General features: G+C 47.3%; 2 protein-coding genes and 1 long non-coding RNA gene across 7 annotated transcripts; 1 reads left to right on the forward strand and 2 right to left on the reverse strand.

The window, feature by feature from the left end:
- Positions 1–5,868: 5,868 nt before the first annotated feature.
- Positions 5,869–48,943, reverse strand: NOD1 (nucleotide binding oligomerization domain containing 1). 5 transcript variants are annotated; one of them, XM_072651071.1, is made up of 12 exons: positions 48,807–48,943; positions 28,704–29,008; positions 26,461–26,563; positions 22,770–24,591; positions 20,163–20,246; positions 18,693–18,776; positions 17,584–17,667; positions 16,015–16,098; positions 15,248–15,331; positions 13,301–13,384; positions 10,173–10,256; positions 5,869–7,199 (listed from the first exon to the last, which is right to left on the reverse strand). In XM_072651071.1, exons 2-12 carry the CDS (start codon positions 28,902–28,904, stop codon positions 7,130–7,132), a joined length of 2,784 nt encoding a protein of 927 aa, XP_072507172.1. In that variant the 5' UTR covers positions 28,905–29,008; positions 48,807–48,943; the 3' UTR covers positions 5,869–7,129. The 5 variants fall into 5 exon arrangements, with proteins under 5 accessions (XP_072507172.1, XP_072507171.1, XP_072507169.1 ...); XM_072651070.1 differs by having other exon boundaries at positions 26,461–26,635; XM_072651068.1 differs by lacking the exon at positions 5,869–7,199 and having other exon boundaries at positions 7,206–10,256; positions 26,461–26,635.
- LOC140532521 (uncharacterized) lies at positions 35,846–42,132 on the forward strand. Its single transcript, XR_011976558.1, has 3 exons — positions 35,846–36,241; positions 39,370–39,575; positions 41,457–42,132. It is a non-coding gene; the product is annotated as an uncharacterized lncRNA (long non-coding RNA).
- Positions 48,944–53,123: 4,180 nt separating the features above from the next.
- On the reverse strand, positions 53,124–60,532 carry GGCT (gamma-glutamylcyclotransferase). Its single transcript, XM_072651074.1, has 4 exons — positions 60,376–60,532; positions 58,065–58,210; positions 56,574–56,709; positions 53,124–53,812 (listed from the first exon to the last, which is right to left on the reverse strand). The coding sequence occupies exons 1-4, from the start codon at positions 60,529–60,531 to the stop codon at positions 53,675–53,677; spliced, it is 576 nt and encodes a 191-aa protein (XP_072507175.1). The 5' UTR covers position 60,532; the 3' UTR covers positions 53,124–53,674.
- Positions 60,533–70,644: the final 10,112 nt, after the last annotated feature.

The raw sequence follows: 70,644 nt of genomic DNA on the forward strand, positions 1-70,644 counted from the left end.
CTACGCTACCATCTTGAAATAATGGAAATATATTTCAGCACTCTATAGTCTTATTTCTGCAGAGTTGGAAGAGACCTAGGAAGCTCTCTGGTCTGATTCATACCTGAACAGGGATCCCCTCTGATCCCTGATCAGGGTTAATCCAGCCTCTGCTTGGACTCCTGTGAGGGAAATCTCATTTCAGAACTCTGTTGGTATTGGTGCTTACTATGTGTAAGCTGTACTAAGTACTACTATAGTACTAAGCTCTTCACAAATATTATCTCATTTGATTATCCCAACAACCCTGCAAGGTAGGTGCTGTTTTTATCCCCATTTTGCAATTGAGGAAACGGAGGCAAACAGATAGGAAGTAACTTGCTCAGGGTCTCATAGCCAGTAAGTGTTCTGAGGCTGGATTTGAACTCAGGTCTTCCTGATTCCAGGTGCAGCATTCTATCCACCACACCCCTTCACAGCTTCCATTCAGCCTAAATCTGTCTTTCTTAGACCAAGCAGAAGAAGTCTGTTTCTTTTTGTATGTGTCAGTTCTCTGAGTCTTGATGCCTGCTACTTCAAATACCTGGTTATAACACTTAGGAGAACACAGGCTCATGAGGTCCCCTAGACAAGACCCTTCAGGTTTACAAGGACCCCCACTGCTTTCTACAAAACAGGTGCCCAACTTTAAAAATTGTTGAGATTCTTCTGGAGGGTTGCTACCAGCCCCCATCTTTTCAACACTGAAATGCAACGTGATTTCAAACGGTTCCTGGATATCGGGAGAAACGACATTCCCTCCTCCCTCCTTTATTCCCAATCATCATTAAGAAAGTACTTGTGGTAGTAAAGCTAATCAGCTTAAAAACCACTTAAGTATATGCAGAACACCCTGCTGGGGACTGAACAAAGAAGGCACAGGGTTCTGCCTTAGAGATAAGAGGAGGAAGCTGCGAGACGTACTCAGACTGAAAGCAACAAAATATGTACACAGTCAGGGCACCAAGAGAAAAAAGCCAAATGTTGTTTATTCCCAACTTGGTGGATCAGGAAAGGCTTCATCTAAAAACAAGAATTGGAGCTGAGCTTTCAGGGATGAGTAGGTTCAGAGGCTTAATGTGGGAAGGGACCAAATTCAACCAGTAAGCTTTGGAGGAAGGCATTTTAAACACAGGGAATGAGCTGGCAAAGGCTTGGAGGTGGGAAAGTGCAAGATGTATTTGGAGAATGGGGAGCCCAATTTGAATGACGTTTATTGAGTATTTGGAGGAAGACCCTAGAAGAAAATAACTTAGCCTTGAGTAAACACTCAGACTACAACAGTGTGAATGTTCCCCTCCCTGGGAATCATCAAAGGGCATGAGAATCAAGCTTGGAAGACAAAGTCAGAGCCTGAGAGCAGCTGCAGTCAGATGGGGTTCCCCTAGCTGCCTCCCTTAGTCCCTTATAGAGGCTTGCCTTGGGTTGTGATAGCATCAGCCCACACTTGGTAAGTCTTTCCTGGTAGAAGGGCAATGATGCTCCCTCCCTGCAAATGCTTTATTCCCCAAAAGGCTGAGTGCCAGATCACCTTGGGAATGGGGGCAGGGGTGTCACTCAGACAATTGTCAAAACAAAGCCTACCTGACTTGGGGCTGCATGTCTCTGGATTCCTTACCCTCCCCTGTTTTACAATCTTGTTTTTCACAAAGTTAATTTTCCACTGGGTTGCCTGCTGCCTTGGGGGTACTTCCTTATCCAGTTTCTATGTAAACAACAGGAACTTGGTGGGGGTCCTGGTGGGGCCTGGTCAAAGTGGATAAGTAAAAGTGGCACCAGACTCCGGAGTGCCCAGAGTGCTCTGGCAATGGGATTTGGGCTTGACGTGGAAGCCAGAAGGAAACTGATGATGATTTTTAAGTAAAAGAGAGACACCATCAGAGCTTTGCATGAGGACAATTAGCTTGTCAGTTGTATAGAGGGTAAATAGGAGAAGGGAAAGCAGAATGACTAGACTGGACTTGGTAACTAATTAGATAGCAGAAGTTCAGGAGATGACATAGCCAGGTTCCAAATCTAGGAGACTGAGGCGAATGAGTGGGTGGTGCCATTAACCCAAACAATGAAGTCTGAAGGAAGAGGAGGTTGAGGGAGCAGAGGAAAGATGACCTCACTTTCAGCTATGTTGTATTTCAGGTCTGACTGGGACGTCCCGATGGAGAGAGAGGGCTTCTAGGGGCTGGGAAAGATGGTAGGTCTGGAGACAGAGAAATCATTGGCACAGGGGTGGGAGCTGAATGGGCTGTTGTGAATGAACTTGACCAGAGAGTGAGTGGGGAGAGAGAGAAAGAGAGGGAGAGGGAAAGGGAGAGGGAGAGGGAGAGAGGGAAGAGAAGAGACTGTGGTTATGTAGAAAAACAAAGGGTCTCTGAGGCCAAGGGAAGAGAAAAAAGATGGAGGAGGCACGGTCAGCCTAGGGCCCTCCTAACTCTGGGAGTCCCAGCTTCCTTATCTATTTCATCTCATGAATGAAAAGCAACCCCCAAGAATATATTAACACAACTTGGCACTGATTAAAAAGTGCTGAGCTGTGGCTCCTGGAGCTCATGTCTCACATGTTCCTTAGATCATAGCCCTAGAGTTGGAGGGGACCTTGGACTCCAACCCCTTCATTTTACAAAGGAGAAACTGAGGCACTGAAACAAAGTGACCTAAATTCATCTAGTTCTCAAGAGAATTGAGCTGTGAAGCCCAGTCCTTCAATCCCCAATCCAGCACAGTGCCTCTGGGTAACCTCACCTAAGTCCAACCCCTGTCTACCTAGGTTGTGCTTTGTTTAAACAGGGGAGGGATTGGCAATTTGATCCTTTCCACGCTTCCAGGGTGTGGATTGCCTTTCCACAATGGACACCTTCTGCCCTCTTGTGGCCAATATCATTTACAGCTCTGAATGCCAAGATTTCTGCTCTAGGAAGCAGTTGGTATGTATGGGACAGAAGAAATGGAATCTGTCTAGGATAGAGCCCAGTCAAAGACATGACTGCTAGGCATAACCAATGGGCAACCTGTGTATTCCACTGGTATCCCGGTAACATCCAGAGAAAGCAAAGAAGGCCCCCAGGCCATTGGGTGCCTCATTCCGAAACCCTGATAAATTTATGAGAGGATATGAACAAGAGTTACACAGGATGGGTGGACATGTATGGGCTGTAATCTGCACTATAGAACTGAATGTCTTCACTGGAGAAATGGCAGATCCATTAGAGTATAACTGAAAAATATTCAATCACGGCATGGCCTAGAGAACAGAAAGTCAAGTCTTAGGGAATATGTGATCCAACATTCCAACAGAGTATCAAAGAAAATTAGATTTGCAGTCAAGAAACGTGATTTGTAATAACCAGCCTTCTCCATCAGTTTTCTCATTTGTAAGATGAGAACCTTGTTCTAAATGACATTTTCCCTTCCACTTCTAAGATTCTTTGACTGATCTCTCTGAACATTGCTTTTTGTGTAACCTGTGGTTTAGAACCAAAGTTCTAGGTTTAAGCTGATCACATTGTTTGAATTTTTATCTCTCTGGCTTATGTTCCAACTTCCCTGGAAGCATCAGGATTTGGTTTATCTCTAGGTTTCCACAACAAAAGGAAAGAGGACGTCAATTCCCTTGGAAGCACTTAGGCTAATGTAACAATGTAGGGCAGACTTTATTGAAAAGAGAAAAAAAACCCAGCACATTTTGCCCTTGAGCTCAGAAATGGTCCACAAAACTGCCACCAAGACACCTCACTAGTGGTCCAGACTGCCCTGGTTGGAGGTAAGCTTTGCTCCTCTACATTGGGACCCTGTGCTTTGCAGCAAGTTTGCTCTCCATTCCCACTCGGCCCGGAGGAGTGCCTGGACAAGCTCTGCTCCAGGGAACTCACTTGTTGCTCTGGTGCCTGACTCAGCCCTCTCAGCCCTGGTGTTCTCTCCACCTTCCCTTTACTAGGACAAATGTAAGGGTGCAGCCCAAACAATGAATCATGTTCAACTGGGATATCACCAGTACTCCTGGGACCAGGTCAGGAATTCATACCTAATCAGGGAGGTGACCTTGTCAAGTAATATCATGTTTGGTTTTTCTTCTTAAAAATGAAATTCTCTTTGTAGATTTTGTCTTTGTATCACCTGCATTTCTCAGGGTCCTTTCTCTTCCCCTTCCCCATTTCTTCAAGTTTCTTTTTTTAGCTAAACTTTCCCAGTTCTTTCAACCAATTCTCCTATTTGTTGTTGTCATTTTCCCGTTATATCTGGCTCTTTACGACCCCATTTGGAGGGTCTAAATTTTAGGAGATACTAAGTGCTTTGCCATTTGCTTTTCCAGGTCATTTCACAGATGAGCAAACTGAGGCAAACAGGGTTAAGTGATTTGCCCAAGGTCATACTGCTGATATGCATCTTCCAATGCATTTGCGTTCAGAAAGAGGAGTTTTCCTGATCCTCAGGGCTCTACCCACTGTGCCACTTAGTGGCCCATTCTCATGAGGCATGATCTAAAATCACTGTCCTCAGGTTGTCGATGCCATCCCTAAAATGAGGTCATGCTAATATCCTCTTGGCAGAGCTAAGAATTCATCCAATAGTCCTGGAAAGCAATTTGATTCAGCCCAATACTATAGGCTGTCACTGTCACACACACACACACACACACACACACACACACACACACACACACACACACACACACACACACGCGCGCGCGCGCGCGCGCGCGCGCGCGCACTTTCAGCTCCCTTTCATTAATTAGCATTTCCCATCAGAATATCAGCTGCTTGAGGACAGGAACTGTCTACTTTTTTCCTTCCATTTGTGTCTTTAGAGCTCAGCACAGCACCTGGCTCATGGTCAACACTTAGTTTGTTGCCTGCCTGCCAGCCTTTCAATGAACAAGCCCCAATTAGGTCCTTCGCATTTTTCCTCGTTTGTTCAATTTGTTTTTCAGAACTAAGAACTTGTCATTTTTTGTCATTGACCCAGTCTTATCCTTTTGACCTGCTTAGGGGCAGATTAGCCTCCCATGGAGGGTCAGGAGGCTGTGTGGAAAAGGACCTTTGGACACTGGCTTTCTGGGCTTTCTTCCAAGGGGAACAAGAGTCTGATTTCTTCTGTCTGGCAGCTGAACAGTAAGTGAGTTAAAGGTAAGAACTTCCACAGACCTGTCACTGCGAAGGTGGTGAAAGACCACTGACTGGTTGCCTCAGGGGGATGCTGACCCAGCCACTGATTTCCCCAAACTCCAGGGGACAGCTGTCCTTTGCTGTGCAACAGAGATGAGTTTATGTTGCTGTGGTGGGTGACTGGACTGAGCAGAGAGCAGACTGTCCTGGGGGTGCAGAGGAGGATCTGTTGGCTCAGGTCCAGTCCAATACCCCTGACTCTTCCACAAAACCTTGGATTCACAATGTTGGGTTACAGGCCTAGGAGTGAGACACAGAACTGAAGGTCTTATCCCCATTGCAGGTCAACCCCTTCTCCGCAATTCACCATCTTGGGCACTGAGAGGCTTTTCCAGGCTACACTGGGGCTCAGAAACCATTTCCCCCCCCTTTCCAGTCTCCTGTAGCACAGATCCACTCACATTCTCTCCCTTCACTCTGGTTAGAGCAAGATGGTACATGTGGGCTGAGCTATACTAGAAGAGACCAGAGAGGACAAATGAGGATCTGTCTGGCATCCTTACTCCACTGGGATAAGAGCTGGGTGGCTGGTCTGGATGCACAAGTATGTCAGAGGGGAGGGAAGAGATGACACAGGCTGCCTGCTTTGTCACTCTCTATGGGAGTTGTGAGCATTCTAACAATTTTCAGGGCCCTGACTCACTGTAGGATCAGTCTGTGGAATGCACATATAATAATCCTTATCTGTGTCTCTGAAGAAGGAGCCATTTATTTATTTACTGAGCACATTTTACCCCAAAAGCCTTAGATGTCATTACCCAGGGCTCTATCCTGGAGAGATGCCACCAACATGGAGATCATTAGACTTTGGGTGGTCAGCTGTTTGATGTCTCTGGGCCTCAGTTTCCTCAATGTTTATTAAGGGGACTGGACTAGATGACCTCTAGAGGTAGCTAGAGGGTGCCATAGTGCACAGAGCACTAGTCCAGGAGTCAGGAAGACCTGAGTTCAAATCTAACCTCAGGCCCTTGCCAGCTATGTGACCCTAGGCAAATCACTTCACCTCTGTCTGCCTCAATCTTCTAATCTACAAAATGGGGATAAGAACAGCACCTATCTCACAGGGTTGTGATGAAAATCAAAGGGAATGATATCTGTAAAACGTGTTTAGTACAGGGTGTGGCTCACACATAAATGCTTATTCCTTCCCCCTCTAGGGTCCATCCCAGCTATAAACCTATGATCCAATGCCATTGCGATGCTCAGTGTCTTGATGCCAGCTGAGATTCATTTCAACAACAGTAACAATAAGTTTAAAAAGCATTTACATATGACGCACTTTATATCTAGTACCTCACAACAACCCTGTGAGGTAGGTTCTAGTATCATGCCCATTTTACAGATGAGGAAACTGAAGCCCAGAGGGGTTAAGAGGTTTGCCAAGTTGCATTCAGCTAATATCTGGGACAGGATTTGAATTCAGGTCTCCCTGTTTCCAAGTCCAGTTCCCTATCCACTGCACCACCTGACAGCCTTCAAGGCTCAGGGAAGGCTCAGGCACTGGTGTGAATCAAGCTTGGCCAGCTCTGTATTTTCTCAGAAACTCATCTTCCTTCCGTTGCATAGAAAAATAAATTCTTTCATTCACTCATCACTGACAAAGTGCTGTGTGCACAGCACTGTTAATGGATATGTACAAAAAACATGACTATATACAAGACCCTCTGGTGGCACACAGATAACTCAAAAAATGTCCACAAAATGGATTCTCCTCCCTCAATAACATACTAGTCAGTTTTCCCAGGGAAAAGCAAAATGTGTTGCTTTCAGCAGCACTGTCTGCCCAGTGCCCATGAGCCAACATCTTCTGGAAGTCCTTGACTGCAGGCTCTGCCCTGACAGCTGGCCCAGGGCTATTGTCCCCAGCATGTGAGGCTGTGCTGTTGGTTCCTTTCTGGACGACAGTGGTCACACTGACTGCTGCGGGACAGTGCTGATGGAGACACAACTCCTCAAAAATGGAACCGCTTCTCATTCTGAAACACGTTGGCCTCTTCAGGTTTGATTGGGTTCCCATTCAAGCTGGCAGGGAAGCAGAAAGTGAAGAAAGTATTAATTGGAGCCCATGGAGTTGTGGGAGGGGAGGAATTCAGGTGACTATGTTTTCTAAAGTTTTTGGAGGAAGCCAAGTGAATGCAACAGCACTAAGTGTCTCACCCTGACAATCCAGCATCACTGAAATAAAGGAGTGTGGTTTCCTAACAATGACCCAGGGCATCCTCAGCTCTCATACTCCCAAACATCCTGGCCTATTTTCTGCTCCTGATGCATGGTGTTTCCCATTTCTGTTCTTTGCCTTGGCAGTCCTTCATGCCTAGAATGCTGTTTCTTAACCTCTGCTGTGTTGAATCCTTGGCTTCCTTCACAAATTAGCCTGAGCATCACCTCCTACAGGTCTTTCCCAGTCCCCCCCACCCCAGCCTTACCCTCCAAGGCTTCCTTCCATTTATTCTGCATTTATGTCCCAAGTAATCATGTGTGTCTTCTGTGTCTCCCTCATCAGAACATACACTCCTTGAGGGTAGGGACTGTCTTTGTTGCTAATTGGATCACTAGTATGAGCAGAGCATGCAGGACACACTAAATGCACTGTAATTGCATAGTGATGGATTGGCCCATTGGTCTCGGGCTCTCCCTCATTCTAGCTGCTCTCTTCTGAACATTTTCTGGCTCATCACATGTCCTTCCTAAAGTGTGGTTCCCAGAACTGATCCTGTACTCCACTGTGGCCTGAATGGGGCAGGTCTGACATAGACCCAGGCCTCTAGACTCTACAGTGAGCAAAGTATGGCCTGCCTTCCTGCCTGGCTGTCTGCCCAACAAAAGAGGGAGTAGGGATCTACAATGAAACTAGGGGAAGAGGGTGTGAGGGGTTTTTTTTCCCCTTAAAACAAACAAAAACTGTTAACTTAAAACCACCCACTGTTCAAACAGAAGGGGTAGGTGCTGCTTTGCAGCTGCTAATACCCCAAGGTCCTTGAGCAGCCTCACTGGGGTAGTCCTTGTTTTCAGGAAGCTGCAGCCAGGATTATCCGTGTATTTCCTAACTGGAGTCTGCCTCCCCAGCCACTAACCAAGCAGTGACCAATCTAGCCCTGTGGCCCTCCCAGAGGCAGCCCTCTCTGCATTCCCCCAACCCAGGGCATGAGAATGTGAACTCTGACAGCCAAGCCCAGATTCTGCATTACTGAGAGTTCTCTTCTGCTCTGCCCCATTCTCAGAGGAAGTCCCTTCTATGTACCATGGGGCAGCTTCATGCCCTGGTTGCTGGGGACAGGAAAAAAGCTTGGAACGTTAACAGATATGACAAGAAGCTAAACTGGCCCATCTCCTGCTAAAGCTAACCCTTCCCTATTGCTGAGCAGCCTAGCTCTTTGGGAATCATGTATTCAGTGCATCTATCTTGTTTCTGTTCCAATGTTTCCAATCTATACTGCTTCCCATGTCCTATAGCAGACTGGACCTAGGGTAGGACACCCAGAGCTTTCTCTCAGAGCACTGAAATGTACAGGGTGTACAGTTTCAGGAATGACCAGAAACAAGTGAGCTCAGTGCCTAATTAGCAAGTATCATTATTTAAACTAAGAGGCTAACAGAGAGCCATTTACTTCCTACTTCAAGGCTATACCCTAAAAAAAAGTCCTCCACCCTTTCCTGTTTACCCTTCCTCACTTTCCAAAGAATGCCTCTAAAAGTTGATTTGAGGACAAATTTTATACTGCTTCATCTGAGGATAAAAAATGAAAAGTTTTCTGGTTGACTGAAGAGTTGAAAGGCATAATGATTCAGTAAAGGCTAAGCTAGAACTGAGTGTATAGATCAAGTCTGAGCAGGTTGTCTCTCACTCTCTCATGTAGCAGCTTTCAAAGGAGGAAGATTGCTATGGGCTGCCAGGTAGGGAAGTTCTACTTCTACCTGGCTGTCATGTGTCTGTGAACACATGGTGCCACTGTTTCTTTTCTTTCTTTTTTATTTATTCTTTGCTGATCTTAGCTAAATGAGTATTCTGAGATGGGAATGCCCAAGTGATCAGGGGACACATCAATGGGAATAGCCAGGTGACCACAAGATTGAAACATCCACCAAAGCCACCTCAAATCCCATAGACAAAGAGAATTCTGGGGCTGGTGGCAGCAACTCACCCCTGGGTTGGAGGTGGGGATGTTTTGTACTAATCCCTTTAGATTAGATCTTACTCAGCCCAGAGACTGAGTGTGTACAGAGGGAGGCTGAGTCACCTGTTTTTAGGAATACTTTTATCAACGTGTTATACTTTCTCAGTAAATATTCCTTTAAGTTAATCGATATCAGGTGGCCGATTGGTAGTGGGGGAGCATCCTAGATGGAGGTCATAAATGATAGGAGTAGAGTATCCCAGACCTTCAGTGACCCAATGATATAATCCCCCTAGGAATCTCCTTCTGTGGACCTTCCTGCCAAAATGAATGGAGGTTGGAAGAGTGAGTCCAGAGGTGGTGCTACCAAAGGAAAAGGCTTTAGTGAAACCAATGGATACATCCATGGCATCCGACACCACCATGGTCACCTATCTCCCTACAGAGAGGAGGCAAATGTGCTTCATCATTCAATACAAGATACTGCTTTTTCATTTTGTTTAGACTATTATAGACATGGTGCCCTCTGTGGACATGAGAGGGGATGAGAGGGGACTAAGAGGTCATCTAGGCCAACCCCTTTAGGTAGGGGGGGAGGGGAAGGTCTATTGTCTATTAACACAGAGAGGAGCAAATCATTTGGTGATTCTTCAACCAAGTTAGAAAGTTGAGATGGCACAGTTCAGTCAAAACTATCTGGAAATACATCTGGAATCTGAGGAATTGGGAAAAGTGGAAGAAAAAATTCCAGGACTCATTATCATATCAACTTGAATGTTCCCAGATTTAAGAACTACAAAGGGGATTGATCTTCAGCACCAAATACGTCACCAATGCTTCCACCCCAACCCACAAGGCAGGAAAAGGAGTTGGGCCAGACCAGATATCCAGGATAGTCGAATTCTTCTGGAGAGCATCTGCCAGGCGCGAGATCCCCTTGGCTGTGATCTGGTTCTGAATGAGCCTGAAACAAGAAGAAGCCTTGTATTAAACACTTCTCATCATGGCCGTGGGGCAGGAGGGTAGTAGGCATGGCCAGTTCTGAGACGCAGAGCAAGTTTCATCACCAAGATGTGCTTTTCCCAGAGCTCCTTCCAACCCTGTCTCAGGGCTACCAAGGAATGCTTATACCCTTTGCTTTACAAGGAAGGAAAATGGATTGGTTTCCAGTGTTAAGTGGGTCATGCTGTAACCAGCTGGGACTCACGGTACACTTCCAGGCTGCTTTAGCTGAACTTTCTAACAGACCTTTCCCATATTGAAATGGGCCACCTTGTATGGAGAGTGTTCCCCATCATTGGTCATGTCCTAGCAGAGGCTTCCTAACTACCCTCCAGGGATGTGAGAGAAGGGCTCTAATAGAGGATGGTAGGTTGGACTGAGTGACCTAAATGTACAGATGGTTGGGGCTAGATGGGATGATGAGGAAGGTGAGCCTGATGAAGGTTAGGTGTTTGCTCACAGTCACAGACAGGCACAAAGTCAGGATTTCAGCCTTGATCTCCTCTTTCCACTGTCTCTAAACTCTCCTATTCTACAGTGTTTTCTAGAATGATAAATAGGGACATGAGCAGCTACTGAGACAAAGCCAGGTCCTAACTCTGCTCTTTGTGAACTATGTGTGACATTGAGCAAGTCACTTAACCTCAACAGGCCTCACTTCCCTCATCTGTAAAAGGAGGGGCTGGTCTAGACAGCCTCTAAGTTTGTTCAGCTCTAGGTGTAGGAAATTATCAGTAGTACCGCCTGGCCTCAGTTTCCCCACCTGAAAAATGAAATTGGTCTAGATAGATAGGCTCTGAGGTTTCTTCCATAGATTCAGATCTATGATCCTCTATACATTCTGAGAGGGAGGAAGAGAAAGGGAGGGAGACGGAGCAGGGGAGAGGGAGGGAGGGAGGGAGAGAGGAGGAGAGAGAGAGAGGGAGGGAGGGAGAGAGAGGAGAGAGGGAGGGAGCAGGAAACAGCTTTCATCTGCCATGATCTGAAAATCTTCATGGATCCCAGGAGGGTCACTGACATGGGTTCGTTTTGCTGGGATGCAGCAAAGACCCTCACAGTTGGAACAAGGTCACAATTCTCATGTGCCTGAAGCCAGGCTTGAAGCTAGCACCAGGTGCAGGTGCGTTATTTGCCAGGGATTCTGAGCCTTTCCCAGAACCCATATGACCTGACTTGGCACAGGAGAGATACCATGAAGACTTACTGGCATTAAACATTCATGGCCTGATAAGAATTCTTCTGAACTCATCCCTCATTGGGCTTAGTTACGAATTCGCCCTTGCTCTCCTTTGTCTGCTAGGAAGGAAGGAAGGGGCTAAATGCTCATAGGTCGGGGATGTGGTTGCAGTGAACTATGTGTTTCTGAAAGGTTCCCCAGGGCAAACCCTTGTAGCTCGGTGCACAGGCCAAGCGAGAGGCAAACAGTGAAGTATTTCACAGCCGTGAGGCTGAATATTTTGTTTGGCTTCTCTCACACATTCCCAGAAGGGAAGTGTTTTGGCAACACTGAGATGGAAGATAGGAGGGAGGTTGAGCCTTGGATCGGGGACCATCTAGTCTAGAGATTCTTAATACATTCGTTTTAACCAATAAAAAAGAATTCAATGACCAAGCCTAACTGTTAGAAACCAAGGTCTATTAATTTTTGGTTGGGTACCCTTTCCATCACAAAATGGTAGTTGATAATGATTGGTGAGGCTTAGATTCGTTCACCTTGGCCCAGGAAGGGAGGTCATTGCCAGGACCGGGGTTACCAAGAGCAAACTGGGGCAGGTTTACAAGGCCTTGAGACTGATCCTTGAAAGTAGAGCCCTCACTCCAAATCCAGCTGGACACTTGCCCACCATTAGCCTGACTGCCTTCACTACATCCCCCTTTCCCCACTTCTCTTGCTGCCTCTCTTAAAGACTGAGTCAGGGAAATGGGGAAAAGAAGGCATCCCCAAGTGCTGCTGACCATGTCCAGGAGTAAGAAGGGGAACCCCTTCATCTACCCAAGGCATTGACCTGATTTCTATCACGGTCTTTGCTGGCAAGAGATCGCAAGATGGACCTAGATTGAATCAATCAACAAGCATTTTATAAAGAACCTACTATGTATCAGGTAATATGCTAGAGATACAAAAACAGAAGCAAAGCATTTGCTACCCTCAAGGAGCTTATATGCTAACAGGGGAGACAACCTGCACAAACAGATAGTTAGCGCATACAAGATACACACAGAGCAGATAGAAAGGGTTTACGTCTGGGCCTTAGTGGTCATCTTGTCCTTCTGTTAGATGAAGGCAGTAATGGAGGCTGGGACAGGGTAAGGGACTTGCCCATCGCCAAACAGGTCAGAAGTGGTAGGTCCAGGATCCGAGTCCTGGATGTACAACTCCACTGCCCCTCCACACTCCCCTCAATGGCATGGGCTCTCTCCCAGGCCCTGAGCTATTTTATTGGGCAGGCCTGTCACAGTATTCAGCTCAAGGCTCAGCAATGAGGATGGGCTCACGTACACACACACACACACACATGCACACACGCACACACACACACGCACACGCATGCACACGCACACACGCGCGCACACACACATGCACGCACACACACGCACACACGCGCGCGCGCACGCACGCACACATACACACACGCACATGCACACACACACGTGCGCGCACACACGCGCACACACACGCGCGCACGCACACACGCACGCACACACAGGCACACACACACGCACACACATGCGCGCGCACACACACCCCTCCATCCCATAGATATAAAAGTGGTAGAAAGAGGAGGTGTTACCCACAGCCAAGGCTGCCCAAACCAGACTTAAAACATAACTGGATAATGTTTAACAAAATAAATACAACTACTATAGGACACAGACAATGGTCTTTCTAAGCCAATATGAGGCTGCAGGGGTCCTTATGTACAGTTTAGTGACCACTGTTTCTATATGTTTGACCTCCCTGGTCTAAAGAATCCTATAAGTGGGAGCTGTTGAAGAAAAAATTACCACAAATCTCTCAGCGTTTGATTGACTTCCAGCATCTCTGCCAAGCTCTCTGCTACTTCATCATCAAGATCGTTTTTGGTCAACCTAGACAGAGAGGATGTGGTTAGCTCACCCTGTCTGCACGCCAGCCTGCATGAGCACGTAAATCCCTGAGGTCAAGGTCCTGTTTCGAGTTTGGGAGAGGCTGGTCGAAAAGGCAAGGTCTCCATTCCTCAAAATGTAAACCCAAAGAGAGGACAAGAATAGCTGGGGGCATGCAAGCCTGGGGACAGGCACTCATGCTGAATGAGTGGCAGTTGGGGATCCTTTCCATTGTCCTTCAACCAGAGGTGACTGTCCCAGAACATTGGGCAGATCTGCCCCACCCCTCCCATCTTCTTGATCCAACTTCTTCTCTGGAAGGGGACCTTCGCCACCAAGAACTAAATGGTCAGATCAATGTTTGAAAAAAGTGGTGAGTTGTCCATGAAGCCAGGAAATGAAAATGCTATGAAATGGGAAACTCATTGTTGAAGGGGCAGGGGGACACAGGCCATATAATTCACTCATCCTTGGTGGGCTGTGAATTACATCAACTGATTGGAAAACAAGTTGGAATTATGGAAGGAAAGCTTCCCGGAGATTCATGTGCTTTGACTCCATGATCTCATTACCAGGACTGTTCCAAGATTATTGAGTGTAAGAAATGTAAAATGTAAAAAATGTTTTTAAAAAGACCCAATATGCGTGAATATATCCATAGAACCATCACTGGTCATAAACAAAAAGCTGAGAACCCTAGAATGTGAGGTAATGGACTATTTTGGCAGCAGAAGAAATAATAAATAAAAAGGAATTCATAGAGAACATGGGAAGACTTGTATGAAGAAATGCTGAGTGAAGAAAACAGAGCCAGAGAATAATATGCATGCAATGACTGTGACCACCCAGAGCCAAGTGGGCGAGGGCACAAAATCACAAGAGTCACCGTCAGCACTGTCCTGCCAGAGCTAAAAGGACACATCCTTCCTCTCTGTTAAGCACAGTCAGATGTCTCAGAGAATGTGCTTTGTAAAAGGGTTTGTTGGAAAGTGTCTATTATGTCAGAACAAACTGAATCCATAGATTTATTTAAAGGTTATGACAGCCTGAAGCTCCAGGCTGGTGCCATAAGTAAGAAGTACAAATTCCAGGTTGGTTTTAGTTCATATTGTCAAATGAGATATTAAAACACTTAGTTTCTGGCACATTGTACACACCATATATATATGTTGGCTATTATTGCTATTATTATAAAACCCTCAGGCCCCATCCCACTTCTCTACCCCACCTAATTCCTTCCCTTGTGCACTCTGTATTCTTGCCAACATGGCCCAAGCACTGTTCCCCAATCACGACATTTCATTTCCCACCCCCATACCTCTGCCCAGGTTAGCCCTCGAATATGGAAGGCTCTTTCCTCCTCTTTAGACCTCTAGACTTCAAGACTCAACCTGAGTGAGCCTTTCCTGCTTCCCCCAGTTGTGTTGTACTTATCTGTATGTTCTTTGTATCTCAGCTCCCCCAGGAGAATGTAAGGTCCTGGAGGGTCTTGCTTATGTCTCTGTATTCCCATAGAGTTAGTGCTTAATAAATAATAATAACGATCGTGGACATTTACTGAGCACTTTAAAGTCAGCCAAGAGCTTTACAGATATCTCATTTGATCCTTATAACAACGTTGTAGAGTAAGAACTATTGTTATCCCCATTTCACAGATGATGGAACTGAGGCTGAGAGATGAATGATTGACTGCCCAGGATCACACAGCTGATAAATGCCTGAGGCAGGGTTCAAACTTGGGGTTTCCTGACTCCCAGAGCATTTAGGGTTCTCTATCCACAGCACAACTGAAAACCAACCCAAATGCAGTGACCATTTGAGAAATCTCGAGGCCAGGTCCTCCACACCAAGCTCTGCCTTCCTTACCAAACTATCTTCACTGAGCTGTTTTGCTGTAGCGCTTGAGCGAGGCTTTTACCTCCTTCTGTGGAGATGCCATTGAAGGCAAGGCTGAAAGGGAAAACCACAAGGGACATTTCATTAGAGATCCCAGACACTCCTCCACTGTCACTGGGCAGTGACCAGGGAAGCCACTGTTGAGTATCTGCTTGCCAACCAAAATAAATGAATCTTCTGGCTGAGGGCAGATCTCTGTATTAAAGAGCCGTATCCAGAGCCCAGACCAAAGCCAGGGAAACCTTCAGTAAATGCAAGGAGCAGTGCTAGGAGAGCCAATGGCCACAAAGAGCCCTAGAGTCTTTCAACTTGTCTTGTGGCCATGTGTGAGCTGCAGACCAGGGAAAATTCTTTGGAGGGTTCCCAGGATAAGTCCACTGGCCTCAGGTCCCATCATCTTTGGCCAGTGTAACAGGAAAGCCTAGAGCCTGGAGGCAGGACTAGGAGGAAACTGAAAGTGAGGAGGCCAAATCTAGGAGGAGGAGGACTGACATAAAGGGGAAAGAAGGCAGGCAGCTCTCCCACCCCCAACATTTTGAGAATGAGAAAGGAGAAATACTGTTTAGGTAGGTGGGGAAAGGTAGGGACCCTGGTACAAGCCAATCCCTTGTACCCCCACCCCCATCAGGCAAAGGAAGAGGAAAATGGGATGGTTTGGATTGGGGCTTGCTACCACCACCCCCAAACAAGTGACCCCAGAGGTAATGAGTGGTCTTGGAAGGAGGTGCTTTGGTTACCTCAAATTGGATAAGCTGGTATGATTCCTCAGTGCGTCCGCAAAGGCCTTGGCTCCTTCATCTCCTATCTTATTGCCCCACATCCTGAGGAGAAAAACAGGGAGAGTTCAGTATCCCTAAGCCAGGCCCATTGGAGCTATCACTTATTCCCCCTTGGAGGACCTCAGCCTTAGTAAACTCTTCTAAGCAGTAAGGTGGTCATGGGAGGCAATGTGGCCCAGTGGGAGAGAGCACTAGGTTTGGCATGTGAGGATCTACATTCCAGCCTCCCGGCTCTGCTACAAGCCAAATGACCTTGGGCAAGTCAATTCCTCATGCTTTGAAATTAAGTGACTTGCCTAAGATCACAGAGCAAGTACACGAAAGGGCTAGGCCTTGCAACACCAGGCCAGAGATCGTCCCAGGATGCTATGCTGTCTCACTTTGTATGCATGTTCCTGATATGAAGCATGCATATGACATGAAAACTCAGGGAAGCAGGGAGAGAAACCATTCAGAGCCTCTCCACCCTCCTCTCTGACTGTAGTGTTTCTGAGATAAATTCAGCCATGGAGCCACTCCTCGGTGGGAGGGCTTTGTGGGCTTGGCAGGAGGGATATAGAGAGACTAGACTGCCCAGCCCTGCCCTCAGAGAAGCTACTGCAGGCAGAAAAAGGAACACAAACACCACACAACACAGAAAGCCAAAGGGCCAATGGAAGAGGTGTAGACCATGAACACTAGGGGAGCTGGAGAGGCCTCTTTTGTCTGGGGGAGGTATTCGGAGGTCTTCCTGGAAGAGGTGGAAAGTGAGCAAGGCTTCAGATATCCAAGTGAAGAATTCTAGCAGGCCCTTATAGGGTGCTGGGTAGTACAGTGGTCTAGTGTGCTAGACTTGGAGTGAGAAGGACCAGAGTTCAAATCTCGCCTCAGACACCTATTAGCTGTTTGACCCTAGGCAAGTCACTTGACTTTTCTCAGCCTCAGTTTACTCCTCTCTAAAACAGAGATAACAATAGCACCTACCTCCCAGAGTGGTTGTTGAGGGTCAAATAAGATAACATGGGCAGAGTGCTTTGAACACCTAAAGTACAACGTAAATGCTGGTGATTTATTATCATAAGTCAGAGAAGGCGGCTGGAGCTCATGGGAGAGCACGGGGCTAGAGCCAGAGATTCAAGGGCCCTTAGAACAGAGGGAATATTGGAACTCATGTGACACTGAAGTCACAAAGGCTGACATGGCCTGTTCCCCATCTCCCTTCCTAGGTGGTAGTAAATGGGGCAAACACAATAGGGCAAGAGTGATAGGGTCACTGATGCCAACACCACAAGGATGGCATGAGCATGAAATGGCCAGATGTTAATGGTCTGTGTAAATCTCAGTCAATCAATCCATATTTATCAAGTGCCTGTTATGGGTGCTACACTGTGCTAAGTCCAACCAAAGAGGCAAAAGACAATTTCTACCCTCAGGCAGCTTCTACTCCAATGGAGTGCCCAGGGTGACCTGTAGGGGGCCCAGGACTATACCCTAGATGGCTGCTCACTTCTGCACACAAGGCCCAGGGCTAAGAAGGCTCCTACTCACCCAATGTCCACGATTGACTTGCTGTTCTTAATAGCCAAGGCCAGACACTTCCCTCCTTCGCTTGTTATGTAGTTTGCTCCCAGTCTGTGGAGAAAGTTAGGACATTTCTGTATGTGAAAGAAAGGAGTGACTCAGAAAGACTGTGGTCTGGTCACCAGGGGATCATTCACTGAATACAGTCGTAACCGGCTAACTTAAAATCAGAAAGCTGCACGGACGCTGGGACAAAGAGAGTCCAAAATAAGACCTCCTCCTCGCTAACATTTATAGAGTGCTGACCATGTGCCAGGCACTCTTCTAAGTGCTTTATAATTATAATAACGCTGTTAGATAACATCTAACATTTATACAGAGCTTACTAAGCACCAGGAGCTATGCTAAATACTAAAAATAATACATTACTTGGTCCTCACAACGACAGTACTATTATTATCCTCATTTTATAAATGAGGAAACTGAGGCAGGCAGAGGTTGCCTAAGGTCACACAGCTAGTAAAGGTCTGAGGTTGAATTTGAATTCAAGACTTCCTGGTTCCAGGTCCAGTGCTCTATCCTCTATCCTCCGCACCATCCATGATACACAATGTATCACGGAAGCTCAGAATGGGAAGTATCTGGGAGGCCAGTGTTTCTGACTTGCATTCAAACAACAGTCTTGACAACATCCCTGCCCAGTGATCCTCCAGCCTTCCTTTGAAGAGGTCAGTTAGTGACTTGTATAATGGAAAGTGCACTGAATATATCGAGTCAGAGGACCAGGGTTTGTAACCTGGTTCCCTTATTTGCTAATAATGTGGTATTAGAAAAATCACCACATCTCTTGGGGTTTTAGTTTCTTTAATGGTAAAATGAAACAAAAAGGGGGAGAGGCAGGGAATTGTACCAGATGAGCTCAACAGCCAAGACCCAGGGTCCAAGTCTTCCTAACTCTGAGGCTGACTCTACTACCCTGAGGATCCTCTTCCTTCATTCTGAATTTTAATGATGCTTCACAAGGCTAAGGGAAGGGAGGAAATGTATCCTCCCCACACCAATCAGACAGCCCTCCCATCTTGTCTTCTCTCCCCTATACCCCTCTTCTCCCTCCCCCCAGCCCAAGTTTAACTCACTTCAAGTGTGTGAGATTCGTGCACTCCTCGAGGATCTGAGCAACGTATTTGGCTCCAATGTTGGTAATTTGGTTATTGTATAACCTTGGAGAGAAATCACAGTTTCAGGAAAAACTTTAGGGCATCTTGGCATGGTCTGGGGGCTTTTACAAGTCAAAATTCTGCGATGAAAAAAAGCACTAGGTCTGAAGTCAGATGGCGCAGGTTCAAATTCTGTCTCCGTCATTTGCTACAAGTATAATAATTAATAATAACTAGAATCTTATAGCACTTTAAACACTTGCAAAGCACTTTGCAAATATTTTATCACTTTACCCTCAAAACAATCCCAGAATATTGGCGCTGTTATGATCCTCTTTTACAGATGAGGAATTTAAGTAACTGGCCTGGGGTCACACAGTTGGTAAGTTCTATGGCCAGATTTGAACTCAGGTTTTCCAGTCCAGTGCTCTAACCACTGTGACACCTAGTAGGACCTTGGGGGCAACATACTTCCCCTCTCAACCTCATTTTCCTCAACTGTAAAATGAGAGAGTTGGACTTCATGACTTCTGAGATCTCTTCCACCTTGAAAACTAGGATCATTTAAAAATAGTAAATTTTTATTGATCTCTTTTGTTTTTACTTACTCAATATCCCCCTCCTCACCCCCCCATCCCATAGAACTATCTATTATGATAAAGAATTTAAAAGAGAAAAATCAGGGAAATCAATCAATGCATCAAAAAAATCTGTCAGTATATGCAGTGTTCCACACCTGCGGACCCTCTTCTGCTTCCAAACTCATAGCTCCATGAAGGAGGCAGAGATGTCTTTCATTTTGGGGGGAAAGCTTGTTAGATTCTTTCTTTTTCCCTCCCTCCTTTCCCTCCTTCCCTCCTTCCTTCCCTCCTTTCTTCCCTTTCTTTCCTTCCTTCCTTCCCTCCCTCCCCCCCTCCCTCCTTCCTTCCTTCCTTCCCTCCCTCCCTCCTCAAGTGTAGACCTGAAGTCTATTTGGGGGGAACCTGTCAGAGCCTGTTAGCATGGCCTTCTAGCCCCCTACATGTCATCAAGGGCACCAGAGGAAGATTTGAATAGAGGCATCTCCAAAAGACAACCCCTTGTCCCCTTCCAGAGGCATATCAACATCTCATGTGCCTACACTTGGGCCATTTTGCTCCTGGATGGCAGGTCAGTGCCATAGCTGTAGACATGAACTTGGAGTATCAAATGAGATTGTAGGATTGTCGGAGAATCTTAGACTGCTAGACTTCAAAGTGACCTTGAAGTCACCTGACTATCTCCCCCCATTTCACAGACTGGGAAAACTAAGACCTTGAGGAGAGAATTGACTTGTCCAGTGCCATGCAGCAGAGTCAAAACCAGAACACAAGTCTTCCTTCCCTCAGGACAGTGTCTCTCCATAGGTTGTCCCCCCCTAAAATTGAGGCTCCACACTCACTGTCTCCATCCACACCCCAAAATACATACCCCAAATATGTCAAGATTTTGTATTTCGTCAGCTCCTCATACAGCACCTTGACTCCGGAGTCAGTGATCTGATTCACACTGAGTCTGAAAGGAAATGGGAAATACACACAACGGCAAAACTGGTCTGGCTACCTCGAACCAGCCTGGGTCTGCCATGACCCTGCGCACTGTCACAGACCCTGAAATGCCATGTTACTCACAGGCTCAAGTGGGGGAAGGGAAAAGAATAGTCATTCACAAAGTGCCTACTAGGTGCCAGGTACTGCATTAGGTACTTTTTAGAAATATTTTCTTATTTGATCCTCATCACAACCTTGTGAAGTGCTGTTATTATCCTCATTTTACAGATGAGAAAACTGAGGCAGACAGAGGTTAGTGACTCGCCCAAGGTCACATAGGTAGCGAGGGTCTGAGGCTAGATTTGAACTCAGTCTTCCTGACTTCAGGCCCAGCACTCTGAGCACTATGGCGCCACCTAGCGCCCAAAGAACCCCTTACTGTAATCTAAGTTTGGCCCATTCAACACAGAATGGGTGGAGAAATGGAGAGAAGGCTGGACTTGGAGTCTGGAAGACCTGGGTTCACATCTGACCCACAGACTTTGTGACCTTAGGCAAATCACTTAAGCTCTCTTGACCTCAGTTGCCTCATCTCTAAAAGGAAGGAGCTGGACTCAAGGATGGCTAAGATCCCACCCAGGTCCATAACACAGTCAACATCATTCATCTAGACAGAACTCCAAGTCTCAGAGACAGGAGGGAGCTTGCCTCAGGTCACAGTGAGTCAGTAGCAGGGGTCCAGCCCTCTCTCCAGGCTGCCTCGATAGGGACTGTTGGTGGAAAATTCACAGACACTCACAGGCTCGTCGAGTTCCAGTTTAGGGACCTCAAAGACCAGCTAGTGCAACCTGCTCTTTTCACAGACAAGGAAACTGAGGCCTGAAGAGGGAGGGGCAGCACAAGCTAGGGGCACCTGGACATGAAACCTACTAGATGTGTCACCCTGGGTAGGTCTATCTCCCTCTTCTGGGACCCTAATGGCCTTAACTGTAAAGCTGGGGTAAGGCTATCCATTGCACATATGTAACAGACTGCCCTGGCTGTCTCATTGCCTTTGGTCCTGCCTGCCTCACTCCTCTTGCTGCCTACTGCAGGCAGGAAGTCACTTCAATTGCAGTTGGTGAGTCAGTAAGCATTTATTAAGCACTCTCTGAATACCAGGCATGGTGCTAAGTGTTGGAGATACAAAGAAAGGCAAAAACACAGTCTCTGCTGTCAAGGAGGTCTCCCTAATGGGGGGGGGGGGGGGGTTTGATATGCAAACAACTACATACTAAGGAGATATAAAGGAGCTAAATTAGAGAGAATCAACAGAGGGGCAGCACCTTCCCAGAGGACTTCAGCCAGTCAGCTCTGGAGCTCCCCTTGGGGTCTGTGTTGTCCTGACTTGCGAGTGGTTGCTATTGGCTCCAGCCAATCTTCTGATTCCACTCTAGCCATTACCTTGTTGGCTCCCCTCCTCTCTGCCCAGGTCTATAACCATAAGTGCACTCCCCTGGGAGTACACCTTCCCATCAATTCCCCTCTGGCTCCAGTCACTAACGCTGGGAAGGTCTAAATATCCAGGGCTGGTCCCCCTTCTTCCACATAAGTTGTCTCCTCCTAATGAACTGGAAGCTCTCTGAGGGCAGGGACCAGCTTTCTTTTGTATGTGTATCCCTAGCTTTAGCACAGTGCTTGGCACATAGAAAACACTTTTAAGAAATGTTTTTGTTCATTCATTTGCTCACAGGATTGTTAAATCAAATGGATGGATATATGTAAGATGCTTTGCAAAACTTAAAATACTCTCTCTCAAGGATGATTTTGAACAGGGGACTTGAACTCCAGTCCCCTGACTTTCCACTACATTTCAAAGGCTCCCAGAAATCCTTCATTTGTACACAATAAATGACTTTCCCTAAACCCTCTAAACGACTGTGCCCAAATTTGTTCGTTTAATCTAGATGCTGCAGTTGACAGAGCGCTGGACCTGTCAGGCAGATCCAAGTTCCAATCTGCCCTCAGTTACAGGCTGTGTGACCCTGGGGAAATCATGTCACCGCATCCTGCCTCAGTTTCCTAAATTATAAAATGGGAATAATAGCACCTGCCTCCCAGGATTATTGTGAGCATCAAGTGAGACAACTATAAAGTGCCTAGAACTGCGTCTGGCACATAGTAGGTGCTATGCGAGTATTAACTATTTTCATTATGTGAGGCTCTTCCCCCTTCTCTTCCCTTGGCACCAGCATTCTCCCTCCAGAGATTACATTGTATGCATTTTGCATTTCCTTATTTGTGTATGTTTACCTTTTCCCGATATTATGTAACCTCCCCAAGGGCAGAGATTTTATTCCCTTTGTTAGTGAATCCGCAGTTCCAAATGGGGTAGGCTCTTTTAATAAATGCTCGCTGAATGAGTGGAGGAATGGATGGATGGATGGATGAACGAATGAATGAAAAAAGAAAGCTGGCCCAGGTCAACCAGAGCTAGGAACCTAGCCCAGGTCTTGCCACCACATCAGCGGCACTCACCCAGTTGGGTGAGCCTGGAAGACCACCTCACCTGAGGACCGTCAGGCGGCTGAAGCAGGGGCGCAGCTCCTTCACCCCATAGTCATTGAGGTTGTTGTTGTCCAAGTCGAGGGCCAGCTGCTTGGGAAAGTGGTGCAGGACGAAGGAAAGCGCGCTGCAGTCGGCAGAGCAGGCGTTGCAGTACGTCAGCTTGATGTAGTTAGCGCATATGCCCCTGGCGGCCGACTGGCCCACTTTCTGGCTCTGTGTCTCGTAAATGCAGCGCAGCATCCAGATGAAGGTGGGCATGGCCTGCACTTGGTTGAACTGCCCTGTGTGGGTGCGGGGCAGGCTCTTCAGGTAATAGCTCAGGCTGGCAAACAGGTGCCTCCAGAGGGCCCTCCGTTTCTTACGCAGGGCCACGACTGGCACTAGGTGCCGGAGGAGTCTTTGCTGGGCCTTGGACAGCAGCCCGCACAAGAAGAGGTTGGTGAATTGGAAGTGGTCATTGTTTCGGAAGGGGTCCTCCTTGTCCAGGTTGCTCCTCCCAAGGCAGCTCAGCTTCAGCAAGGGGAGCGTGAGGGAGCCTGCCCGTTGCCCCCTGGGCGTCCACTCCCCAAAGAACTTCAGAAGCTCCTTTGTGCTCACCTTGTCGTCAGCGATGAGGAAGAGGGCGGTGAAGAAGGACTGGAGGGTGATGTGGAAGAATTCATAGGCTGGCTGGTCTCCGATGGGCCCGGGCTCCGGCACCGCACGGACAAAGCCCAATTGAAGGTCCCCATCCTGCACTTCCGAGGCCTCCACCTCTTCCTGGCTGAAGACGAAGAGATTCTTCACCATGCCCCAGTAGGCGAGTCGGCCCAGGGCGCACAGCGTTTCCCTACCCGAGCGGAAGGTCTCCACCTGGCTGCGAGTGTTGCGCTGCAGGAGGCTAGTGGGCAGAGCCCGGTTCAGGTGGGCCTCAGTCATGAGCAGGAAGATGTCCGTGAGAGTCACAGTTTGGTCGGGCAAGTGATGGGAGCCGTCGTGGGTGCCATGGAAATGCTGGAAGCACCTGAAGATGATCCAGCAGAACAAGGGCACGGAACACAGGGTGCACAAGTGGGGGTTGGCGTCCAACTGGTTCAGAACTCGCATCTGCAGGGCCGGATCCGGGAAGAACTTGCAGGTGTAGGCCCGCAGGTGGCTAGGGGAGAAGCCCCTCAGCTGCACCTTCTTCCGGATGAGGGTACTCGGGAGCTCAACGCCCGTGCGGGAGGTCAGCACCTTCCCCGAGCCCTGGAGCAGCTTGCCTCGGAGCAGGCTGGCCAGCAGGGCCAGGGGGTGGGCAGGCTGCAGCGGGGAGGCCACGTCGGGCACCTGGCTCAAGTCGAAGGCCGAGTGTAGTTCGTCAAAGCCGTCGAAGGTAAAGAGGACGGAACGAGGGAAACGCACCAGGAAGGCGAACACCGCGTCCGGCTCCAGCTCCGGGCAGCAGCTGTGCGTGAACAGCAAGTCCTGGAGGGTGAGGGCTGAGCTCGGGGGAAAGCAGCTGAACATGCGGCAGCGGAAAGAGAACAGGAACTTGGGCCCGGCGCCCAGCTCCTCCCTCGCCCACAGACTCTGCAGCTTCTGCAGCAGCACCGACTTGCCCACGCCCGCGTCGCCGAAGATGAAGACCGTCTCTCCCTCCTGGTTGATGACCCCCGTGGAGTCGTCCAGCAGGGAGCCCAGGCTGCTCACGCTGCCCAGGCTCTCATTGCGGAAATTCAGCAGCTCCATGACGTTCTCGGTGTACGTGTCCGACAGCAGCATCTCCTCCTTCTGACTGTAAGAGGTGATGAACTTGGAATCCCGGCCCCACTCCGAGCGCAGCTTCTGGATATACCTGCTCACTGATGGGGGAGCGGAGGGGACAGGCCGGGGCAGGGCGGGGAGCGGAAGGAAAGGAAGGAAGGAGAGAGAGGAGGAGGGGGAGAGAGAGAAAGAAAGAAAGAGAAGAGATGAGAGGAAGAGAAACGGAAGGAAGGAAGAAGAGAGGGAGAAAGAGGGAAGGAAGGAAGGAGAGAGAGGAGGAGGGGGAGAGAGAGAAAGAAAGAAAGAGATGAGATGAGAGGAAGAGAAACGGAGGGAAGGAAGAAGAGAGGGAGAGAGAAAGAGGGAAGGAAGGAAGGAGAGAGAGAAAGCAATAGAGAGATATGAGGGCAGTGTTATTTCCAAGAATGAGAAGCCTGGCTTTCTCTAGCTTGTGCAAGAATGATTCTAGTATCAGGAGCAGCCTATTGTGATTCAGGAAAAAACTACCTTAACTTTTTGCCTATAACATGAATTCTTTTAAAAATATTTTATCAATATCTTTTGTTTTCACATCATCTTCATATCTAAATGTTTCTACCCTCTTGCCTGACCCAGAGAGCCATCCTTTTTAAAGATCAAGTCAAGTCAATAAAATGCTTCTTAAGTATTACTGTGTGCCAGGGATGGTGCTAAGGGCTAAGGATACAAAGCAAGGTCAAAGATGGCTCCTGCTCTCAAGGAGCTTACATACTGATAGACAAGAAAACATGCAAACAGCCCTGTACAAACAAGCTTTATACACAGGATAACTTGGCGGTGATTTTAGAGGGAAGGTATCAGACCTGAGGAGGAGCAAGCAAAGCTTCCTGGGATTTTAGCTGAGACTTGAAGGAGGCCAGAGGACACAGGAGGAGATGAGGAGGGAGAGCACCGCAGGCATGGGGGAAAGACGGGGAAATGTGGAGAGAGGAAATGTCATGTGGTAAGAAAGGGAGGCCAATGTCACTGGAACACAGAGTATGTGGAAGCAACTTTCAGAGCCAAACAGGAGGTTTTGTACTGGATTCTGGTGGTACTAAGGAGCTGCTGGAATTCCTGAAAGTGGGGGTCACATCAGACCTGGAATCTGGGCAGATGACCTGGACAGCTGAATGGAGGATGAATGGAAGTGGGGAGAGCCTGGCAGGCAGACCCACCAGCGGCAATTGCAATGGTCCAGGTGTGAGGTGATGGGATCCCACACCAGGGGGCAGCAGTATGCAAAGAGGGAGTGCAGCTTTGAGAGATGTTAGAAAGGGGGAGTCAGTGAGACTTGAGACCAGATTGTATATGGGGAGGGATAGAAATTCTTTGTAACAAAGACTAAAAAAGCAGCTTGACCACCCTGACCTAAGTGTGCCAGGAGATGTGCTGTTCATCCATCCTTTCTGTCTTGGCACTGGTCGCCCCATGGGGCTGCAATGCCCTTCATGCACAGCTCAAGCACTGTCTTCTCCAGGAAGCCTTTACTGATAGCCCCCCTCTGCTAGTAGCCTCCCTCCCAAGCCACTCTAGATTCGTTTACTTTATACTTATGCAGGTCTGCACACAACTATTTAAGTCCTCACCTCTGCATTAGAATGGAATGTCCTGATGGGTAGAAGTTGTTTCAGTCTCTGTACCTCTAAGCACAATGCCTGGCACAGAGTAGGTGCTTAATAAATGGTTTGCTGATTGACTGACTGATCGATTCCATGAAACTTGCAAGCAGGAATTATTTACTGTATTTGTGTATTCATACCTAACAATGCTTGGTGCATTGTAATTGCTTACTAACTGCTCGCTGATTGATTGATTAAAAAAGAAAACAATGTTTCCTATGAGAGATGACAGGGGAAGGTGCAGAACTGGTATTGCTGTGAGAAGTCTCAAAGCTTCTGGCATTAATAATGCCCCAGTTACTTCTGCCAGCTGGCTTCTTGGCTTACCAGGGTCAGTGTTCACAATTGTTCTGCCCCTCACAAGCTCTGAGGGCGAAAATTGGATCTCCTCCAGCCACGGTTGCAGATCGATGAACGCATCCGGGATTTGCTGCAGCACAGAGATAAGATACTCACACACTTCCTCCCCTTTGCTCTGAACCAGGTCCAGCATCTTACGTACCTAGTGGCAGCGACAAACAGGCAGGGCATCAGCTTGCCTCCATGGCTCTATTTGTCTTGGAGAGGTGCCTGGGCACATGGAGGGCTGAATGGTGTTGCCCCCAGGTTAGGCCCCAACTGAGTTGCTGCCTGCATCAGCTTGTCAGACAGTAGAGCCTGGGATGGGCTGCCTGACTGTACCAGAGAACCCCAGAAGGCTGCCAAGGCTTTTATACCAATCCCAAAGGCCACCCCCTATGGAACTTTTTTTCCCTCCTCATCTCTGCTCTTGCCCAAACATTACATTCTTTCCAGGCACAAATGGGGTACTCCGTGATCTTCTCAGGAAGGTCAGGGAAATATTCAGCAGCTTGGACCACTCTCTAGGGCATGGTGTTGGTAAAGCATCAGGGGAGAAATGGACCTCGCGGATACATGATCAGTTTAGCAATGACACAATGCATCCTTACTCTCCAGGGACAAAACCTACAGCAGCCTAAGGAGGACAGAGGATAAGACTGCCAGGGCCACAGCCAAGTCCCTGCCTTATCTCCAGAGCTCCTTCTTAGGGACTTAGGAAAGAAAGATTTGTTGCTGTTGAAATACTTTTACTTCTTAAAAATGGCATCAAAGAATCTAAGAGCTCAAAAGCCCCTAATTCAGACCCACACATGAATGAGGATGCCCTTTAGCATATCTGAGAAATTCTAGAATGGTCTTTAGAGTCACAGTGGGGAACTCGCTACAGCCCCCAAGTCACAAGAAGCTCTCCACACTTCTCCAAAGATAAGTGAAGGAATCTAAGAAGGGAAATGTGCTTGTTCCCCCACTTTTTTTAAACAAATTTTTACTCTTATCTAAACATCCCACTCTATCCCTCTGCACCCCAGAGAACCGTCTCTTATAATGAAGATTTTGTTGGAAAAAGATGAGGAAAAAAATCAACAACTGATCAATACACTGAAAAAAAAATCTAATACTCTTTGTGATCCTCCATACTTATGGACACCTGCAGAGGGGTGTGCCCCCCCTCTTCCTGCCCCTTTGTGGAGCTTAGGAGGCAGGCATTTCTGTGCTCTACACCTGGTGGGTGGTTCGGGTTCATCCCTTTGCTAGACCAGCAGCTGCCCAAGTTTCACTGGCCAGGACTGAACGTTTCCATCAGTATTTACTCTACTTTGACTCATTTACCAGTTAGAAGCAAGAACCACAAAAGTTCCAGAAGGGAATGAGTTAGCAAGGCAGGAGATTAGTCTTGTGATCTGGGAGCTGTTTGACCCTCCATGCAAACAGAGGCAGGAGGGAACGGAACCAGAAGGACCACAGACAGGGTGACGAGGAGGCACACTGCACTCCTGCTTAGAAGCAGAGCAGGCAGTCTTGGGAAGGCAGAGGTTCCCCATCCTTGGATCTGTTAATGCAGACATGGTATAGTGGGGATGCTTTTTCAGGTTCAAGTTAAATTAGAGGATCCTGAGATCCTTCCCTATGATTCTGTGACTTCAACAATAATGAAAACAATACTTTGTGGCCACAAAACTCAAGGCAAATACAATGGTCTATGTCAGTTTCAAATCAGGAAAGTGAAAACACACATCCTGCCTTTCCTTTAACAAACAGCAAACAATGAGAGCGAAGGACACACGGAATTACAACCAGTCTTTCAGGTCGGTTTGCTTAACTGTTTCAGGGGAATATTGATCACAGAATCATTTATCTGAAGCTGAAAAGGAAGCCACCCAATCCAACCCTCTCATTTTACAGATGAGAAAACTGAGGTCCAGGGAGGGGCAGGGACTTGCCCAAGGTCACACCCATACAGTAAGCATCAGAGCTGGGACTTGAACCCAGGTTCTCTAACTCTACAGCCAAGGTCCCTTCTCCAGGATATTTTCTGGGATTCTTCCACTGAATCAAAAGAAAAAGTTTCTATTAAGAAAAAAGATCAAACACACACAAGTCTGAGGAATAAGTGGGTAACTCAGCCCTCTGTGTTGATGTTATCCCATTCCCAACTTTGGGACCACAGGAGGGACTCCCTGGGCCACCCACTGGTCACTGAGAGGCAACAGACCCATCAAAGACTGTACCTTGTCTGGCAGAGTGGGGCAGGCACCCACAATCTCCGCATCTTCCACCGAGAAGTACTCGTTGACAAGTAGGTTGTCGACCAGACACTGGACATTGCGGATGTGGGTGACCAGCCGTTCTCGGTCCACCTTGAGCAGCCTGATGCAAGAGTGGGCATCCTTCGGCCCTGCTGTCCCCTCAGAGAGGGCTTGGATTTCCATGACTATGGGACTTTCCCCAGATTCATCTTAGGTGGCATCTGTCTCTGGGGTCTTTGGGCAATCAGACCCTTCATGCCTGTTGCTTCTCCTTCCTCACTGAAGAGCTAGAAAGACAAAAGCAATAAGCTGTTATTGAAACTAAGAAACCCCTGCCTTTATTTTCCTCTGTGGAACCGAAATTAAGAAAGGAAAGGGAACCCACCTTTATTAAGCCCCTACTATGCACTGGGCATTGTGCTAATACCTTTACAGATATTAGATAATATCTTGATACTCATAACAACCCTGGAAGGTGGGTGCTATTCTTAGCACTGTTTTACAATTGAGGAAACAAGTAGAAAGAGGTTAAGTAACTTGCCCAGGGTCACACAGCTAATTAGTGTGTATAGGGAAGGATTTGAACTCAGGTCTCCTTGCCTCCAAGGCTAGCACTCTTCTCATGTTCTGCTTCCTGTGGACCTCTCTGAGATAAAAAGGAGAGGCAGTGACTTGGTGCAAGGAAAGATTTTGCCTGAGAGACAGAGTTACCTATACATTACTTTCAAAACATTCAGTCCTACCAAGTTATTCACACTCATTTAACAATTTGCCTGCCCGCACTCCAGATAATAACTTTTCTCTTTAAAATCGAGCAACTGAATTTTGTAAGTAGGAGTGGGAATTGCTTAATGAAGAATGAAAAGAGGAAACCAAGCAAAAAAACCAATCCCACTGGCATCCCTTCTTTTTTTGGGTCCTGATGGTTTTATTCATTTCTGGTTTATTAAGAACTTCTGAACTTCAGGATTTGATCTTGGAGAACACATTTCAGGGATCCCAGGACCCATGATTGTGTCCTGTTCACTGATGCAGAGCTGTCCTCGCCTTCCTTCGATGCTCTCACAGACTCTTGTCATGGGGGCCAGTTGAAAATCCCGTCCTCTGGTACCCAGGCTGAAGTTAACTAGGCTGGTCCTTGGATGGATAATCAATCAGTCAATCTTTGTTCAGTACCTACTATGTTCTAGGGACCATGATAGGCTCAGGGGATATAGCCTTCAAGGACCTTACAATCTAGGCAAACACACACACACACACACACACACACACACACACATGCCAACACTAGTGCATAGTCTTGGAGAACCTAGGCTCATTTTCCTGCTGGAATGAGACATCAGAATGAGAGCCTCATGGAGGGGTTCTAATTTTTTTAATTAGTATTTTATTTTTCCCCAGTTACATGTAAAAACAATTTTTAACTGGTTTTTAAAACCTTGAGTTCAAAATTCTCTCCCTCCTTCCCTTCCCACCCCAGCTCTCATTTGAGAAGGCAAGCAATTCCATAGAAGTTATACATGTGTAGTCATGCAAAACATTTCCACAACAGTCATGTTGTGAAAGAAAACATAGGCAAAAAAAAAAAACTCCAAGAAGTTAAAAAAGTCTGCTTCAATCTGCATTCAGACATCATCAGTTCTTTTTCTGGAGACAGATAACATTTTTCACCCTAAGTCCTTCAGAGTTGTCTTGGAATGGTATATTGAGATAATCTACATTTAGGATTTTTGTAAACCTTAAAGAATTATATAAATATGAAAAATCATCACCATCACCCCCATTATGGTAAAGAACAAATCAGAGAACTGGAAAGAAAGTTGGAAAAGTCAATAGATGGAAAGGTTGCATGGAGATAAAATTTATGAAGAAAACTAGGCACAAGTCCTTGACACTCTGCTCAGGGAACAGTCACTAATGCGTGGTCTGGTGTTTTACAGGTCAAGGAGGCCTTAGAATCACCAGCACCATAGGGCTGTGGAGCATTGAATGTTAGTACTAGAAGGGGCCTTAGAAGTCATTTAGGTCAAGGCCCTCATTTTATGAATTAGGAAACTTTGGGCCAGAGAGCTAGCATGCCTAAGGTCACCATTAGAACTAAGATGAGAATCCAGGTTTCCAGACTCTGGGGTGAGACTGGCCATAACCAGGAAGAGGCAGATTGGGTTTAGCTTGGCCTGGCAGAGCTCCAGGCTCCACTTGAGTGACAGGAAGGAGCCTGCTAATGACTGGTCAGTCACGTGATCTCTGAACAGCCAATAGCACCAAGCCATCAGACAGTCAATCAACAAGCTTTGAGTTGGACCAGGTAGCTCATCTTGACTGATGAAGGCAAGGCCACAAGTTCCATCCTGCCTCCCACGGTCAGGGACTGACCCCCTCCTGCAGACCCTGGGCAGCTATTTCTGGAGGGAGTGAGTGTGACCTCAGAGTCCATGACCTGGTCCAGGTTCAAGTTCTGACTCTTTGAACTCCATGACTACTGAACAAGTAGTTTAGCCTCCTTAAGACTCAGTTTCTTTGCTGGTTAAATGGGGATAATAATCTCAGTAGGTCCTTCACTGTATTGTGGTTATAGCTGCTCTTTGCAAAGCTTAAAATCAGCTAAAGTTCAAGATTCATGTCATTTCCCTGGCTTCTCAGAGGATCTGGGTTTGAACCTCAGCTTGATACTTCCTGCCAGTGTGATAGCTGGACAAGTCACTAAACACCTCCTCCTCCCCTCCCCTCCTCCTCAGTTTCCTCATCTGTAAAATGAAGGGCTTTCAGCTCCCTCCCACCCCCTGGGGCAAGTCACAGTTCCTGGAGCTTTGGTTTTTTTCCATCTCTAAAGTGAGATGAGTGGACAAGCTGACCTCCAAGGTCCATCTAATCATCCTCTGAAAACTGCCACAGGAACACAGGGGAAAGTCAGGAAACACAAGCCGGCAACTGGAAGCAGCCACTTTATGCTAAAATAGAAAGCTGTGGGTCTGGGCCTTTCACTTTGGAATCTGTTCCCCTTTAGGGAAAGTACCTCAAGAGAGGAATGGGGTCTGGTATTAGCAATGCGGGCGTGGCCTCCCAAGTTCTGGCCTCTCTTACTGAAGCTTTGGATTAGTCCCAGACATCTCAGTAGGGCTCACTTATAGCCTGAAAGGAGGAACTGCACCCCTCTTTTTCCCCTCCCCTTTGTCCTAATTTCTCAGGGCCCTTGGAAGATGCTTCTGCTTGGTAAGTTACCTGGCGATCCCCTGACAAAGGTCTCAAGAGTCAAAGACTTTCTCCAGTTTTCCCTCTGTCTTCCCTCCCCACCTTCCCTCTTTCTTGAAGGACAAGGCGTTTTCTCTCCTTACCCATCCCAGTCTCTCCAGAGTTGATGTATCTGGTCTCTGACTCACATGAAAGCCTTTTTCATTCAAGCTTTGCCTCATAATGATGAATAAGAATTTAAAAGAAAAATAGAAAACCATCTGGTTTGTTACTGTAACTGGAGAGAGACAATGTGGTACAATGGATAGTGCACTGGATTTTGGGAGGGGTCATGAAGACCTGGCTTTGGATCCTGCCTCAGACGCTGTGTGGATGCTGGCTAGCTGTGCGGACCTAGGCAGGACACAAGCTCTCTGGGCCCAGTGTCTTCCCAGCAGTTTGGGCTCAGCGATCTCTAAAGAACATTCCAATTCTAAATTATGACCATTAGTCCTATTATTGCATCTGTCAATGCTGGATATAAGGTTGAAGGTAGCCTTGGCTGACCTGATGCTGGCTCTGGGAGCTTTAATGGACTGCTCTCCAGAAATACCAACACTCAACCCCTAAATTAATCAATCTACAATTATTTCTTAAGGGAGGCAGGCCATTGTGTTACTGCCCAAATGTTTACAAAACTTAGGAAGATGTGTACCCCAATCTGTACCCAGGTTCTCCCAAGAATCAAGTAGCCTCAAGACACAATCATCCAGGATGAAGCCAGGCTTGGGGTGGGACCCCAATCCCCATGAGTGTCCCAGCTACTGCCTCCCTTACCAAAGGTTTCTAGAGGACAGGCAGTATGAGACAATGGAAAGCAAGGGAGATTTGCACTCAGAGGTCCTGGGTTCAAATTTCTGCCTCCATGATGTGGGTGAGATGATAAACCTCTCAGGGTTCTTGTTTCTTCATCTGATGTAGAGTTTGAAGGCCTGACTTTGAATTCCAGCTTGTCCCGGACTATGGTCAAGCCAAGGCACTGAACCACAGAGCATGTGGCAGCAGGGAAGGGGCCAGGATGAGCCAGCCACAAACCCAAGATGAACTAGGATGGCTTTCTATGGTTTGGGATTTTAATCCTGCTCAGAAGAGCTTCACGTGGACTGTCCAGACTTACTGTCTTTGTAAGTATGTAATCTGTGGAAATACAGGTGCTGATGAGTGGGAAACCAGAGCTAGGGGACAGCAGGAGGGGGGCGGGAGCAGAGAGCTCAGGAAGCTTGTTGCCCAGAAGCCCATGGGTGTACCAAAAATCCAGGGGCAGGTCAATATGACCCAGTGGCAGCCTTGCCCAGAAGGCCACCACTCTGGTGCTCCCAAAGCTTGGTTGGGGCTTTGGAGACCTGTGCCAAAGAATATCAATTCAACTAGACTGAGGGGAGGGGCAGCTAGGTGGCACAGTGGGTAATGTGGCTAGAGCTCTGGCCCTGGAGTCAGGAGGACTTGAGTTCAAATCTGGCCTCTGACAATGAACACTTACCAGCTGTGTGACACTGGGCAAGTCACTCAACCCGACTGTCTCACCAAAAATGAGATGCAAAGGATAAAGGATGTAAAGGATGAGAGGGTAAAGGATACCAGAAATGGGACCTGTCCTGGACCTGCTCCAGGTGCATCTGGCCTCTGGCCTGGGTGAAGGGACATACCAGGAAGAATCAAGGGGATCTGGGAGGGAAGGAATCTCGTCTCTCCAGGAAAGGGGAGGCGTGGAATTTTAGCCATGCTCTACGCTACAAGCCTGCTCCCCAGAGTTGCTGGTTGGCAGGTGTTGTTCAGTGGTTTTTCGTCATGTCTAACTCTCCATGACCCCATTTGGGGTTTTCTTGGCAGGGATTCTGGAGTGGTTTGCATTTCCTTCTCCAGCTCATTTTACAGATGAGGAAACTGAGGCAGGCAGGGTGAAGTGACTTGCCTAAGGTCATACAGCTTCTAAGTGTCTGAGGCCACATTTGAGCTTAGAAAGATGGGTAGGTCTTCCTGATTCCAGGCCTGGCACTCTGTGCACCATTGTGCCACCTAGCTGCCTGAGCAGAGCTGACGCCAATGTATCTGCATTTCCATTTCTAGGTAATGTCTATGCAGCAGGAAAAAACAAAGCCCAAATACCACTAGTGATCTGAGCCATCACTTGAAGGCCTCCAGACTAGAATGATCTGCCAGAGCTCGATCCCTCTCAACAGAAATGCCAACAAAGAGGCTGCACACAGACCCTCACTGAGAACTTAGCACAGGGAGGCAAGCTCTTCACTCTTGTAGGAAGGTACTGAGCTCATCAGAGAAGAAGCAGGATTTTGCACAATGTCTGAGGGAGGGCAGGAAGCCAAGGGAGCTTTGGCAAATCAGGAGACTTCCCGAAATCCCTCAGTGATGGAGGGCTCCATTTCCTGGTAAGGAAACTCAGTGGCCCCTTGGGGAGAAGTAGAGTTAGCCGCAAGGATTTCTGCTGCCCTGGAAAGGACTTTTAGAAACCATGGCCTCTGAAATCTGGCTTCCAGTCAAGTCAAACCAATCTCTCCAGAGTTACCAGAGATCTTGTGATTGCCCAATCTAATTCTCAGGCCCTGTTCTTGGGGGTCTCTTGGCAACATGTAGCACTGCTGACCACCTTTCCCTCTCTCAGGTTCTCCTTCCTCAGTCTGCTTTCCTGGATCTTTTCATCCTCTTCACACACACACACACACACACACACACACACACACACACACACACACATCACCCTCACTACTACAGTAGCCTCCTCACCTCATGCCTTCTCCTCACTCCAGCCCATCCTCCGTACAGCTGCAAAAGTGGCTTTCCCAAAGTGTGGGTCTGACATCGTCACCCTGTAGGACCAATTAAACTCCTGTGCTTAATATTTAAAGCTTTTCATAAGCTGGGGCCTTCCTACCTGCCCAGTCTTTTTTACACGTTACGCTCCTCTGTGACTACAACCTGACCACAGTGCCTGTCTGCCACTCTCCATTTATAATACTTCATCTGCCTTCTCTACATCTTTGCACTGGCCATTCCCATGCCTGGAATGCTCTTCCTCCTCAATCCTCCCTCTCTGAATAATCCCTGGCTTCCTTTCTCAGCTCACACACCACATTTCACAAGGGGCCTTTGCTGGTTATGCTCATCTGGTAATGCTTTGTCCTTTAAAGATACCCTCCATCTGCCCTGTCTCTATCTATGTATCTATCTATACACATGACATCTCCCCACACACGTGGGGCATCCCACACACATATCACACAATCACATAAGGACTTCTACTTACTTTTCCTAGATGACATCATAAGCTTATTTTGGGACCCATTAATTTCTACTACCTTCCTAAGACTTTTCTTTATTATAATTTTTAAAAAGAGAGGTCTCTTGAAAAGAGACCTGTAATTGATAAGCGCCTACATGCACTGAGACCCACTGCAGTTCCCTGGGAACTTTCCCTGTTCTGACCTCCTACAGTGCCCATTAACTGAACCACTTTTTAGCAGTTAGTGACAACAGTACCACAAGGCCTGAAAGGGACCTCATTAGAGCCTCATGGCATAGAACCTCCCCCATTTTTTTAACCAAAAAAGTCAAGATGGTTTATTACATAAGTGCCATGCTTAGCCACAAAGACATCATAGTCCAGAATGTCAAGAGCATCCCTGGCAGGTAACTTAGTGAAATGATTTCAGGCAGGCAGATGTTCCATTAAAAGATGCAATGCATGTGCTTTGTCAGGGAGGAATCGAATGATAGTGAGAGTTCCTTGTCAGATGGCAGAGGGGAGAGCTGGAACAATCCAGAGTAGAGTGATGTCACCTAGAGGTGACCAGCCTTCTGCCATTCCACACTTCTGCTCCTGTGGCGTCCACAGCCAGCACCATGGGACTTCTGGGACCCCTGCCTCATCTTCTTCCTCCTGTGGTTCAGTCTGTGCATTTGCTTTTTCCTCCCCCTGGCTATCATGGGGGTGAAAATTCAGAACCAGGCATCATTTTACAGATGAGAAAGCTGAGGCCGGGAGAGGGGGAATGACTTATCCAAGGTCATGCACAATTACTTAGAAGTAGAGCCAGGTTCCCTGACTCCTAATCCCAAACTCTTTCCACTAGGCCACCCTGGATCTGAACAGCTACAGAATGAAACATTCATTGGCTGATATTGTCCCACTGTGGAGAGTCAGGCGGGAACAAGCATTCTGACAGCCTACTAGGTGCCAGGCATTTTACAATCATTATCTCACTTGGTCCTCACAATAACTCTGAAAAGGAAGTGCTGTTATTATACCCACTTTTTAGTGGAGCAAACAGAAGGTGAGTTACTTGGGCAGGGTCACACTGCTAGCAAGTGTCTGGGGCTGGATTTCAATCCAAGTCTTCCTGACTCCAGGAGACCTGGCACCCAGGAAGCCATCCACATCTGAAAGAGTTTGGAAGTCTATTTATGGGGACAGTAAATTAGAAGGTCTTCTGGAGGAAAAGGCAATGAGACACAGTCTAAATAAGATGCCTGCAGGAAATCGAATAAGAGGAAGTCCTCAAAGGGGTTTTACTCTGTGGGCAGAAGCAGTCAATTAATAACAGTGGGGATTGTCAGGTTTGTTCTCCCCACACAGTAGGGTCCTCATATTCACACAGCCACCACCCCGCTCAGGTCTCCATCACCTGCCATCAGGACTCATAGCCTCCTAACTGGGCTCCCTGCCTCCAGCCTCCTCCCCCTCCAAAGGGACTTCCTAAAGCATAGGTCTGACGAGGTCATTCCCCTGCTCAATCAACTTCAGTGACCCTCTAGGATCCAATGTAGACTTCTCCCTGAGAGGAGCTAGGTGGCATTCAGAGTGCACACAGCTCCAGGCCGGCAGTCAGGAGTTCAAATCTGGCCTCAGTCACTTACTAGCTGGGTGATCCTAGGCAAGTCACTTAACCTTGTCTGCCTCAATTTCCTCATCTGTCAAATGAGCTGGAGAAAGAAATGGTGAACCACTCCAGTATCTTTGCCAGGAAAATCCCAAATGGGGTCACAGAGAGCTGGACGTGACTGAACAATAACTGTAGTGTTCTATTTAAAGCCCTTCATACCCCCATTACTTCTGCCCCATTCCCCATGACTTCCCTCCACGCTCTCCTGGGGGAGCCAAAGTGACTTGCTTGCTGTTACTTACACACAACTCTCTGCTTCCTGTCTCTGTCTTTGCATGGGCTGGCCCCACACCAGGAGTGCACCCTCTCCTCCCTGCATCCACACTTGGATCCCTTCTGCTCAGCTCTGGAGCCATCTTCTGCATGAGGCCTTCTCTGACTCTCCCCACTGCCTGGCCTTTCTCTGTCTGCGTAGATTTGAATACACACACCAGTATCTTTGCACGATGTCCCCTCATCACTAAACTATAAGCCCTCGAGGGCAGGAAGCCCTTTGTTTTTAGTTTGTATCCTGGTGCCTAGCAAGGTGCCTGACATGCAGCATGTGTTTAATAAATGCTTGCTGACTCTTGCTGTAAAACATAAATATAAAAGGGCATTTGGGGTATCTCAGCAATAGCAGCTGACATTTAAATTATTCTTTCAAACAGACCAAGCACTTTTTAAACATTCCTTCATTGCATCCTTACAAACACCCTATTAAGGTAGATACTGCCATCCCATTTTATGTATAAAAAAACTGAGCCTGAAACAGGTAAAGTGACAGCCCCCCTCCCCTCCCTCTATCACACAGCTAGTGTCAGAGGCCAGATTCAGTGAGATGGCATTTATTAATAGCCTCTTAGGTACAAATCACCGTGCCAGATCGAAAGGGTTTTAGGATTGAATCTCAGTGGTCACATACCAAAGATCCAAACAGGCCATATACGCCCACACACAAGGAATCTCTATTACAATCCAGCCCAGGGGCCACCCAGGGAGGGGAGCCCACTGCCTCCCCAGGCAGTCCAGGCCGCTTTGAGGCAGCTCTAATGTTAGAAGTCTTTCCTGAGGCCAACCCAAAACATGACTCTGCATTTCTGCCCCCTGAAGCCAAATAGATCAAGCATTCCTTCCTCCATATGATAGTCCTTCAAAAAACTGGACAGGAATATCCCTAACAATTAGAGTTATTTAAAAGTGGAATAGGAAGAGATGGTTTCCCCTCTATGGGAAGTCTTCAAGGAGAGGCAAGAATATCCTTTGCTGGGGATCAGAGAAGATGAGAGTTGGAAGGACTCTTGGTGGCCAAAGAGTCCAACCCAAGGGACTGAACAGTAAGGTTTCAGATGGGATTCTTGAGCAGGTATGTAGGTTGGAACTCGGATTCTTTTCCCCAGCTGCCTGCTCTCAACAAGGTCAAGGCTCAGATAAAATCTATCACAGGATCCTGAAAGAAACTGACTGTGATTTCTGAGACACTGTCAGAGTTCTTTCAAAAACCATGGAGAACAAGAGGGTTCTTATAGGACTGGATACAGAAAAAAAAATTACAGTTTTTGAAAGGGGAAAGAAAGAGGAACCTTTAAACTATAGGCCAATAGATTTTTACTTCCCTTCCTGGAAAAAGTCTAGAATGTATTTTTAAAGAGATGCCCAATGAGTACTTAAAAAGGGAGGTAAAAATGACAGGAACAGTCCAACTGAAGGGATTAAGGAAGGATAGGCACACTAATGCATTGTTGGTGGAGCTGTGAATTGCTACTACCCCTTTGGGAAAACCATTCGGAATTACGCAAACAAAATGTCTAACGTGTTCATAATCTTTGATCCTAGTGATTCCTCTGCTAGATTGTGCCTTAAGAAGATTAGTGATGAAAAGAAATGCTCTATAGACACCAAAATATTTATAGTAGCATTTCTAGTACTAACAAAGAAATGGAAACAAAGTGGATGCCCATAAACTGGGGAATGATTAAACAAATTATGATATATTAATGGAATGTAACTGTTATAAGAAACAATGAAAATGAGGAATACAAAAGAAGCAGGGGAAAATTCATATAAACTGATATAAGTAAAGGCAGTAGAACCAGGAAAACAATGTATACAATGTATACAATACATAAATGGAAAGAAAAACAGTTACAAAGTAACCAAAGATGAATGCTGGGAAATTATAAAGAACAAGCCTGATGCTGAAGAAGAGACAGAAGACGATACAGGTGGGGAAAAGGAGTCCTGGGCGTGGAACACTATATATTGTCAAGACTCCCCACCCCCACCCCTACCTCCGTGTATTGATTGGTTGTACTCATTTTTTTCTCTTCCTGTTTTTCTTTTTAAATTTCTTACAAAGGATGGCTCTCTGGGAGGAAGCAGGGGAAGAGATACAGGAAAAAATTTGGTGACATAAAAATAAAAGCTATCAATAAGGAAATATTTTTTTTAAAAAAGGAAGTAATGATTATTAGGAACTGGGAAGGGTGTATCAAAATCAGGTTATGTTAACCCTACTTTCTTTTTTTCTTTCTTAACAGGGTTACTCAACTGGTATATCAGGGAAATGTCACAGGCACAGCAGTTCTAGATTTTTAGAAAGGCAAAATTCTCATGATATCTTTGTGGACAAAAGGGAGAGAATGAAAGTGTAGACTGTATAACAGTACAATTCGAGAGATCTAGAAGAGGGATCTAGAATGACCAGCCCCAAAGAGTCATGACTAGAATGACAGCAACATTAGAGGTAGGTCTTCACTCTAGAGCCATAGAGATCTGTCGTTCATCCAAGGCTATTCAACATTTTTATAAATGTCTTAGATGACTGCATCAATGGCAAATGTGACAAATTTATAAATCAAAAGAAAGCAAAGTCAGGATCCAAAGACATTGGGGAGGCTAGAACACTAGGTAGAGCCTAATGAGATAAAAATTCAGAAAAGATGAGTATACAATCCTGCACTTAGATTAAAAAACCAAACCATATCAGTGTAGGGTGAGGGACATGATGCTAGAGGAGCAGCGTCTCAAGGTTGTGGTGAAGATCAAATGAAATAATTTGTGAAGCACCTTGCAAATCCTAAAGGGCAAACCTTAAATGCTAGCTATTGTTGCTGTTAGATGGCAGGGCATCTCGAAAGGACTTGAGAGTTTTCATGGGCTACATGCTCAATGAATCAGCCTAGGACAAGGCAGCCAAGACATCCAACATAGAATCAGAGTGTGTTAAGAGAAATGTTGTGTCCAAGAGGAGAACTGGTCTGGTCACTTAGGGAGCACTCCACTCAGTCTGAGGACCATACTTTGGAAGGACCATGAGAAGCCATGATGAGTTCAGAAGAGTGAGCAGGATGGTGATAGGGCTCAGTTCTTCTCTTGGAGCAAAGGAGATTGAGCTCTCACCTCATCAGCACAACAGCCTGGACAGCTCCGAACATCATGTCCTCCCCATCAAGTCCCTTCTCAGGCCAGCTTCTCTAGTTCCTTAAAATTATCAGCAGCCTTGTCATCATACCTTACTGACACTATAACTGTAGATTTGCAGCAAGGAACATGGAGGGTTGTTTGATGCCTAAAGAAGATTTAAGAACTAACAGATAACTCTGGAACCATCCTTGACACTTGGTTGGTTGGCATTCCAGCAGAGTACTTCACACACCATAGGAGAGCCACAAAACCAATTAACACCCCATTGATAGAGTTGGCTGTGTTGTGTTTACTTGTTTTTCATAAAGCATCCACAGATCCCTCCTTAGAGAATGAGCTATTCCTCCAATACGATCTTGTATACGAGAACTTAACTGACATGTGCCTCCCTGAAAGCCAATGATGGGAAGTAATGGAAAGAATAAATGAAATAGGAAAGAGGAGGAGGAAGAGAGAGAGCGAGAGAGAGCGAGAGAGAGAGAGAGAGAGAGAGAGAGAGAGAGAGAGAGAGAGAGAGAGACAAGGGATAGAGAATACATGGCAAAGGGCTATGAATTACACACCCCACTATAAATCAAATGTCATTTTAAAGAATGCAGCTGTGTATATGATTACCAATTCCAAGAAATGAGGTACCTGCTCCTTGAGGGTAGGGCCTGTCTTTTGTCCTTTTTTGTATCACCAACCCTTAGCACAGTTCCTGAATCGTAGTAACAACTTAATAAATGCTTATTGACTGAATGATCAGTCAATCCCCAGCTGTTAAGGCTTGTTAAGATCTTCCTGAATTCAGGCCTAGCACCTAGCCGGCCAGAATGTAGCATGAGAGCTTATCTCATATTCTTTTCCAATATTTATTCCAATATCTATGTCAGTCTAGACAAATGGGGCTGATCTCTAAGAACACACATACCTGAAATGCATGGCACTCTCTTACCTCCTTTTACAGATGAGGAAATTGAGGCCTGAAGTGGTTAAAAGTGAATTGCCAAGGTCCCACAAGTAGACATTTGAACCTAGTAGGATTCAAACCTAGGTCTTCTGACAACAAGGCCAATGCTCTCTCCACTGCACCCTGCTGACCTGTCCTTTAAAGTAAATGCCATATCCTCCAGGAAGTCCTCATAGGTTCCCACCATTGGTAGAGACACTCCCCCTGTGATCTCACAGAGATCTCTTTCATCTTGTACCTTCTCCCCAGGGGCTACCTTCACAGTGGATAGAGTCAGGAGATCTGGCTTCAAGACCCACCTCTGAAATGTGTTGGCTGTGCGACCCTTGGCAAGTCTCTTTAACCTCTCTGTGAAGGAGTTGCCATATCAGAAGTCCCTAATCTCAATGAATCATCCCCCAAGAACAGAAGCTCAATGAGGGTGGGTATTTCATTTTAACTAAACTCTTCTTCTACCTCAGTGAACCTAGAACCATCCTCCAAAAACAGTAGATACATACCTCTAAGTGAAGGAATGCTTAAATACCAGTCACTGCCTGTCTTTCTTATGTCCTAGCTAGCAACCTTGGTATGTTGAAAACCACACTTATGTCAAAACAAATATTGTAAATCCACCTTAATCACTTCAGTCAACAGTCTCATGTTTTGTTTTGCTTTCTTTTGAAATGATATGAAATTTTCTAGACAACTAGTGAGGGTTAAATGAGAAAGTCTGAAAAATTGCAGGTTGGGGGAAGTCATGGGCACAGAGTCTACTGGGAAACTGGGACTCTTTTCTCTGATGATGTGGTTTCTGTGCACTTTCTTTCAGCGCTGCAGAGATAGGACATCCTTAATGGTATGTGTGTGCATGTGTGTGTGTGCATGTGCATGTGTATGTGTGTGTGTGTGTGTGTGTGTGTGTGTGTGTGTGTGTGTGTGTGTGTGTGTAAAACTGTCAGAGGCAAGATGTGAACCCTGGTCTTCCTGACTCCAAGGCCTACCCTGTGCTCTAGACACCATGGCAGGCTACCTTCGTATATATCATGAAATATACCAAACAATGGCTCCCTTCAAAAGGAGGCCATGGAAGAACTGCCCTCTCTATGAAAAGATTCATTTTCCTCAACCCCAGAAAAAAGGAGGAGGAGGAAGGGATAGCAAAGGCAGGGACAAAGAACAGGCTTGTTTTCCACATAGTTTCTTTTGCTGAATTTCTAGCTTTGCTTCACAGACAGTGCTTTTTAAATATGTTTAAATGAAGTAAAGGAAATCCTTAAATCAATTGAGACTCACATCATGGATTTGAAGATTCAGAGCTGGAAGGAATTTCAGAAGTCATTTAGTCCACCCCTCCCCCATTTTGTAGATAAGGAAACTGAGGCCTGAGAAGTTACGGCATTTGCCCAAGGTCTCACACACCCTCCAATTCCAGATCTGAGACTCTTTCCATCCCACCATGATGACTCACACTGGCAAAGCAATCATGTGGATTGCTTACTTTTTAACCATATGTAAGTGACATGAGAAAATCATGGTGTCAGAGAACTTGGGCTTGTCATTTGCCAGCTTGATGACCCTGGGCAATGTAACTTCTCAGAGCCTCAGTTCCTTCATCTGTACAATGGCCATAATACTGTGGAAAGCACCCTATAAATCACTGTGCATCCTCAGGAGAATCATGACCTCTCTGGGCCTCAGTCTCCCTACCTAAAAAATGAGGGGCCTGGGATATGTGCCATCCTCTTGCTCTAGACCTATGATCTCATAAACTCTAAGGGCTATATAGCCAAGTTACCTAAGGATTTTCTTTCCTGAGCAAACCATGGACACATTACAAAACTCTGCACTTTTGGGGGTCCAGACCTGCGATTTCCACTCATCCAGGGAAATTCCAGCGTGGAACTTCATTCCATCTGCTGCAGGTGGCAACTCATTTTTAATGGACAGTCAGTCACAGGGAATGGGAGTGGGGGAAGAGGAGAGCTGTTAGGTTCATGGTCACAGAGTCCAAAGTAGGGAATCAGGGGCAGGATGCAGACCCTAGGGTTTCCAGGCTCTAAAGCAAGTCAAGATATTGCATCATTCTGCTTCCAGTTTGACATAGAGTAGGAAAAAAGAACTACCCCAAAAATATAAACTGTGGACCAAGGGGTGTGTGTATGTGTGTGTGTGTGTGTGTGTGTGTGTATGTGTGTGTGTGTGTGTGTGTGTGTGTGTGTGTGTGTGTGTGTGTGTGTGACAGTGCTGGGCCTGGAGTCTGGAAGATCTGAGTTCAAATTTGGCACCAGATATTTCCTCAGTACTGAATGTTGGTCAAATCACTTAATATCTCTCAGTCTCAGTTTCTTTACCTGTCAAAATGGAGATAGTAGCCTACTTCATAGGGTTGCTGAGGATCAAAGAGAGAATATTTGTAGAGCACTTAGCACAATGCCTGATATACAGTGGGCACTTAATAATATTTGTTTCCTTCCTTCCTATACAGATACACTTACTCAGTAACAGTAAATAGGTCTAGTCTGAAGAGAAACCCCAAACCAATCACCACCACCACCATATAATTTGGGCTGTCCCTCCCCCAACCTCATTTCTTTCAGACTAATTTGAGTTTCCTGGATCCTGCTCCCATTCTCATTTACTTGTGGTCACGTGCCCTCCTGTTGTCCACTCTGCCCAGCTTGCCATTCCCCTAGGTACAGAAGCCTGTCCACCCCACCTCCTTTTTCCACCTCTGGCTTTGGGCTCAGAAATCAAATCAAGATGACTATCCTATCATCGTTCCTGGAAAGAAAGTGTCAGTCAGTTGCTCAGTAGCTTTAGTCACCATCCCTACTGACTTCCCAGATCACTATTCCCAGACATTTTCCCCCATATTAGAATATAAGCTCCTTGACGGCAGAGACTGTCTCAATTCTGTGTATGTATCTCCATCGTAGTAAGTACTTTATAGCTATTCATTTAGTCATTTATCCATCCATCATTCATCCCATTCATTCATTCATTCATTCACAGCAGAATGGTGGGAATTCTGGACTCAGAATCCCAGGACCCAGGTTTGAATCCTAGCTCTGTAACTTCCTGGTTCTGTGACCCTCCATGGGTCATCTCCCCTCTCTGAGGCTCAGTTTCCTTTTCTGTAAAACTAGGATACTCACATTTGCACTGTCCACTCCACAGAGTGGCTGCAAGTAATGAACGTGGTTTGTTTGTGGTTGTTTTTTTTTTTAATTGAAAGTGCTTTGGAAATGAGCATTATTAAGAAGACCTCCAAGGGCAGTAGGAAATGTTGGATGACTCAGGACCCAGAGATAACTGGGCAGCCATGACTGGGAGGCAAGTAGGCTTGTTTCTCCGAGATCCAAAGACTTGGAGAAAGAAGTGACCTGTGGGATCCTCACCTTCAGAGCAGGCTTCCCCACCTTCTTCTGTGTCCTGGATCCCTTTGGCAATTGTCTGGAGCCTCTCGACCCCTTCTCTGAACCCCATTTTGTTGCCTGTACTTAGGATTGAAGCCCTGCCAAGTTCCCAGACTCCCTGAAATCCACCCACAAACCGGAGTTCCATGGACTCCAAGCTAAGAACTCCTGATTCAGTGCAATCCCCTTATTTTACACAGGAGAAGTTGAGTCATGGAAAGGGGAAGGGACCTGCCCACTTCATGTCACTATCATTCTACCCACTGTGCTGAGCCCAAATCCAATGCACTTCCTAACTAATGACACAAACAGGACAGTGTGAGTGGTTTCCCTAAGCCAGCCCTCTCTGCAGCCCCTGGTCTGGGGGCATGTAAGGGCAAGAAAGTTCTTCTACGCAACAGAGTCCTTGCAAATTCTGACTGTCAGTGCCAGGAGAACAGCAGTCTGTTTGGCCATAGATACAACTATTCGTTAACTGCAACGCCAACTTATCAAACTCCTTTCCTCTCCAAATGTGAGTCAAGGCAGGAAGGCACAACTGCCATCGAATCAGCATCTAAGGAGCCCAAGAGGCATTTTGCAGGAGACAAGTCTAGACCATTATGGAAGGCAGTGAAATAAAAGCTACTGCTTAGTACAAACAACTGAATTTGCCCAGAAGAGAAAATGATGCTCCTGCAGACTATGAGGACACCTTGAGCCCAGCCTTCACAAGATAAGATTCTGCACATGTGGCATTTTTAACCCTCCCAATTCTATAGCTTGACTAAACTCCCCAGAAAGGAAAAAAATACAAAAGAAATGTGAAACATAAAGACTTTTGGAGATCACAGATTGAGAATTGGGAGGGACCTAAGAGGTTGTTAAAGAGAAGAAGGTTGGAGAAGCAGCGGGTCGTGGCTTTCCTTGGACACAGATTAGCCACATAATCCTCTCATTGCCCTCAGCAGGTAACCCACTAAGACTATAAACTGAAGAAAAGATCAGGAACAGTGGAGAGAGGTTCCTCCTAGAGAGTTCCTTACACCAGTAAAATCACAAACCCCCAAAACAAACAAACAAACAAACAAATGACATAGCTCCTGCCCTCAGTTCGCTTATCCTCCAACCTCAGGAAGGATTGAGTAGCTTGGTTAAAGGAAAAGAGCATGAGCTCTGGAGCCAGAGGAGCTGTGTTCAAATCCTACCTCTGAGACTTACTATGGGTATAACTTAAGGCCCTTCCTGGTCCTAAGCATCTTTATCTGTAAAACAAAGAGGTGACCATCTCTGGAGTCCCTTCCAACTCCAGATCTACAGTCCTATGAACTGGTCCGACACAGACTTGCCTAAGATCCTACAGACAGGAGGGGGATTTGAATACTGATGCTCTGAAGGAGTACACTTCCCACTGGACCACCCTGCTCATTCCTTCCTGAGGCTGGATTATAAACGAATTGAGGCAGATACAATATAGTTTTTCATTTCTGTATCCCCACTATCTGGCAGAGTACATGGTAGGTGTTTAATAGGTAGGGTTTATGAACGTGATTCAAGAGGATCCTTTGGTCTTAAAGGCAGAAGAGGAGACTTGGTTTCACTTGCTTGACTCAAGCAAATACAACGATCAAACAGGAAAGCTATGCCTTTGTTGCCAAATTACTTAGGTTTCTAACATAAACAGAGCCACTAAAGAAACACTTAAGCACAATTATCAATCACAAATGTCATGGAGCAGGAGTGTGCAGGTGAAAGGTTCAGCCTTGGACATAAACAACCAAAGAACTCCTACACCCTACATCTGCCATGCCCAGTTCTTTGAAGGTGACTGGCTCAGCTCTGGCTCCCAGGGCCTGACTGGGGGGTGGGGGTGGAGGGACAGCATTCAAGCAGGGGGCTCGGGGGTTCAAATCCATTTCAAATAGATCAAAGGTCCTTCCAAACAGCCCTTGCCTTCCCCCAAAGCCCATCTTCAAGATGTGAATGCTAATGGGGTGTGCTCAAGAGCTAAAAGAACTCTATAAGTTCTATCTCTGAAACACAGGGAAAAATCACTTCACCTCTACCTCAATTTTCTCATCTGTAAAATGGAATAATAGCACCTGGGGGTTGTTCTGAGGATCAAATGAAGTAATATTTAGAAATATTTAGAAATCACTCAGCACAGGACCTGGCCCATAGCAGGTGCTTAATAAATGCCTGTTCCCTCCACCTCCCCTCACCAAAGGAGGGGAATGATCTGTTGCAGGGGAGCTAGCAACCAAGCAATCAACAAGCAATTATTAAGCACCTACTATATACCAGGTCCTAGGGATATAAAGGCAAAAGTAAGATGTTCAACTGAAGAAGCCAACATGCACACATATAAATATGTGTAAATTATTGGTGGATAGGGACTGAACATTGACACAGGAAACTCCCTCTATCGATGCACTTTGACATCCCATTTATAAAGCCCTTATTGTCATACCTGGCACCTAATATGCTCTTAATAAAAGCTTGTTCCCTCCCATTCTCTGTATAGTCTTAGAGAACTGCCCAAAGGACTTCAAGGTGAGGTGATTTGCCCAAGGTTATTATATAACTGGGATGTCTGAGGGTCAGGACTTTCCTGTTCCAAGGCCAGCTCTACCACTAAGATAGGATGTCCATCTCTCATACCAAATAAATAGAAGGCAAATACACTGTTATCTTCATGGGGGCGGGTGAGTTGGGAACATCAAGGGGATCTGATGAAGAGTTTGAAGCAGGGAGAGGTAGCAGGCCACTTGGGTCCTACTTTCTAAAGCCCCACAGAGGGTAAGGGGTATGGAGTTAACAAAGAACTGCCTCCTCCCCCACCAGGCTTAAGAGAACCAGAAAAACTTAAGAAAGAAAAAGAAATGATGGAGAGGGCCCTTAGTCAAGGGGGGGGGGGGGTGAGGAAATGTAGAAGGAAGAAAGGTTTCTAGGGAAAGAATAAAAGGACTGGGGCAAGTCCCCTAAATAAACCTTTGTCCAAAACTCTGGCTAGCTGCTTCAATCCAAATTCCAAAACGAAAGTAAGAGCTGGTCCTGATTAGAACCACTGGAAACCCTCTTCTTTCTTGGTGTCTCGTTTTGTTCTGTTTTGTTTTTTGCTTCCCTGCCCTTACTCATCCTTTGGTTCTCTCTAAGGGGTGGTCAGAGGAGATCAAGGACAGAGGTGACTGAAGAGCCAAAATTGGATCCTCTGATTCCCAACCCAGCCCAGGAAACTGTTCTGCCCAGCACCGTCACATAGGCAGCAAGCATCAGAGGACAGATAAAAATCCAGAGGCCTCCCTCGAAGTAACGATGGCCGTCCTCTCCTCTACCAAATGCCCATCTGCCTGGGTTTAGGATCCCACCGTTAACATCAGTAACAACAGGGCGGGAACAGGGAAGCCTCAGCCTGAGAAATAATTATTCGAAAAATTCCCTACTCTGCCTTAGGATTTAAAACCTTCGAAACACTAGAATCACATTCCAAAGGGAAGCCACTGGCAACTTCACACATTCCCTTCCTCGGCAAGCCCGTCATCATCAAGCTTCATCCTTAAGTTGGTCCGCCTAATGAAAAAGGGACCTTTCCGACTTTCCTTTCCTATGGTCAAGGCAATTGGCCCATTGGAGCTTTATCTGGAATTCCTTCTGCTTCCCATGCTGTCCCGCAAAGCCGGCACATTCTCTGCGCTTTGGATCCCAAGGTCCAGGGATCTCTGCCAGGCATTGTCTCCTTCCCCCCGCCCCCAGACCCCGGCGGTGAAGCCACGGGAGGTGTTCAGACCTCTTCGAGGCAACAGGGCGGCTCTGTCCCACAGCCAAGAGAGAGTCGAAGGGACTGTACAGGCAGAGGGGGCTAGCCTGCAGACCTCTTAGACTATCCGACCCCGGCAAAGACGCAAGGAGCAGGACCCCGGGGTAGTCGGTCTATCCACTTAAAGGGCTCCCATTTCTCCCCTACCCCGTGCCCCGTTTTTTCAGCTTCCAAAGTTAAACCAGCTGGGAGCGGGTGTACAGAGAAGCCTCCACCCAGTAGGGCAAGGAGCAAGAGAGCTCCGACGCCTTCCGGTCCGGTCCGGTCCCGTCCCGTCCAGTCCCAGGGCAGTTCCGCCCCCTCTTCTCCTTCCCCTCCCCCCAGCCCCTTTCGAAGTCCGAGGAACCCCTAGGCACGCCGCCGGCGCAGGCTCTCAGGGCACAGTCTCCAGGCCGGGGTACTCACGTCCAACGAAGCTGGGAGGGAGAATCGGGGAGGGCCCGGCCGAGCAGCCGCGAGCGGAGGGCGGAGAGACCCAAGGGAACGTGGGCTCCGCGGCTGGGACAGGCCAAGTGCTCAGGGAGGACCCCAGCCCGGCCCCGCCCCGCTGCTGCCCTCTCTGCCCCAGTCTCCGCACCGCCCCGAAGGCCGCAGGAGCCCGCCGCGGCCGCCCGGGCCAGCGGCGATGAGGTTGGACGCGGGCCAAGTTCAGCCGCGGTAGCCGGGAACGCTTCACAAGTGGCTACAATGTTGCAGCTCCAGTCCCTAGAGTTTCTGGAGGCGGCGGCGGCTGAGAGCCGGAAGTGAGGAGGGGGAGGAGAGGGGACGAGGGGCGGGTCAAGGGTTGGGAGCCTGACCCGCTGCACCGCGCTGGGGTCCTCCGTGCACCCCGTGCCCCCCACTCGGGAACATGTGGGAGTGGGGAAATGCGAGCCCGGGCCAAACCGCGAGACCACAAGGGTGTCCACGGCAGCCCAAAGGATCGGCTCCCTTCGCGGCCGTCGCTCTGGCTTTCGTTTGCTACGAGCCATGAGGGCCCTGGGAAGTCAGCCAGATGGAACTGGGGCGCGGCCCCCGAAAGCTGCCTGACCCCGAGGAAAGGACGGACCAACTGCGTCGTGAAGGACGGAGAAGAGGAGACGGGCCTACGGGTGCGGAATGCGGCATATGCTGCTCGATGATCTATGCTGCAGGGCTGGGCCAAACGTCAGAGGCCAAGCCAAGCCAAGCTGCCCGCCCCCCCAATATTACAGGTGAGGAAACTGAGACCCAGGAAGTCGACCAGCCCGCATTAAGTCTCAGGCACTGCTCTAAGTGTTGAAGGCAAAAACACTTTCCCTGTCCTCCAGCTTACGCTCTAATGGAGAAGACACGTAAAATAACTGTGTGGGGGCGGATTTCTCATGCCCTCAGATCTCTAACTTCCCCGTTACTGCTGGGACAGCGCGCTTCGCCCAGTCACCCAGACTCAAAGCCCGGGCTCCTCCTCCCCTGTGAGCCCCCGAACCCAACCTCCTCTCCTCCGACGCTGCCCCACCAGGGACTGCTGGGGAGGAGAGGGGTCTGCCTGCCCTCAGCCTCTGCCCGCTCTTTATTCACGCTTTCCATCGTTGTCCCATCCTCCATTCAGCTGACAGTGAGCTTCCCAAAGCCAAAGTCTTACCAGGTCATGCCTCTCCCCTTCCCTCCCCCAGCTCCCCACTCAGTAAACTCCCGAGGCTCCCAGTTGCCTTCTGCAGACACAAATTCCTCTGCTTCGCTTGGCATTCAAAGCCCTCACAACCTGCTCACACCTCACACCGACCCAACATTCTCTGGGCCACCGTCCTCCTCCGTGTTTGTCCCTCTACGAAGACAGCTCATCTCCCGACTCTGGGCTCTTTGCCCTGGCTATAGCCCACGCCTGGGATGTTCTCTCCTCATCCCCTCTTCCTGGCTTCCCCAGAGGCCTTCAGGCCCCATAAAAATCCCCTCTTCTTGAGAAAACCTTTCCCATCCCCCTTAATTCTAGTGCCTTCCCTCTGGTGATTATCCCTCAGGAGACTGGGAGCCCCTTGGGAGCAGAGGCTGCTGGCCTTTTGTTTGGTATCCCCAACACTTGGCACAGTCCTAGCACATAGTAGGCACTTCATGTTTATTGACTGACTGCTAGATACAGAATCAGTAGAAGGAACTCTCAGAGGGAAGACAGTAGCTGTAAAGGGAAGGCTGCCAGGGGATCTAAGAGACCCCGGGGTGGGTGGAAAGGGAGTGCCCAGACGGGTGGGAGGAGGGGTCAGAGTTTGTAAATGCTCCCTTACTGTTAGAGGAATAAATGTACCTCCTGGTTCCACATGGGTCAGAGGAAATGAAAGCTGTGAAACATTACAAAGATAAAAGCATTTAAGAGAGGCCACTTTGGCCTAGCGGCTGCACAGTCTGACTTGCAGTTTGACTGATTCAAGCCCCACCTCTGACATGTTCTAGCTGGCTGATCATGGCCATGGCCTCTAAGTAGCCAACTATGTTAGAATGCTGGAGCTGGAGTGAGCAAGACGTGAGTTCAAGTCCAGACTCTGACAGTCACTAGCTGTGTGGCCCCGGGGCTAGTCCCTTAGCCTCAGACTGCCTTAGTTTCCTCCTCTGTTAAGTGGGGATCATAATAGCTCCTACCTCCTGGGGTTGTTGTGAGCAAAAAGAGATTTTTGTAAAAACTCCTGGCAAACCTTAAAGTTCAAACCCTCTGCCTCCTACAACCTGCAGGATCTTAGGCAAGGTATCTAAAACGAGATCAGACTGCACAATGTCTAACTCTGATCCACGATGTTAATTGTGTATGATGCGACGGGATGCTGAGAGCACCAGATAAATGTGAGCATTATTAGGAGGCTGGACAGGCTGTTCCTTAGTCACGCCTCTGCGTCCAAGGCTGTCCCAATGGCATTGACTTTAATCGGTCACAAATATGTGGAACATTTTTTAGATTTCAGAAGTTAATTAAAATCCACATTTATGCTCAGTTCCTATGACAATGCAAGCATGTTTCACTAATGCAAAGGGAAGCTTTGGTTTATTGACAGAGCCCCATTTAGAGGCTGCTGCCCTCAGTCAGAGGCAGAGCTACTGGGTTCTGACTCCTGTTTTAATTTGAATTATTAACTGTATGACCTTGGACATGTGGCTTCACCAGTCTGGGTCTGTTTCCTTAACTAAAATGAAGGGGACCAACTAGATTTCCAGTCTCATCCAGGTCTAACCCCTATGATTTCATGAAGACAGATACATGACAAAACAAATTTTGAACTTCTTAGCATGAAAAGGGAGGGAAACCTAATATAGTGATTCCCTCAGTTTACCCTTATCTGAAGCTCTCAACAAAGCAAGATCAGGGTTCTACTTTCTACAGAATTAGGACTCAAACCCACTGGCATGCCCTAAAATAAGAGGCCCCAGCACATTAAACAATGCACTAAAATTGCCTTTTAGGGAACAGTGGAGCTGAGAAGCTACATGGTAGTTTTTTTAAAGTGTTTTTAAATTGTTCCTTAAATCTGTAAGTGGCAAAGCTATCGAAAGATTTCCAAGTCCTTTGTTTATGGTGCCCTAAAGTAATAACCATAAGTTTTTTTCTGCTCTGAAAATGTCAGTTAGTTGGTAGCAGCGAGGATTATGGGAAAGGGCTCCTGCCAAGGCAGAGTCCAGGAGCTATACCAATGAGCATCAGTGGAGCCCCTGGAACTTTTGGGGTAAAACCAGTCCTGGGTTGTGGAATTAATTTATGGGACTGACATTCTAGTATTCACAGGATCATCCCAGCCAGGTCCTGGAGCCCTGACCATACAGCCAGGGTGAGGAAGGTTTGACTCCTTTGGTCAATATATATATATTGGTCAATATATATATATATAAAATAGGGTCTGTCCAGTTAACGGTGGCTCATCTTCCTGCCAGAAATTCATGACTGAACCTCAAAAGCCCTTGACTTCCACAGCCCTGGATTTCTTCAGCAGTAGAGTGTGGCTGGGCTATTGGACTCCTTGAGGGTGCAGCCAGCTCTAGCACCAGGAGCCAGATGGAGCCTTTCTCCTTATCTGCCAAAAAAAAAGGGCACTGGACTAGACCTCAGGGAACCCTTCCAGTTCTAGAATGATGATCCCACAATTCCTTTCTGTCAGAGACCTGTTTTAAATATGGATGACTGTTCTCACAACTGAGATGATTTATTCACCTAAACCCAAAGGACTCATCTCCAACTATGGGTTGAAATGACTAATGAAATGAGCCATCCTTCCTGAAGAAAAGGCAGCGTTTCATAGGGACAGACCTGTGGTTATAGGGAGCTCTCAGAGGAGGAAGCCCTTCTCTTCACCCTCTAGTCTCAGAGGTTGTGGCTGGCCCCAGTAGGGCACAAAGCCACCAGCTCACAGGCCTTGAACCTGGGGTTCCAACTGAAGAGTGCCTAACACCCCCTCTGATTCTCACAATAACCCTGGAAGGTGGGAGTTATTATCATCCCCATTTTGCAGATGAGAAACAGAAGCTGAAGAAGGTCTAGTGATCTGCCGGAGAGCAGATGAGGGCTTACCGGGGGGCCAACTCTCTATCAAGCCCTTAGATTGCCACAAACTCAGCTTCATGTTCCATGGAGAGAAACATTTTATTCCTCCCCCTTCAGGACCTTGTTGACTGGGCTTTAAAAAGTCTTGTTTCATTTATGGGGTCATACACACTATAAAGAAGAATGTGATGGTGATGATGAAAAATGAGGAACCAGGAACCTTCTCACACAAAGCCACAAGCATAGCCAGTTTGATAAAAACGTTTACTTCTTCCTCTCCCAGTGTAAGAGCAGACTCCATGTGGAACCATGAGGTATGGTTATTCCTCTAACAATAACAAAGCATTCACATTCATTTTATGATCAAAATTACCATCTAGCACAAGCAATCTCCAATTTTCCCACCCTTGATAAACAAAAGAAAGCAGCCCCCCAGGTGTACTTTGGTGTGTCTCCTTCTCACCAGACCCCACCTAAAATCATGGCCTTTGTCCAAAGGATTTCACCAGGTACAATTCTTAACGCTGTTGTACAAACTACTATGGCCCAGCCTTGATCCCAATCCCCGTAGAAGTCTGGAAACAAGAGAAACCACCAATGGGTAGCAGCATTTCAGAAAATGGTTATGAATATATTAATGCGGTGATGTCACCTGAATAAGTTATTGTGGACAATTTGGGATTCATTTTATCAAATATTTAAAAAATGCAAAAGTGGCAAGGAGAGACAGTACTGAAAATAAGCTGAAGCCAAAAGTCGGGCTGGATACATGGTCTAAAATTATAATGGACATCTGCTACAACGGCTCATTGGTGACGGCTTCGATTTCTTCAAGGACCTTCACGGGTCCTTCGTAGTGATTCGTTTCGATTTCTTCTAACTTCCTCTGATACTCAGAGGGCAGGCCGTTCTGTTTGGCACCCTTGCAGATAACCTGCAAATGGATGGAAAACAAAACCAGGCTTTCAGAAAGTTCTGTGGGCTGTGACGGTGTTCACAGGTCAACATTTCAGTACGGGCAGCTTCGCGGCCTACTCGGCAAGTGCCTCCATGCAATTTATAAAATGCCTTGCTTTATACAATGAGAATTCAAAGCGAAATAAGGATAAGTATAAAAAAATAAGGATATCACTGCTGGGGGAGGGGACTCTGGGTGTCAAACACGGCATTTATTCCCATTAAAATGTTCGCTGAGTCGATTTTTCCCTCTTTCTTTTTCTATTTTTTGTTTTGGGGGATTGCTCTGGGGTGGGTGAATGGATGCAGTGAAAAGTGATGAATGTGACATAAAGGCAAAAAAGTGTCAACAAAGCATTTCAAAAAAGTCAATTCAAACCCAGTCACTTCTCAAAGCACTGATTCTGTGCAAGGTGCTGTGAAGGCCACACACAAAACCCAAGACTGTCCCTGCTCTTAGGGGGCTCACACTCCACGAAGAGGGTACAAATGCAGGAAAGATGTTTCCTAGTTGGGTCAGAAACAGAGAAGAACATTCCCAAAATGTCTCTGCTAATTCAATGGCATTTTCCCACTGAGTTTGAAGATACCCAGCATCTAGGCCCCGGTGACAAGGAGCAGGCCCTGAGTCCCTGCCATCCCTGTCCAGCTCTGTGAAATTACGCTTGGAGTTTCTTTGAGAAGGTTTAAGCAGAAACTGGCTTCTTCACTTCCTGCTGTACAGTACTAGGTAATGTTGTTTGTCCTTCATTCCTGAGGAGGTCCATGACATCAAGGAGGTGCTGCCATGACATGCAAGTGAACTGGATTTAAGTGAGGCAGGGCCGTGCAAAGTCATCAGCCTCACTCTCTCCTCCAGAGCCATTTGGATCCAGTGGCCAGATATACATACCTCAAGACAACAGGAGATAGTCCCCTTCAGTGCTGGTATGTGCTTGTTAAATGGTATAACATTTAACTCCCTGACAGGTGAAATGATTTCACTAGTTTTGGTGCCAGTATATGAAGACCCACCTTGAAAGATGGGACTTTGTCACAAATGTAGGATGTATCTAGAATGTGTCTTATGCTTACAGACTCCCCAGCTTATTAATCCACTAACATCTTTTGTCCAATATCTTCTACTTAAGATAGAAAGCCCACGACAAAAAGCAGTATAAAATTAACTACAGGCAGGCCTTGAATGCCAAGCTAAGGGCTTCTTTTCATCTGGTAGGTAAGAGGGAGCCACGGAAAGTTGCTGGGCAGAGGTAGGGAGGGTACACTGGTAACGAAAAGTTAACCTTGGGGAGGATCTATGCACAAGATTTAGCATAGGCAGAAACAGCAGGGTTTAGCACCAGCCTGGATGTGGGAGTGGGGAGGAAAGGAGAGGGAAGAAGCAGAGGCAAGCCCGGGTTCTGAGGCTGTGCTTAGCCTGCCTTCGCTCGTGGAGACCAACTCAGCAGGACTAATATGTTCTGTTTACAGCAAATGATTTTTCCTTGAAAATGTCTTTCCATATATATGTATGTATGTATGTATGTATATAGTATGTGTATATATATAGTATGTATATATGCGTAAATATACAAATACATATGTACGCATACACACACATATACGTATACATATATATCAATTAAATTTTCCTTAACCTTTTAAAATAAAAAAAATTACTGACTTCATCTTTATTGATGACCCTCACCTTCCAATTTGTCCCTCCCCTCCTTCCTCACCCAAAAAGCCATCTCTTATAACAATAAAAAAGAAAGAGGAAAGACAATTCTATAAAACTAACACACAGCAACTTAGCCCTGCAGGACACAATGTCCTACACCCAAAGTCACACCTAGGCAAAGATATTTCCCATTATAAAAATCACTTTGTGTTTTCAGAACACGTAAGAATTTGTCTTCTTTTATTTCCACAAAAAAGTTTTGCAGTTATATTGCTAGTTTAAATTAAATTAATTTTTTTAAATTAAGAGATATTGACTTTTTTAGAATATGTGTCTTTCTTTAAATAAGATCCGTCTCAGCACGTTTTGTAAGCTTTCACTCCAGGCATAAAACCAAAAGATGTGGAGGGCTGAAAAGCATTCGAGTTAAAATAAAGTATCTGTTGTGGGGAAGATTAGGGCATAAGCATTTAGAAAGCACCTACTGTGAGCCAGGCTGACTGTGCTAAGTGCTTCAGAACTACAAGAATGCTGTTAGATAATGGCTGACGTTTATATGGAGCCCACTGTGCGCTTGCTAATAGCACTGTGCTAATATTTACCAATATTGTCCCATTTGATCCCCACAACAACCCTGGGAGGGAAGGGCTGTCGTTGTCCCCACTTACAGATGAGGAAACTGAGGCAAAGAGAGGTGAAGTGATCTGCCCCTTCCCCTTCCAGAACAAAACAAAACATAATTTAAAAACCAAAACAACACTGAAAATTCTTTTCTCCATTTCTCTAATGGCAAATGGAAGCTTATAGATAATAAATTTAGAGCTGCTGAGGACTTCGGATATCATCTATTCCAACCACTACATGTTACAGATTAGGAAACTGAGACCCAGTTGAGAGGTAGGTGATTTTGTAATGACACACCAGTGGCCGCATCAGAGCTGTTTGCTCTGGACCCCAAACCCTCCCTAGTCTCCACTGTACTGTGCTGACTCTCTAGAGACAAATCTCCCCATAAAATCAATTGGAATTTCTCTCAAAACAGACATTTCCCTAAGGTCTGAGTTCTACCACTCCTTACCTTTTTATACTGTGGTGAGGGGGGTGCTGGGACGTAATTTTTCATCTGGTAACTTCGGCAGGTTAATACTTTCCCTTCTTGATTGTGAACATCAATTTCTATTGGAATATACGTTCCACTCCCAACTCCTTCTTGTCTGAAACCCAAAACCAGATGTTCCTCATAAGTGGATTTTCCTAATTTCATGGATTTTGCAAGATTCTTTGTTCAAGGTGGAGCACACACACAGAAATGAAAGTCCAACTGTCTAAAAAATATTGATTCTTCTAGCCTGGGGTTCTTTACCTTCTGTGCATTCTGGACCCCTCAGCAATCTGGGAAAGCCTACAGATCCCTTCTCAGAGACATATTGTTAAATACATCAGACAAAATACAGAAGATTAAAAAGAAAATCCATTACAGCTACGTAGAGATCAGAACGTTTTTTAAAAAGCTCCAGACATTTTTGGTACATTTATGTTCTAAAGAAGTAATTTGGAATAATGGGATAGTGGCCTTCACCTTACAAGTAAATCATTTAGACCAAGCCTGCAAATGATTAAGACGTCACTTGTAACTCTCCGCTTCTCTTATTAGGGAAATAATAAATCAGCGCTATGCTGCTAAGTAGTTATCTCAGCCTATGCACAGCTGCAATATTACTCCTGTCTGTGCTATAAAATAAATGCATGCCACTTGACAAAAAGAGAGAAAAAAAGGGACGTCTTCAATTCCCACTCATGTATTTGACAGTTTATCAATGACAGTGAGTCCATTCCTCTTCCCTTCCCAGGCCCCTCTCCCACTTTAGCTTGTTCCATGACTCTACCATATGTAGTACAACTGAGTGCACAAAGGACTAACTACACAAAGGAGGAAAGCTCCCTTAATGTTTAGGTCACTATATTGTTCTAGACCACTTCCATCAGAAGTAAATGGCACTTTATAAGACCAGTCCCAATAAAGTTAGGCCATCTTCCGGAATCTCTAAGAAACAGGCAACAAATTATTTTTTAAAATATTTGTTTTTCAGAATCAAAAGTAAAAAATTTCTAAGTATCTATTTATTTTCTAAAAGTTAAATAACTACCAAAAGAAAAAAAAGAAAAAGAGAAAGAGAGGTATTATCCTCAGATGAGCCAGAAACTGCAAAGGGTTCCCCCTCCAAGGGCTCTGAAAAAGAAAATGCATTCTGCTGGGACAAGCCAGATGAATTTCAAAATACATTGTAGTCATTTGAAAACAAAACCATTTTAAAATAATTTTAAATGGAGCAGGCCCAACATCCCTGTAATTAAAAAAAAATACTGAGATGATATATAGTATTTTCTTTTCTTTTTTCCTCTTTCTTTTTCTTCTTTTTTTTTAATGCTACAGAGCATCAAGAAGTCAACAAGCATATATTAAGTGCCTGATGTATGCCAGGCATTGGGCTAAGCACCATTAAGAACCCAACATCCACATACCCTTTCTAAATTAGTCTTATTTAAAGTGTAATTAGGAGTCACCTACTCATCCAGAGAACTTATATTTCTCACGTGCATTTTCCACACGACTCCCCAAACTTCATCTCCAGGGCTCTGAATAATGGTAGCGATACCTCCATGCCAAGAGGTACTTGTTACACCCTGATAATTTCCAAAGTCAACTTTGAAATCCTGCAAAGGAAAACCAGTGCAATCATGAGGAGTCTTTGGTTCAGTTCTGAGATCCCCAGTATCAGGATGTCATTTTAAGACTGTCCTATCCACAATACGCACTCGTCAACGACAAACATTATAGGCTTGTCCACTATCGGGGTCATTTAATATCTGTGGCATTTCTGTTGGTCTGCTTTGTCCTTTCCCTATAGGGGCTGTCTCTGTTATAGACGCACGCATTCATCAAACCCTGAACTAAACATACAAATACCTTTATTCGTGTCTCTAAAGATTTAGCTTTCCTAGGGGATTTTTGTGCCTACACTCTGAATAAACCCCAGTGAAATGGACAATCCGTCTGCAAAGACTTTGTCACAGTCGGCTGCCAATTGTCCTCAGCTGGCCAGCTATCTGCCAGACCTTTCTGGAAAGGTGGACACAGATCTAGTCATCACAGAGGATTTCTGCTGGATCTTACAAACAAGGTTCAGCTGGTTTACTGGATGTATGAAAAGTTGACTGCATTAGGGGTGCTGGCCCAGTCATACAGTTTTCTCTCCCTCCTCTCTCCCTCCTCCTCTCTCTTCTCTCTCTCTCTCTCTCTCTCTCTCTCTCTCTCTCACACACACACACACACACACACACACACACACACACACACACACACACATTCATAGATGTGTAGGTACTTCCCAGATCACCACCTCTCCCCACTTTAATAGGCAACGTCAGGAGTGACTGTTTTTTGTTGTTTTTTTTTTTAAGTTCAACACCTGGTGGCCAACCTTCTGGGGAGGTGCCTCGGTTGGTCCTCCAGTGACAGTGCCTGGCAGGCCTCGGCCAAAGCCTTTTTGAGATGAATAGCACTGGCCAGTAGGGTGACTTCAAAAACCCTGGGTCATCATCTCAGAAGGACAATACATCATTCCAGCACCTAGGCAGAGCAGGGCCTGGAGTCAGGAAGACCAGAGATCAAATCCAGGCACAAACATTTCCTAGCTGTGTGACCCTGGGCAAGTCCCTTCACCCCTGTCTTCCTTAGTTTCCTCAGCCTCTGGGGTTGTTGTGAGGACAAAATGAGATGATATCTGTGAAGCCCTTAGCACAGTGCCTGGCACCTGGTAGGCAGTTAACAATGCTTATCCCCCTCCCCCTTCCAACAGAACAACAACCCACCCCCCAGAGTACCCAACCCTCAGGTGATACCCGCCCCCCAGCACCCAGCCCTCAGGTGATACCCCCCCCAGAGCACTCAGCCCTCAGGTGACACCCCCCCCAGAGCACCCAGCCCTCAGGTGACACCCCCCCAGCACCCAGCCCCCAGGTGACACCCCCCCACAGCACCCAGCCCTCAGGTGACACCCCCTCAGAGCACCCAGCCCTCAGGTGATACCCCCCAGGTGACACCCCCCAGAGCACCCAGCCCTCAGGTGACACCCCCCCAGCACCCAGCCCCCAGGTGACACCCCCCCAGAGCACCCAGCCCTCAAGTGACACCCTCCCAGGTGACACCCCCCCAGGTGACACCCCCCCCAGCCCTCAGGTGACACCCTCCCAGGTGACACCCCCCCCAGGTGACACCCCCCTCAGGTGACACCCCCCCCAGCACCCAGCCCTCAGGTGACACCCCCCTCAGGTGACACCCTCCCAGGTGACACCCCCCTCAGGTGACACCCCCCCAGCACCCAGCCCTCAGGTGACACCCCCCCAGGTGACACCCCCCCAGGTGACACCCCCCAGAGCACCCAGCCCTCAGGTGACACCCCCCAGGTGACACCCCCCAGAGCACCCAGCCCTCAGGTGACACCCCCCCAGCACCCAGCCCTCAGGTGACACCCCCCTCAGGTGACACCCTCCCAGGTGACACCCCCCTCAGGTGACACCCTCCCAGGTGACGCACTCCCCAGGCCCCCCCAGCACCAGCTCCCCGGGGCCCTTGGGTCCCTTTGCCCTGGGGGGGGCGCGGAGCCCGGGGCGATTCCAGAGCAGCCAGGGCCGCCTGGGGGGCAGCTCTCCCGGTCCCCGGGTGCCCTCGGGCGCGCCACGTGGTAGCCACGGCCCCGGACGGGCCCCGGTCAGACGCGGACCAGCTGGGCCGCCCCGCGCCGTGCCCCGGTCTCCCCTCCCCAGCGGCCCGCCCCGCGCCCCGCGCCTCGGTTTCCCCGCGCCCCGGTCTCCCTGACCTGCAGCCGGGCCACGCAGACGAACTCGGCCGAGGGGTTGTGCAGCCGCAGCCGCTCCTTCAGCAGGTTGCTGCCGTAGGCGAAGTAGAGGAAGTGCTCCCCGGGCTCCCCGGGCTCCCCGCGCTCGGGCTCCGCAGCCAGACTCCCGGGCTCCATGGAGCGCGGGGCGCATGCGCGGCCGCCTGCGGGGGGAGGGGCCGCGGTCCGGGCCGGGCCTCCGTGCGGGGCCCGCGCCTCTGCTCCCTTCCCCGGCGGGATCGACTCCGAGGCCTCCGGCCGCCCTCGCGTCTCGTCCGCGATGCTCCGCCGCCCGGCCCGAGGACCAGCTGCACGACGGCCCGAGCAGCGCCTCCCCTGATTGGCCGCTGGCCCGCGGCTCGTTTGCGCAGCGCCCCCTGATTGGCCGCACCGGCGCCGGCTCCTCCTCTTGCCGCTCCGAACTCCCGGCCCGCTCTTTTAAGAGCTCCCAAACACAGCTGTCCTCGAACTGGTTTCTGATTGGACATCGGAATCTCAGGCCCCGCCTCTTATCTCCTTCCATTGGTGGGCGGGTGGAGTGGTGTGGTCGCCTAGGGAAACGCCGGCAAATGGGAGAAAGGGGGAGGAGAGCAGGACGGGAGGGCCTGGGAACTGGTCCAAGAGGTCCGGCCGGCGCCGGAGGTGAGCTGAGTCAAGTGGGGCGCAGGAACGGCCTCGCGTAGGAGGCGGCTCTCGGGCTGAACCGAGAAAGCCGGGCGAGGTTCCACGGGGCGGAAGGAAAACCTTGCGGGCCCGTGCGGGTGGCTTGTGCAAAGGCGCGGAGGCGGGAAATGGCGCGTCACGTATGAAAAACCACGATAACATCAGTTTGGCTGGACTGAGGAATGTGAGAGGCGAGTAAGGGGGAGCCAGGCCAGATGCCAAGCGGTCCTTCTGTAGTTTAACCCAGAGGTATGAGGGAGGAGAGAACCAGGGCAAGGACAGGGTCGGACGCCTCCCCGGGGCGGGGGGGGGGGGGGGGGGGGGGAGAGGAGGCAGCTGTCACACGGCTCTGCATCGAGCACCTCCAAGATCACAGATGAGGAAAGTGAGGGCGGTGCCTGTCACCGAGGATGCCGCCAGATGCACCGGCCCGGCCCGGCCCTTCATCGGCTGCGTGTGAAGCCGGGAAGGCCGCTTTGCTCCCACGGCCCAGGGCTCCAGGGCTGCAGTCCGGCCCCACGGAGATGGGAAGCCCCAGCCTGGTCCGAGGGGGTGCTGCCTGCACCTGTGGATGTCCCACATCCCAGACCCTTCCAGCAGTCAGCAGTGCCCCGCATGATTTCCTCCATGGGGTTATGGAAACATCCAGACTTTAAAAGGCAGCAGGCATTTCGATGCAAAGACAAAAGTGAAACAGCGCCTGGGATTTACAGATGGGGAAACTGAGGCAGGCAGGGGTGAAGGGACTTGCCCAGGGTCTCAGAGTTAATGTGTCGGATTGGAACTTGAGTCTTCCCAAGGGCTGGCCCTTTCATCCTTCTGTCCACCGCACCCCCAGCTGCCTCACTTTACCCTCTCCAAGGCCCCTGCCCGGCCCCTGGGCTTGAGCTAGGGGCCCTTCTCCCCTTCTTTTACCAGGCCTGTAACCAGGCCTGCTCTGACAGCCAGCAAGCCAGCGTGTGCCTGGCACGGAGAGGCAGGCGTAGCCAGCTTGGCTCACTCCCTTTGAATTCGCCTGGCAGGATTCAGAGCCAGTAGAGACGCATTCGAGAGGCAACTGAGGGCCCTGCGGGTGAGAGAGAAGGGATGGGCCCAGACTTAGGAATGGGCGCCCAGTCCTCTGCCCCTCTCTTCGGGCTGCAGTGCCTGTGTGCCATCAGGACCCCTCTGCGGCTCGTTTTCCACATCTACAAACTAAGGAGGGTGGGAGATTTGGCCTAGAAAGGCCCTTCTGTGCCAGATCCACAAACGAATGAGAGTCAGGCAAATCCAGCCTCAGACACTTTTAGCTAGGTGACCCTGGGCAAGTCACTTCAGCCTGTTTGACTCAGTTTCCTCCTCTGTAAAAGGAGCTGGAGAAAGACTTGGCAAACACTCCATTACCTCTGCCAAGAAAACCCCAAATGGGGTCACAAAGAGTTGGACAAAATTGAAACAGCTGAGGTACAGCAACAAATGCTTCCTGACCTCCCCAGCTTCCTTTAAGTCCCAACTGAAATCTCTTCTTTATTGGAAGCCTTCCTCATCCCCTCTTAATTTTAGCGTTTCCCCTCCGTTGGGTAGTTCCTGTTTATCCTTCCTAGAGCTTTCTTGGCATGGACACGCCCCCATTAGATTGTGAGCTCCTTGAGGGCAAGGGCTGGCACATAGTAGGCACCTGATAAATATTGATTGATTGATTATTGTGTGCAAATCCTTGTACTGAGAGCAGGAAGAGCACCCGCACACTCAGGGAGCCAGTGGGGGAGGCCACTCCTGGGCCCAGTTTCAGCTGCAGCCGGAAGAAAGACTCCCATGGTCCTTAGGGGCAGCAGCAGCAGCACAAATGGTCCTATGTCATCTTTGGTGTCATCTCTACTATAAAATCCTCTCCATGCCTGGCGCTGGACCCTCCGACTTTGGGGCAAGGACCCTCTGGGCCTTCAGTGACTGGCCCCTGCAGGAGCAGGTCAAGCTGCCTCTGTGAGGGCTGCTTCCCAGGAGGACAGCGGAGGGCTCTGGGCTGGAAGAACTCCTGTGTTCAAGTCTTAAGTTCAGAGTCCTGGCCTTGATTCCACTCTCATAGAAAAGGAAACATGGTGGGAGCCTTTCTCGATGACTTCCCTCTGGATGGTCTCTCACTGGAATGTGAAACCCTCGGGAACTCGGACCGGCTGACTTTTCTGTGTCTCTAGCACTTAGCAGTGTACACAGTCAGTGCTTACTAAATGTCTTATTTGTTCATTGATTACCAAGCTTCTGATCTTCCCAAACGCCCTCACATCATGCTGGCATCTTAAAGTCACTTGACTCCAATTTCCACGCCAACCATTCGGCATTTGGAAACCATACTGCAGTTTAAACATACAGGCTGAAAAATTAGAAAGCTTGTTTCAAGAGTTTAATAGATCAGGAGATTGCCATCCACATGGAGGACAGTGTGATTTCAGTAAGGCTTTGGGCCCAGGCTCATCATATCCTCGTGGACAAGGTACAAAAAGGTCCAGTGCCCAGTTGTGTGAGGTGAACTGTGTGGCTGGTTTAACCAGTGTGCCCAGAATATCCATTAATAAGGTCCAGTGTCATCTTGGGCTAAGACCTTGAAGGCCACTTCACTGAAATGCCCTGAGGGGAGGGAGCAGAGAACCTCCTCCTCCGCTTCTTTCTCCCAGGATCTCAGTAAATTCTCCATACACATACATATAGCCTTCTACTATGTGTCAAGCGCTGTGCTCAGTCCTTCATAATTGTCATCTCATTTGATCCTCAGAACAGCCCTGGCAGGGAGGGGTTGTCATATTATCCCCATTTTTACAGATGAGGAAACTGGGGCAAACAGAGGCTAAATGACTTGCCAGGGTCACACAGTAAGTGTCTAAGGCTGGATTTGAACTCAGGATTTCCTCTCTCCAAACCTGGCACTCTGCTAGCACCACGTAGCAGGTAGGGGGCTAAAGTTCAGGGCACAGTGCTTGGCCCATAGTAAGCGTTATCTAAATGTTAACTATTATTAACTTTATACCATGCACATTTGCTAAAGGGGTTTAGGAATATTCACCTTCCCTTAGGATCTGGCAAGAGCGTTGCTCCAGATTTTCTCCTGGAATAACGCTCTTGAATTTAACCTTTCAGCTTTGTTTAACCCAACTGAATCAATCTTTAACTTTCCCAAGAGTTGGGAATTAAAAGAAGCCTGCTATGAATACCAATCACCTGTGTCCTTCTCAGACTCCCGGGTGTAGAATACTGCACCATCCACTCATTCCGTGTGTTTCCCAAACCTCGGGATAACTCACCTAAATCACCACCTCTACTTAGCGTCCTTGGTGGGACCTTCTCAGCTGACTGCTCAGCTCTGGCGATCCAGAAAAGCCACCCAAACGTACCAAATAATAAAGAAGACTTGCTCATGAGAGAACTAAGTGCACCTCTCTCTTGGTTACCCTGTGTGGTACAGTTTCCCAGGACCCAGGTCTTCCCCTTTCAGTGGCATTAGGAGCCCACGGTTCCAAGCTAAGGAATCTGGCTAAGCATTGGCTTTAAAACAAACGGAGAAGTTCTTTGGCAAAGCTTTCTCTCTGAGTCTCCCCTCCAAAGGACAGAAGGGATGTTGGATGTAGTCATTGCCGGTGATCTTGCTCAATAGAGGGCAAACCCTTTCATAATTGTTTTTGCCTCCCTGTATCCCCAGTGCTTAGCACGGTGTGTACCAAGTACGTAGTAGGTGCATAATATATACATGGCTGGGGGGTTGTATTCCTGGGTATCCAGGGGCTCATTGCAGCTACAGATTCATTCCTCCCATGATGCCTTACCCTTGAAAAACTTAGCTATAAAACTTAGCTTTCATCGTTATCATGGTAGCTAACATTTGTGATACTGAGTCTGACCTTGAAATGCTTCGGAGTACTGCATCACTGGCCTGTCCGTCATCTAGCTGGATTGCAGAAGAGTATGGCAGAGAATCACATGGTTCTGATCATTCTGGGGTTCCCCAGGACCCTCAGCCCTGTTACATGATGAGTCAAGCTCATCAGCCCTCATCTTTGTCCTGACAAGGCAGCGGACAAAGTAGTATCAGAGCTGCTGTGAATATGGAAAAGAAATCTTCAAAACGTCTGGAGAATGACTTCACCCTCTGTCCATCAGTCCTGTCTGATGGGAGCTCAAAACAGCGGCGTGCTGAGGTTTGAGTGGAGACAGGAACATCTCAGTTGGTGTCCCTCCACATGGGCAGTACAAGGGCTTCAAGAATGTATTTCATGTCACAAGGAAAAAAGTGGGGTGTTGCAGATGGAGAGGGTTTCTACAGATCTGGCAAGTAAATAAAACTGTCTCCAATCCACACTTTGTCTCAAGTGGGCCGTGCCACGGGAAACCAAGAGGCAGTAGTTACCACTTTAGATCTGTCCTATAGGGTCCATCCAGTGACAGCAGAAATGTGTGCCTCTGGGGGCCTCCCTGTCCCCTAGAAACAGTCTCATTCATGGACCTTCTAGCTGTTTCTGGACCATGCTGCCTCCACATCCTCCATGTTCCTCAACTAGATAGTAGAAACCATCTCTACCAGAACCACCCATTCTTGGTCTCTGGGCTCTAAGTGAACTTTTCTCTTATATTGTCTAGAACCAGGTTTCCACACCACGTTCCAACCATTTCCAGATTATACAGCATAAACTTCCTTTCCACTCCAAGTGTTTCTCACAATGACAAAATCACAGATGTCCATTATACTCCACCCCCAACTCAAAGTACCTTTAAAGTAGTTTACAGGTTTAATGATTAGGCAACCAAATGGAAACCTTCCCTGTTAGTCTTTAGCAATACTGGTAGATCTCGTGAGGCCAGTAAGCTTTTAATATTTGAATGCTAATGTTTACTTATTAAAATATTTTAGTGCCTGTAAGGACTAATGAATAATTCTTTTGCAAAAAGAATTTTTTTCCTTCCAGACTTCCAATTTGGAGTGTCTGTTCATTGAACAATTTCTTTTCCTTCACTGTAACTTGATTTTTAGTACTTTTAAAAATGTAAATTAGCTTTTAAGATTCGATTTATTCACTAATGAGTTGACAGAACAGAGTAAAAGATGGTATCTGGTTCTTACAAACCCTTGTGGTCTTTGGACTTAGTGTGTACTGTGTTTGATTGTTTTCTGTTCTGCTGAAAATCTTGGGAGCAACAGTGAACGTCTTAGAATTAGAGAGTAATGACATCGAGGAGCCAGGACTGCCTGGTTTGGTAGATAGGATCCCTGGCTTGGAAAATAACCAACTTTTATTGGAAATCCTGAAAAATTATCCTTGACCTCAATATGAGGAAAAATAAAGAAGAAATAAAGGAACATGCAAAAAATCCTGATTGGGATTTAGAGTGACCGAAGTAGTTTCATGATTATTGATTCTATGCATGAAATGGATTTATATAAATGTAAATAGATACTAATTGTGTTTAGTCATTTACAATGATATTCATTATTAAGTTTCCAACAAAACATTTTTTAATTCTACCTTAAAGAAGTTTAGGATTTAGTTCCAATTTATTTCTTTAAAAAATTTTCCCTTTTATTATTATAAATTTAGTAAACATGAATATTTCCCTTTATGAAGAAGAAGAAAAGTTGACGATATGTGAAACTGGACCCTCACTATGTACCACTTGTTTCTGTAGAGATGACGCCAGGGCCTCTCTTCTCAGTGGGCTGAGAGCTCTCTCCCAATGGGACAGCTCTGTCACTGTTTATTTTCTGGTGTGTTCCAGTGTGCATACATTTCCCTATTTACTTGAATAAAGGACTTTGCTTACTGTTCACTATTTGGGATGGTCTTTTGTGTAAACAGGTTTTGTATAACTGAAGGAGTCAAGTAAGTGTAAGCTTGGAGTCTCCCTGACTCTGGGCCCAGCACGTCTATCCTCTGTACCACCTCCAGCAAGACACCAACCTTCTTCTGGATTAACCAAGCAAGAAGGATCCTTCTAGAAAAACAGTTGAGAGAATTCCCCTCCAGCAAAGAGCGTGGTCAGATTCCCTAACTGAGCTTCTCTGGGCCTCCTCCTGTAGCTGCGCTGACTAGAAAGAAGGGAAGGCAAGTTTCCAGGTCATCTCTGGTTCTTAGAGCTGCTTATAATGCATCCTTAACTGGGGCAGAGGTTTTGACCAATACTAGGCCTCAAGATCCTCAGGTAATTTAATTATTCCTATCCAAGATCTAATGAGAATAAATTGAACTGTGACCAGGGCCCACCCCAAGCCTTGAACAAGTGGGGAAGAGAAGTCCAGATTAAAAAGACACAGGTTAGGCAAACATCTCAGACATCCTCCTCAGCACGGGACAAAGCAGAAGGGCCTGAAGCCTCTCTGAGAGGACAGACAATGATTTCTATAATTTAGAGTTTCTCCTGCCAGCCTCTACCCCATCATTCTATAGGGGAAAAGGGTAATGCCCTCAAGGATAGAGGATGTCTTCTCTGGTATCTCATTCCCACAAAAGGGTATTTTATTAAAAAAAAAAATACCTATCTTCCCTTAAGGGAAGCTATTGGACCAGAAAAACTGAGTTTAGGATCTTGTGATTTTCTTGTTAGGGCAGCTGTATAGCCTAGTGGATAGAATACTTGGATAAAAGACCTGAGTTCAAATTTGACCTCAGACATTCACTCTGCCTCAGTTTCCTCATCTGTAAAATAAGCTGGAGAAGAAAATGGCAACGCACTCCAGGATTCTTGCCAAGAAAACCCCAGATGGGGTTACAAAGAGTAAGACATGACTGAACGACAATTTTCTTGTAGCTGATTATTTTAGACAACGCTGATTTTTTCTATAGTAAGATTTCTTTTGAATAGGTTGCGGTTGTCTAAGCCAGTCTACCAGGCTGTCCAGTGCAAAGGTTTTCTCAGAATTTGGGGTGCAGTCTCCAGCCAGGTAATATGAGATTCTGATACAGATTAGTTATATAATATAGTCATAAATGGGCTGGTTTTTAAAAGCCTTTCTATTGAAAATACCAATCTTCATAGAAACTTGACTCCTGGGAGTGTTGGCTATGCTCTGCTGCTTCTGAGGTTTACAAATTATTGTACTGACCCGGGAAAATACTTGTCCAAAAGCCTGTGTTTGCATCCCTAGCACCAGGCAGCAAATGGCTGAGGCCACAGGAGCTGGGGCCCTCCCAATTTGCCTTAAGTCATTGCTGTGAGGCTGCCTGGTTCCTCAGTTCTCCTGCCCTGCCTTGCCCCCACCCCCACCAACCCCAGCTCAGATTCCTGGGGAACAATTTTGGTTTTGATTCTAGTATTAGGCATCCATTCCAGCAGAGGACGAGGAAGGAAGGTAGCCAGAGGAGCAACCTGAGTCAGGTGTGGAATAAGCAGTTTTACTCCCGCACAGAAAAGGGGATCCTAAGCAAAGAAGTATGGAATTATGACAGTCCTTTGGGGGCTGGTATTCGAACCCTGTCGGACCTTTGTAGGGGCTGCTACCAGCCATTGTGCATTTCATTGGCTCTAAATACAGCCTGAGCTCTTCTCTTTCTTCCAGTTTCTCTCTCCATGTGTGACTTCTCCTGACGGCTGCTCTACCTACCTGGAAGGTTATTGTGAGGATCAGTGTTTGTTAAGGGCTTAGCACAGTGGCTGTCATACAGTAGGTGATGTATGTTTGCTTCCTTTCTCCTTGTTCAGCTGCCGTCTTGGCTGTGATAGCCTGCTGGTCAGATGCCTGGGCTAGAGGATGGTGTCAGATCTGAGATCTCCCAAGACCTTGTACCAAAGGAAAGATGGTACAGACAGGAGGTGGTGAATCCCAGATGCAGGCTTGCCTGGGAGGCCATGTACTCAGGGGATCGGTGGGGGAGAAGGGCAGCCCTCCCCCTTCCAGACCCTCCAGGGCTCAGAGAGCTGACCTAATACCCCACACCAGCTGGAGGAAGAAGCCTGAGGGGAAAGGGTGGCCTTGAGTAGACAGATGGAGTTCTGCCTCAGTAGCCAATGAAACCTGGCATCATGGCAGAAGGAAGCAGTCAGAGGATCTGTCTACCCCTGCTCTGAGGTTGGCCCAGCATTCTCTCCATCGTAGCACGAAGAGGTGGAGGGGGCCTTAATAGAACAATCTTGCTATCTCGGTGTTTTATATATGTACATATATGTATGCATTGTATTTATTCTGTATGCATACGTATATGCAAATACAGACAAACACATTATTTGCACGTATGTGATATAAAGCTAGATTTCACCGGTCTTCAAAGTTTCTTCTAGAATCCTCTTGTACTTTGTGTCGTGAACTTTGTGTTTATTGGTTACAAATTCACAATACTTTTTTTTTTTAATTGAAGGACAGCTAGGTGGTTAGGATAGGAGGCAGTCCTTGGAGTCAGGAGGACCTGAGTTCGAATCTGGTCCCAGACCCTTACTAGATGCATGACACTAGGCAAAGTGGCCTCAAAAAAAATTTGGGAGGGATTTGGGGGAGACGATCAACTACTGGGATCAGGAAAGGCCCCTTGTAGGAGGTCCATGAGCTAAGACTTGGAGCAAGCTGGAAACTGTAGGGCAAAGGTGAGGAGGCTGCCAGTGCAAAGTCATGGGCCAGCAGGAGGTAAAAAGTCAAGTTGGGGGAACCAAGCAAGCTAATATGGCTGGAGAATAGAGTGTTTGATGGGAATAATATGAGACAAATGTGGAAGGTGACTTGGAAATTGTCACAGGCTTTACATGGCAAATAAAGTAGATTCCATCTTATCCTTCATTCATTAGTGACCCTTTGGAGGTCAGATCTGTTCTTGAGGAACAGTCTTTTGTCAGCTGGTTGGAGAATGGGTTGGAGAGGGTAGGTCCTGGAAGTAGTGAGTCTCTTTCCTATTAGATTTCCTTCTGCAAAAAGGATGCTGTTGTACTTAATAATCTTGTTATAAAAGATGACTCTTTAGGAGGGGGAGAGGTGGGAGAAAGGAAGGAATGTAGGGGAAAATTTAGGCATGTGTAAAAATAAAAAAAATTAATAAAATGTGTTTTTTTAAATGGTCTAGTGGAGAGTAATTGAGAGACTGAATTAGGGTGATGGTTATGAGAGTGGAGAGAAAAATACTGATGGGACATATGTTGTGGAAGTAGAATCTACAGGGCTTGACAACTGAATGAATGTTGGAGGGGGGGAAAAGATGAAGGAGACGATGAGTGGAGATTGTCTTGGAGGTGGCAAAGCTTCCTTCTTTCACTTATCTGTCAGTCTACAAGCATTTATTAAGTAAGTGTCCATTATGAGTTAGGCGCTGAGAATACAAAGGCAAGAATGAATAATCTCTGCTCTCAAGGTGCTTATGTTATATCAGGGGAAAACATCACACTTTTGACGTACCAGAGACGCTGGACTTTCCCAGCTGGCCCTAAGTTGGGCCCCAACACAGTACGCACTGTGTCTCCTCTAGAGCTCTGAGAGCTTAGGGCCATGTGATTTCTACTGGTCACAAGCCCCCACTGGTGTGCTTCCCTTCTTTGGTTGTCTGATAATATCAGTTAGTCAGGCTTAATCAACTTTTAGAAAGGATTATTCGCTAAAATGGCATTGTAAAAAGGTTGGAACAAAACATCACCTCCTGTGTCAAAGTCTGT

This window comes from Notamacropus eugenii, chromosome 3 (assembly GCF_028372415.1).
Source record: "Notamacropus eugenii isolate mMacEug1 chromosome 3, mMacEug1.pri_v2, whole genome shotgun sequence".
In the NCBI taxonomy this organism is placed as follows: domain Eukaryota; kingdom Metazoa; phylum Chordata; class Mammalia; order Diprotodontia; family Macropodidae; genus Notamacropus; species Notamacropus eugenii.

What these genes read in the sequence shown, in the direction of transcription:
- NOD1 (XM_072651068.1), bottom strand. Translation starts at nt 28,904, where the DNA reads ATGGAAATCCAAGCCCTCTCTGAGGGGACAGCAGGGCCGAAGGATGCC. An exon ending in GCCCCACTCTGCCAGACAAG is followed by an intron (nt 26,636 to 28,703) that starts GTACAGTCTTTG and finishes CGCTGCCACTAG; the next exon opens with GTACGTAAGATGCTGGACCT. An exon ending in AATTGTGAACACTGACCCTG is followed by an intron (nt 24,592 to 26,460) that starts GTAAGCCAAGAA and finishes CTCCCCCATCAG; the next exon opens with TGAGCAGGTATATCCAGAAG.
- GGCT (XM_072651074.1), bottom strand. Translation starts at nt 60,531, where the DNA reads ATGGAGCCCGGGAGTCTGGCTGCGGAGCCCGAGCGCGGGGAGCCCGGG. An exon ending in TCTGCGTGGCCCGGCTGCAG is followed by an intron (nt 58,211 to 60,375) that starts GTCAGGGAGACC and finishes TTTCCTTTGCAG; the next exon opens with GATTTCAAAGTTGACTTTGG. An exon ending in AATATAAGTTCTCTGGATGA is followed by an intron (nt 56,710 to 58,064) that starts GTAGGTGACTCC and finishes TTTGGGTTTCAG; the next exon opens with ACAAGAAGGAGTTGGGAGTG.